Source organism: Epinephelus lanceolatus, chromosome 6 (genome assembly GCF_041903045.1).
Source record: "Epinephelus lanceolatus isolate andai-2023 chromosome 6, ASM4190304v1, whole genome shotgun sequence".
Lineage (NCBI taxonomy): Eukaryota > Metazoa > Chordata > Actinopteri > Perciformes > Serranidae > Epinephelus > Epinephelus lanceolatus.
In genome coordinates this window covers 10,714,290-10,786,378 of record NC_135739.1, presented here as the reverse complement: position 1 = coordinate 10,786,378, position 72,089 = coordinate 10,714,290, and the positions used below count along the sequence as shown (strand labels likewise).

The following is a 72,089-nucleotide window of genomic DNA, read 5'->3' as shown; positions in this document are numbered from 1 at the left end:
AAGGCAACTGGACTTGCTTGCGTTTCTTGAAGACGTTTCGCCTCTCATCCAAGAAGCTTCTTCAGTTCTAAATGACTGGTATGAAGTTGCAGGCTATAAACTCTGTGTGGGTGGGAACCCTTGCAGAGTCGTAGGGGTCATGTGAGCTCTTAGTTTAAGAGTCGATAAGGTCACAATGTGAGTCATTGACCCACCTGGCCACCGGGTCCCACCTGACCCTAACGACTCACACGGTGGCCAATATAATTACCATGACCTGGATGACTGAGAATCTTCACCAACATGCTAAAATTATTCTTTTTTTAAATGTAGTCTGGTGTGTTTGCTAATAGTGATTTGGAGCCTGTTTAAAAATACCAAAGTCACCCTTATCAAGTTCCTGAGACCCTTACGGAAGGGATGCTGCATGTCTTGGAGGTTTCCATTCCTGCAGCAGTGTGTTAAGAACGGCTTCTACTACATATGAGGTGGACGACAGTTATTGGCTCTTCTATACATTTTTGTCAAACTATTGCGCTGAGCTGAAAACGTACCAATCTTTATATGCTGGTGTCCCCTGTAGATGAGCCATTCGTAAACCTCGTCACTGAAGCACAGAGTGTCGTGCTTAATGCAGAGATCAGCGATCATCTGCAGCTCCTCTCTGGTGAAAACCTGCAGGAAGATGACAGGAAGTACTGAAAGCACAAGTGTTTACGACTCTCAGACAGAACGAGTGATGGCTGTGACGTATACGAACCTTCCCAATAGGGTTGTTGGGGGTGTTGGTGATGATGGCCTTTGTCTTAGAGTTGAATTTACTGGCAAGTTCATCTGGGTCCAGAAACCAGTCTGCACTTGTGATTGTCTTCTTTCCAGATTTCTAAAACATTGCAGAAGGCAGAGGCTCCTGAAATCTACGAACATCCTCAAGACTTGCGGTAGGTATATGTGGAACATGTACGTCAAACATCAGGAGGTTTAACTCACAAGGCGTAACGGTATCAACACAGGCTTGGCCCCTGCCATTCGCACCATAGGTACATAACAATCAAAGAAAGGTTCTATAATGATGACCTGGAGGAAGAAACATTACACAATCAACACTGGAGCATGAGTGTATATATGAATGTCTATACATATAAACACCTCTGTGAGAAAGAAAAATGTTCTTACCTCATCTCCCTCTTCCACCAGTCCTTGCATGGTACTGAATAAGGAACCGTAACCTCCCACTGTGACCAGGATTTCTTTAAAGGGGTCAATTTGGCGCCCGCAGACCTTCCCATAAACCTGAGAGAGGGCCTTCACTAAAGACGGATGACCCTTTCGAATCAACACAAGACATGAGACATGAAATATTTTCTCAATAGTTAACAGCAGTACTGTAAAATGTCATGATAGCTTAATTTTACTTGGCTTATACTGCAGCACATCTCAGCCAATTATCAACGCCCAAAACCACACCTATCAAACTCTTTCACTTGACACTTTCCTTTGACAAATGGTTGTAAAAAAATGTTAATAACCAGGTTCCAAAAACCATTAGCTTCATGACATAGCGGAGCATGAGTGAATGGATACAGATCGTTTATCAGTCTTACAAAGCCTCTGGTGTACTGGTTCATCCTGTCCACCGCTGCAGCCTCAGCTAGAGCCTCCTTGACATAAGAAGGTGGAGGGATGTCTGGGTAGCCTTGGCCCAGGTTCACAATGGATGGGTCTGCTGCCACAGAGGTAAAGGCCACCCTGGATCAACAGTGAAACAAGACTTTACTGGGCAGACGAGAGATCACAAAATATTTTGGACTAAAAGAAGAGAAGTCACCTAAACATTTCTCCCTGGTTTGATATCACTGGGCTGTCTTTGCAACAGACATGGTGTAAACTGTCGAATGGTACTGTGTAAATCTGTCTGAGATCTGTCTGGCTTTCATGTAACACCCGTACGGTGTAAAATGGGAACTTGATCAGACGTCTCCTCTCTCGCTGTGCCACACAAAGAGATTAATGTTTTGTTCTTTCACCTACCACACATTCTTGTCCAGCCCCTCGATTCTTTTGGAGTGTGTGTGCCGCGACATCATTATATGCTGCAACAACAAACCAAGATACATTACACCTAAATTAAAATCTCAAGTGTCCATTTACATTTTTAAACCTCTTACCTGCCCGTCTCAGCAGCTGTGTGGTCGCAGTGAACTAATCATCGACCACTCACACTGTTACAGTGCTTTCACACACAGCAGGACTTTGGTCAGTGGTTTTGTAACTGCTGAGACTGCGTCGGTCAGTGCATAACCTGAATACATTATCTAGTCAATTAATCAATGGAACAATGTCCTCACTGCGTTGTTGTTGATATACTGAGTTTTTTAAGAGCTCGTACGCATCCCATCGCTCCACATAAGCACCTAGGACATTTTAACAGTGGACAATTCATGGTACGTCCTACCAATTAGTTTGTCACCAACCAAATATTACGCAAAGCAGCTAAATTCAAAGTTATTGATATGTGTGAGGAAGTATAAACTTATTAAATCCCGCCCCTTCTGCATAAGTCACTGAGTGAAATAAACAGACAGCTTCCTTATATAGCTAAACCTAGACCTTATGCCTGGTTCACACTACATGACATTTCTGCCCGTTCTGACAGTCACTATGTCAGATTAGGCGATTGTGGAGTGACACACTCATGACACACTACACGATGGTCCACACCAAATATCTGCGGTTGTCTTTCACGTCGTGTGTGATGTCATCAGGTTATTTTTGTCCTATTTTTATTATTATTACCATTATTTCAGTCACTGTCAGTTCATGTGCCAGCCGAAATGTTGTTGTAGTAACGTAAAAAGTGCCACCAGATGTCAGGAGATACATATGAAGTACTGTACGCAAACATGCAAGTCACTGAATCCTCCACAACAAGTTCCTGCAAATGTTTCACAATAAAAGCCTATTTAGAAAATGAAGGGATTGTCTCAACCGGAGTTATAATGGGCCTTTTATGTGAAACAGATTCAGGAAGTGTTGAGTTTCAAATGACGGCGCGATGCATTTTATAAAGCCAATGGGAGCGGATAAAAAGTAAAAATGTAAAAATACAGAGAGATTAAAAAATAACGGCTCGTTTATAATGTAGTCTGTTTTAAATGAAGCTGGGAGCCTCTGACGTTGTGGTGAGTAAAAGCCCCGCCACTATTTTTTAATTTTCTAACTTTATGTCTGTTTCCATTATGAAGAAATATCATTGTTTGCTAGCTTGATGCTGATGGAAGTACTCACTGGGTTGACAAAGTGCCTCTGCTGTTTCACACTGTGTGGTAACATCCCTAGAGGAAATATAAAAAAACCCTGAGGTTTTGTTGTCATATAGTTGTCTACGGCAGCAGATCTTTCTGTGTTTCTACTGGTCAAAGTGATGGCTGTGACAGGAGAAGTCATGAACATCAAACATGCCAGACTTTCTGTTGGTACGTCATGAGGCGTCCCAGATGTGGCGTCGGTTGGCGCCTATTATGACACACTAAACGAGATGAAACGATGGATTATCACGTACGACACTCATTGTCGTTCACAATCCGAGCCAACACTGTACGTCGCTGCGTCGGGCTAGAATCGGACTGATATCGTGTAGTGTGAAACAGGCATTTTCTGAATATACAGTTTTTTAGGGCTGGGTATCTCCACTCATTTCCTGAATCGATTCAAGTTCAATTCACAAGGTTCTGATTTGATTCGATTTCTGATTTTGATATCGATTTGATTGGGGATATTTTAGATACAATACGCATTTTTGCTAGAGTGTGAGAGATTCACAGAGAATTAATACAATAAATTTTTTAAGAAGAAATTATTTTTAAAAAAGAATAAATTCGGAAAAAGTATTAAAACTGAATATTTTAGAACTACATGTTGTTTCTAGAGCAGCAAGAGCAATGTTAAAACAGCAAAGTCACAATATAAACTCACTATCTCACTGGAAACAAATTTCAAATGTCAAAACAATACATTGCATATCACCTGTGATGTCAGATGAAAGCAGAGTGAAATCTGAAGGAGCGTAACAATGTTTATGACTGATACTATTTGAGGTTGGTTTAGATTTATGTATTGCTTTGCAGAACATCAGAAATGGCACTTGCATGTTGATTAAAGCTCCAGTGTGTCGGGTTTAGAGGGATATGTTGGTACAAACTGAATATAATACAATAAGTATGTTTTCTTTAGCGTATAAAAACCTGAAATAAGAATTGTTGAATTTATCTTACCTTAGAATAAACTGTTTATATCTACATAGGAAGCGGGTCTTCGTTTATGGAGATCGCCATGTTTCTACAGTAGCCCAGAACGGACAAACCAAACACTATCTCCAGATGAGGACATTCGCGTTTTCGTGTCAGCTACTGCAAGAAGCCCAACTGCAATGTACAGTGCCAGAGTTACACTGATTTGTAATGTGAAACTGCTTCATTCATTGTTTCTAGTGACTTAAATGAGCAGGGGTCTCATTTATAAAACAATGCGTAGGATCCACACTTAATTTCCCAGCTCCAAAATGTTCATAAGCATTGGTGAGTCAAGTCGATCAAATCAAACTCTATCATGTCTGTTTTTATATATCACAACTTTTGTGTGGGAAGTGGCGTACACCTCTTTTGGGCCTTGTTTTGTGCGTACGCAGTGTTTATAAATGAGACCCCTGGTCAATTTGTTGTAGGAAGAGACCTCTGTGGATAATTCGGCTTCCGATGAAAATCCTATAAAAGTCTGGATCTTTTTATGTTACCGGAGGAAAAAAGGTGAGCACACAATAGCACGTGTTGTACTAGCCACCTGCAGCAACATGCCCAGGTGTGTCTGAAATACATTGATCTGTAACATGAAACTACTTTGGTGTTTAACCAGTTCAAATCCACTGGTCTGATTGTTTTGAAGAGGAAGAGACCTCTGTGGATAATTCGGCTCACGGTAAAAACTTCCAGAACAATGAAAACTGAAAGAATTCTGGCTGTCAGAGGTTTTTAGCTGGTTACAATCTGCAATTAACCCCTAAATGCCACCAAATACTCGAAATCTTTGACACCTCACCTTTGACTGTTTAAAATGTAGATAGACCACTTTTCTAGTCTTGGTGACCACTCAGAGCGCTTCACACTACAGCCACTATTCACCTGCTTCACACACACAATCATACACTGGTGGCAGAGGCTACCACACACTGTGCCAGATAGTTCAAGCCAACTCCATTTGGAGCAATTTGGGGTTCAGTGTCTTGCCCAAGGACACTTCAACATGCAGACTGAACCAACAATCTTCTGACTGGTAGACGATCACTCTGCCTCCTGAGCCGCAGCCGCTGCCCCAAAAACTGTGTATGTTTTGTTTCGTTTGTATTTTGTGAGGAAATATTAAAAGAGAACTACGAGGAATTTCTCTCAATTCTGACAAGAATTTAAAAATAGAATAGTCTAAAAAGTCTTTGAACCTGTTCTGCAGCTCCACTAACGCAAATATTAGTGTCTAAAATAAAACATTGCTGACGTGTTTTAAAAGAAAGTTTTAAATCGGACTCACCTGAGAAGCAGAAAACCTTCTCCTCCAATTTATGTTCACTGAGTGACATGCAAACCTGGAACAAGTCAGGACTTGTCGTGCTATGCTCATGCTGCACAAAAAGAGAGAGAGACGATGAAAATGAAAATCTATTTGCAGGTGTTTTTGACATTTCTAACTGAACCTCCTTTAGGACACCAGCTACAAAAATCAGCACAGATCTTTTCAACATACATGTGAAGAAAAATATCTCTAGACTTAAAATAACAATTGCCTGAAGATAAGACCCGCCATGATCTTAAGACGTTAGGAGGCTAACAAGTAAAATAAAAAAAACATGACACTTTTTCTTTGTCAGTGAAACTGGCAATGACTTTTAAGGCCTATGTTTATAAAAATGGAATCCAAGACAATTTAAGACTTCATTAGGACCTGCAGACCCCCTGGAGGAAAGACGGACAAACAGACAGACTGATTTTTTTAAAATTTAATTTTCCTCTTAAATTATATCCCTCCTCTCTCACAAAACATTTTTTGTATATCGCTGGGAAGCACATTATTTCTTGCTTTGTACATTATTTGTATTGTTTTAAATTTAGCCAAGTCCAAGAATTTCAAAACATAATTTTTTTTTTTACTAATTTGTCATGTTGTCAAGAATATCAATATCCCAAAAATACCCTGAAATATCGTGATATTATTTTAAAACCATTTCGTCCACCCCTTGTAGACAGCGCAGGTGTATGTATGTAAGGTGATTAAATTAATTTTACTTATATAATAATTACAATTATAATATTGTACGTTTATAACAATGTGATTTACTCAATGCAAGGTGATTAAATTAACTGTACTTATATAATAATTATAATTATAATATTATACTTTTATAATAAGGGGATTTACTCAATGTAAGGTGATTAAATTAATTGTACTTATATAATAATTATAATTATAATATTATACTTTTATAACAAGGTGATTTACTCAATGTAAGGTGATTAAATTAATTGTACTTATATAATAATTATAATTATAATATTATACTTTTATAATAAGGGGATTTACTCAATGTAAGGTGATTAAATTTAAGTGCAAGGTCAGTCCAGGAATAATTAATACTTTTCTACAGTTAATATAAATGCAATTTAATTAAATATATGCACAGCTACCAATGACAAATAGATTGTTTTTTATTTTAATTTTTTTGTTGAAGGTGCTTAATTTGAAACCTGGAGCGACATCACTTTTCTTGTGCTTTGTCTGTGTGTCTTCCGCATTTCTTTCAAAAACATGGGGGGAAAAGGTAATGAGCAATTTCATAAGGAATGTTCCACAAATTGCAAAAAAAAACAATAGATTTAGAAAAACAAATAAAATAAAATATAGAGGAAAAAGAAAGAAGCTAGATATTTACAGTTATCATTATTATATATTTAAAATTATGTTACAGAATTAAAATTTTTAAGCTCTTTTTCCAGGACATTTCCTTTTTTTTTAAAAAATTAATTATAATTTTTCAAAACTTTTTTTTTTAAAAAAATCTTGTTTTTAATTTTACTTTTTTACTTTTTTTTTGCAATTTTTTTGGGTCATGTCTTCTTTCGCTGCTCATTGCCTTCTTCCCATGTTTTTCAAAGACACCAAGCCAAGTTGCAAAGGGTTAAAAGTAAAAAAAAACAAAAAAACAACTGTGTTAATGCTTGAAAATATAAACTATAAATATGATTAAAAGCTGACTGGGTTGTTGTTCTGTTGTTCGAACAAAACTATCTAAACAGGTCACCTTGTACTCATGATGACCCTCTCTTTAAGGTTTATTTAACCCTGTACAACAACAGGTGGCGCCAGTGAGCTGCACATAAATCAGTCCTGACAGCTTCACGCACACATGAAGAAGCTCTGAGCAAACACAATCACATCAACCTTTCACTACTGATTTATTACAAACACACAACACACTGCCAGAGACGTTTTTCACCCCGTTAGTTGCCCTAAAGCAGGTTTTAGATGCCCTCACTGGAACATGCATGTTGTTAGTGAGCCATGTGCTAACGTTAGCTTAATACCGTTATACTCTTGTGTTAGCATCTGAAGCTAACAGCGGCTAGCAACACTGCGTTATGGCTGCCTGAGCCGTTAGCTTTCTCTTTCACTGAATCACAGTGATGACGTTAGCTGCCATCACCATCAGTCCATCCGTTAGAGACACGTACCATGTACTGAGAGGAGTTAAGGCACCACAGGTCAGCGAACACCACTTACTTGTCGCTAAGTTTCACAGTGTTATTACCCAACAGAGCTCCGGTCACAAGCTGCGGACAGGAGGAGGAGACCACGTCACTGCTGGAGAAAGTGATGCTGCCTTCATTGCCGTCGGAAATTGGCAACGTCCACATGTAGGCTGCGGGCAATCGACCCTGAACTGCTGGAGCAATCATGCCTGTAGTTTCAGGGAAATAGAGCAGGGCTGAAATGTGTCTCTCAAATTAGTCTTAAGTCAACAAGCAGGGGCGTAGCGCCAAATACTGGGCCACCCTTCCTATTTTGAGCCATGTCTCACTTACGCACCTATTGTTTTTTTTTTGTTGTTGTTGTTTTTTTTAACAAAGTTAGTTTGCTTTCTGTCTTTTCTTTTTTGGAACAGATAACTCCCTTTCTTGGGGAAAGACACAACAGTTTATGTTGGTCCTCTGCACTTTTGGTATAGTACCTTTGGAACCAAAACTAAGGGTACTTTCACACCAGGATAATCCGGGGGACTCGGTTCGATTGGGCGGGGAATGCCGAAAAATTTCACACCTTCATTTCGTTCGGTTCACTTTCACACTGCACTTTTTAAAGCGGACCAAATCGCCTGGACAACGTCGCGCAGTTACAACAGCTGCTCGTTTGGGGGCAGTATTGCTCGAAACGACCACTGACCAGGAAGAAAAAAAGCATGAGGAAGAAGAAAACCTGGCTCATGGATTGGCCAGGACCGAAAACGGAAATCCATCCCCTTCAGCTGGCTTGGTCACCACAAAAACATCAAGCACCAAAATGCACTGCCCTCTTTGGTTCACTTCCTCTCTTTGGTTAGCTGGATAGTCTGTTTACATTTCCCACAATAAGCGAACCGCACCAGGGTTCACTTGCAAGTGAACCAAGACCCCCAGTTTTCAAATGGTCACTCATTTGGTCTGCACCAGGGTTCGAATGAGTGTTCACACCACTCCAAACGAACCGAACTATCCGTGGAAGCGGACCAGGGTTCATTTAGAGTGGACCAAATAGCACCAGTGTGAATGTGTCCTAACCCTTCAGACATGGTGCTGAGACCCTAGGTCCATTTTGGGTTTTCCACCACAAAGAGTACTGGGTGGATACAGGCCCTTACTTGGCTTTAACTACATCTAGAGACAAACATAGTGCAAGGGTGAACTGAACCACTTTGTGCCTTCAAGGGTCATTCCAGTCTTTCTGAGAGGCACACATTGGGGATCTGGGGAATCTATCCCACTTTTTCCCCCACTTAAATGCCCCTGGTAACAAGGGACACTTAAGCTACAAAAATAAGACCCAATAACATATTTTAAATACTACAATTCATCATAGACTACATAGAAATACATACTGCAGCTGATTGTACTGAAAAATGGTAAGTTTAACACCTCATATCCATACATGAAATAACAATATCAAACATAACAAATAAAACATTTAAAAAAAAAAAAAGAAATAATACAGACATCAACCTGTACGAGGGAGATGAAAACATGTTTGTTTTTTTTACAGAGAGAACATATGGAGAAACATCAGCTTTAAATTTATGTAATAATTTATTACAAGGGCAGTGTAATGTATTTTCTATATGGTAACCCCGAAGGCAGCATCGTCCTGGGCTGGTCCATCTGTGAAGTGGTGAACACTTCAGGAACCCTCCACAAAGCTCTGTGATTTTACAAATCATAAATCATGTAAATCATCTTTTTGATTACTTGTTTAGTGGGGGCATTTTTAGCCTTTAATGGATAGGACAGACAAGTGTGAAAGGAGGAGAGAGAGAGTGGGAGTGACATGCAGCAAAGGGCCATGGGCTGGAGTCGAACCCGGGCTGCTGCGGCAACAGCCTTGTACATGGGGCGCCTGCTCTACCACTAAGCCACTGACGCCCCAAACAGCTCATTCTTAAGTAAGAAAAACACAATGGTTCTTATTGTCAGGTGATTATATCCTAAAGAAAACATACTTATTATATAATATTACATTTCTGCCAATATGTCCCCCTAAATCAAACACACTGGACCTTTAAAAGACCATATGATTAAAATATAAAATACAATGCATGGCTTAAGTTTAAACCAGGGATACTCAACTTGCGTTGCCCGGAGTTAGGACACTGAATATTCAGGGCTTAATGTAGACCTCTATCATCACTGTGAGTTACAAAAAGCTTGGTGGGCCACCTGGGACCCTATCACAGGTCATATTCGACCCACAGGCTTTCAGTCTTATACCATACACCCATCAACCAAAACATTAAAACCACTGGTGGGTGAAGTGAATAACATTGATCATCTTGTTACAGTGCAATGTTCTGCTGGGAAACCTTTGGTCCTGGCATTCATGTTGATGCTACTTGACATGCTCCAATAAACCCCCTCATGGCAACAGCACTTGTCGATGGCAGTGCCTCCAGCAGGACAACTCACTGTGCCACACCACAAAAGCTGCTCAGGAATGACCCCAGGAACAGGACAAAGAGCTCAAGGTGTTGACTTTGCCTCCAAACACCCCAGATCCCAATCTGATCTGACATTTGAGGGATGTGCTGGTACACTAGAGGAACAGCGATCCACCATGGGTGCTGCTTGGACTGGACTTGGCTCTGACCTGGAGGGTGTCAATTGGTGTCTGGCACCAGGGCGTTGGCTTGAGATCTTTTGAGTCCTGTATGATGTGAGGTGGGGTACCAGCACGTCCCACAGATATTTGATTGGATTGGGATCTGGCAAATCTGGAGGCCTGGTCGACACCTTGAATAGAATATTGTCCCCTAGGGGAAATTTGTCGCGGACTCGAATGCATACACCAGCTGCCTTGCAGACAATAAATATACACAAAACAGCAAAGACACAGGAAATGGCAAACACACACACTCATAAGACACAAACCAGACAAAATGTGAAAAACAGACAGGACACCAAGTTACTGCACAATCCCAGTATTTCCCAGCCTTCAGGAGCCATTTAACAGTTTGTTGGAATTAGGAATGAATGAGTGTTTGAAACGGTTCAGTTTGCATTTGGGAAGTCTGTACCTTCTGCCACAAGGCAAGAGCTCATACTCAGGATGAAGGGTGAGCTCTTTGTCATGTTCCTAAGGCTATTCCTGAGCAGTTTTTGTGGTGTGGCATGGTGCACTGTCCTGCTGGGGGGCCGCTGCCATTGGGGGGGTTCTGGTCTGCAATGGTGTTCGGGTGGGTGGAGCATGTCAGGTGGCAACCACATGAATGCCAGTACCTAAGGTTTCCCCACAGATCATTGCACTGGAACAAGATGATCAGAGTTAAGCACTTCACCTGTCAGTGGTTTGAATGTTTTGGTCGATCAGTGTTTATTTATTTGTAGTTTTAGTTATTTTCTTTGATTTGCATTTAAATTGTTAAATATGAATTGACTGATTAAAGATCAAATGTACTTTTTGATCAGTTTAGTCACATGAAACAGAATTATCTAAAAGAGATTACATGGGTGCGATTATGTGCATTTAACATATAAACTTACTGAGCACATTTTGCTGATGATACCTGTGAATTTAAACACAAGTAGGATTTTTAGGACTTTTACTGCTTTGTAGGTTACATTGTTTTAAGAGCCCAGAATGTGAGTACTTCCTCCAGCACTGAATGGCCTAAATAAAACTGAGATAACTTTTATTCAAAGACAAGTGAGAACACATATCTAATAAGCATGCAGGCGGATGGTGGTGTTATTGTGAGTGTTATTAGCAGAGGAGTGCTGCAGCTTTGGCCCCTGTCCCCTCTCAGCTGTCTCATAAACAACATCGATCACAAACCCTAAAGTCTCAGCTCGGTCTCCTCTCCAGTCCACGCCCCTCCGCCTGACACTACATGCCTGCATGGTCCGACCGGCCGAGGATCCAGGAAGGTTTGCGGACCGCGCACATCATGATCCGGGACCTGATCGCATGAAAGCCGAACATCCTCATCTCCAGCTCTCACCTAAAGGAAGGTAAACCACCACCACAGCCACCAACACTGTGATAATGTAGGTTTGATACACAGCATACTGGTGCGACGTCTACATCGCGTCATCTGCGGTCGGCGGCGCGTCTCACCAACTAGTTTCCACTGAGATCACCGTTACTTTACCTGCTGTAGACAAACAGTCACTGTGACCAGGCGCTAGTTTGTGTACACGAGCCTCAAAGCCGCGTTCAAGCCTTAAATCTATTCTAACGGGAAGCTCCTAACCGGATGACTTAATGATGCTTTGTGCTGATCTCAGGTTGAACCACAGCTCCTCTCTCTGTATTCGCACTTTTCCACAAGCTTCCGTTTCAACATAAAGTCTATAAAAGTGTGTCTCATTAATATCACACAAGATATGCTTTCTGCAATGCGGGTAGTTTTTTTTCTTCCTCATGTCCTTAACGAGACAGGAGTTTTTGTGTGCCTGGGGCTGGGTGTGTTCCAAACATGTCTGTTTTTGGATATCTGGGATTCGGACAAATTTCCTGTCAGGAAGGGACAAGGATATGGCCTGGTCAGCTCAACTCAATGGCTGACTCATCCAGGGGGGTGACAGGATTTTTCCTAATGCAAACTACAGACTTCACACACAGAACCCAGGAGCTATTTTTATTTCATGATTCCACCCTATTATTAAAAATTTTAAAGGGCTGGACACTTCTCACTTACCACTGTTGGCATCTTGCCATGTGAGTATATTTGATTTTATAAGCATAACTTTTATTCATACTTAAACCTTAAAGGGACACTCCTTGGATTTTCCACATGATTCACTTTACGCAAGAACACTACTGATGATGTCATCCTGCGTCATACACTCTGGGTTTTTTTCAACAGAAAGCCTGCATCATACACTGGAAGTGAAAGGTCTGAACGTGGGACTGAAGACAGAACTGCATACAGTGTGTTGGTGAAGATTCTCAGTCATCCAGGTCATGGTAATCTTAAACCCCATTTCCACCGAGCAGTACGGTTCAGTTCTGTACACTTTTTTCAGTTTCCACTGTGAAAAGTTATGGATGGTACCAATGGAACCGTTCCGTACTGTCCCCATTTTTGGTCCCCCCTCTGTTGGGGTACCTAGCACACAGATCTGGTACTAAAAGGTGGAGATGCTCATGTAACCATTGTTCATACCGTGCAGAGTTTTATTAGACTGTTATTATAAAAATAAAGGATGTTTTGCTGCCTCTCAGCAGCTGGAGTCAGAGAAAATAATAATTTAATTCACTGGGCCGACTGCCGGGGACTTTTAAGGTGGAACATTTACTTGTAATGTTACTCAATGCATGAACTGATGACATGAATCAATCAACACACCTTAAATTTCCATATGACAACTCTGACCATCACTTTAGTTTTAATATGACATACACTTTTAGTAATGAGTGGATCTTCAAGTGTTCATATATATTTTAATTTCAACCAGGACGGCACATATTCTTATCCTCACTCTTAGAAAAAAAAGTGTAGCAGAACGTCGTTCCTGTGACACTAAACACTAAACCCCTGAGCTTGCCTGAGAAGGACTAAATGCTCAAAGCTGCTATTTTTAAATATCCCATGGAGAGAGACTCTAACTGCAGCCTGTTCTATTTTGTCCTGAAAATGTCACCGTGCAGCCTCGTTCTGTGGACGATAAACGAGGTGCAGACTTCCATCTGTGTCACCGCTGACGGGGAAATACAGCGAGTGCTGGACGGCACCATGTCTGAAGGGTTATTTTTGGTTCCAAAGGTACCATACCGAAAGTGGTTGGTGGAAACCGGACTTAAGTGCTATATCGTAGGCAATTGGGGTCTCATTCATAAACCTCGAGCACGTACAAAATGTGGCCTGAAAGAGGCGTACGCCACTTCCCCCAGTTGTGATCTATAAAAACAGACTTGATGGGAGAAACTTTGACCCATGCTTACGAACATTTTGGAGACTGTATACTGGCGACGCAGATGGTGAAGTGGAAGTCTGATTGAATACATTTTTCCTTACGTTCATTTTTGTTATGGATCCTATGCACTGTTTTATAAATGAGACCCCACTGAAGAAGCCTCTTGGATGAGAAGTGAAAGGTCTTCAAGAAACTCAAGTAAGTCCAGTTGCCTACGATATAGCACTAAAGATTGCATTCAGTGTTGGAGGCGGGGCTTCAAAGCCAAGCGCTCCTCATGGGGCCGGGGTTTGAAAGACTTGGGCATGTAGGAGGGAAAGAGGGTCTAACAAAAGATGCTATAGAACTACATTATGGGAAACGTAGGATCCAGTGTTTTTTGGGACTTTAGAAGTCAGAATTTCTCTGCCTTCGCTGCTTAATTTTTGACCATTCTTTTGATTATGTGAGTCTTGTGAGCTCACCATCTTTAGGAAGGTGCAATGTTTAATTGCCAGAGTATGTCTTTAATACAGTAAATTAGTTTGTGGTGCGCCCATTATTGAAAAATGACATCTAAAAAAAAGCAATAACCATGATCAGTATCAACTGCCCTGCAGCTGGATAACCCGACAGAACACCAGTAGTGGAAGGAGTAATCAGATCTTTTATCAAAGTGAAAAGCTGTAATACCATGTACCATGTAATGTCCTACTCTTAACAGTCCTTTAAGTCCAATCAAAATATACTCTGAGTATCAACAGTAAAACTGTGCATATATATATAAATTTGTAGGCTGGGTTTATCGCCATTGTTAGGTTGCAGTTTGTGCTGCTCTCATCCCTTCCTGTCACTCCCTGAACAAAAATATACACGTTTTTAACTAAAGTAGGTCATCAGTATGCAAGATAAGCAGTCTGTCATTCAGCAATACAAGAAATCTGTGTGAGGACTCCAGAGCATTGACAGAAAATCAATCCACAGTTCAAAAGCCCCCAATAAAAGTTTATCTTTTGTTTTGTGTGTAAAATCGTAATCTTCAAAGTAACTACAAATAATTTTTATGGACTGAGAAGCCCAATTTTACAATGTTGTGGAGTAGAAGTATAAAATAGTGAGCATAAAGCTCTCACAAAATTAATAAATAAAACATACATTATTATGTAGCAGATACCTAAAAACTTCAACAACTAGAAGGGGCGTGGACTCAACAACACGAAAGTTAACGTGTGGGAAGGTGTAGGCAAAGAAAAGACTTTGTTATAGTTAAGAAAAGATCATGTTTTAGATAGATAGATAGATAGATAGATAACCCTAACCCTAACATATTTATGGTTTGCATAAATGTACAATGCCAACATTTATTTCTGGCTGAAATACAGAACGCTCAAGTGCAGCAAATTTGTACTTAAGTACAGTACTTTGTAAAAGTATTTCCTTAACGTACAGTTATGTAATTAACGTCAAGTTATGGAGGTTAGGTTTAGGAAAAGAAACATGGTGAGGACGTTGCTTAAAATGACTCAAAGTTTACATGCTACCTAACACACAATTCCAGTGCAAAGTCCCAGGCGAAAGTTTGTTTTTTGATGTTTCGTTCTGAACGTACCATTACGTAATTTAAGCTAAGTTAAGGAGGTTAGGTTTATGGAAAGAAATCTGGTGGGAATGTACCTTAAAATGACTCAATGTTCACAAGCATCCGAACATGCAACTCCAGGGGAAAGTCCCTGGCACAATTTCGTTTTTTGACATTTCGTCCTTAACGTACCATTACGTAATTAACGTTAAGTTATGGAGGTTAGATTTAGGAAAAGAAATATGGTTGGGACCTACCTCTCAGGACTGCTGCCTTGTTTACTGCCATCAACGTGTTGGTCAAGTGAGGGCAGCCTTTCAAAACACGTGGGATATGTACGAATTTTGGTGCATTGTTTTTCGTAGGAAAACACCCGAAAAATTAACACTTTTCACAGGGATTATTTATTTCTTTAAAAAGTTGCTTCAGTAAAAACTGTTCACAGTGATGTCTGAGGGCGCATTTGCACCAGGATAGTCCGGGGGAATCGGTTCAACTGGGTGGAGAATGCCGAAAAATTTCACACCTTCATTTGGTTCGGTTCACTTTCACACTACACAGCGGACCAAACCGCCTGAACAACGTCACACAGTTACAACTGCTGCTCATTTGGGGGCGGTATTGCCCGAAACGACCACTGAGCAGGAAGAAAATAAGCATGAGGAAGAAGAAAACCTGGCTCATTGATTGGCCAGGACCGAAAACGGAAATCCATTGTGGGTAGCCGCAAGCAACTGCGATATATAGTCCTCTGACCATATATCAATAAGTGCCTGCTACCCAAAATGCACTGCGCTCTACGTCCTTTCTTTGGTTTACTTCCTTTCTTTGGTTCCCTGGATAGTCCAGTTGCATTTCCCACTGTAAGCGAACCACACCAGGGTTCATTTGCAAGTGAACCGAGACCCCCAGCTTTCAAGCAGACCAGGGTTTGCTCATTTGGTCCGCACCAGAGTTTGAATGAGCGTTCACACCACTCCAAACGAACCGAACTATCTGTGGAAGCGGACCAGGGATCGTTTAAAGCGGACCAAACAGTGCCAGTGTGAACGCGTCCTGAGTTTCATTGTTCCAGGATACAGATGTTTCTGCTTTTTCAAAATTAAACAAACATGTACCAGTGTTAGCAACAAAATTCCAGCGAGATGGATTTCTCAAACCTTGGCATGGATAGATACAACTGGAGCTAAGTGAGAAAAATGTGTCTTGTAATTTGGCTGAACTGACCCTTTAAAGTCAACCATCCGTAGACAGTCTGGTGTAAACACCCCTGAGTGGCTCCTACCCATCCTGCCTGCTGTGAGATGGAAGACTGAGATGGAAGAATCAGTAAAGACATTTTGTGTGGAAAACTTAATTGAACTATCAAAAATATGATCTCTCTAAAAGCCCCCAGGCTTTTAGCAACCTATTCAATGATTCCTTACCGCTAAACTCATTAATAATGAACTTAAGTGTGAGTGTGGATGTATTCAGCTATTGACAGCATCTGTCTCTTTGGCACTGTGGAGTTGCAGATAATAAAACACTGTACATTATGGTCTGGCACCTTGTAGGTTATTCATTATACCTGCTCAAAATTCTATACACACACAATACATGTTTGTATTTGGATGGTGTTTTAAATTCTTAGCATTTTTATTGCTGTTCCAGCCGATCCAATGGCTGTGATAGACTCATGCTAAATGTTTTCCACACTAAGATGTTTTACTACAAAAATCATTGGTGCTCCTGCAGAATTTTCATCGACGAGGCCTTTTAAGTTTGAATGACACTGCAGCCAACTCGCTGCCAGACTGATATTGGAAATAGGACACTTGCAGCTGGAGTAAGCTCTTTACAGAAGGTGACCACGGAGAGTGTGAGCAGAAAGCTGCATCAGGGATACACCACTCGTCTGCATGCTACAGCTCTTACCAAAGACAGGTTTTAAAGTCTCTGAAGAGATTAATAGTTTGAAGACCGTGCTGTGTGTAAACAACGGAAGGGATGAGATCTGGTTTAATTCAGTTTTGTCAGTCGTCGTGTGGGAAGCCACTTCACAAACAAGCTGGCCTCTGAGACTGTGAAGTCAATGTCCAAACACAAGCTCTACAAAATGAGTCATAAGTTATTCTTATGGGGGCACTGACTTTTAAATAATTACATTTGTAATGTGCATTTGTGTAATGTTGGAGCTCCGCTTCAGAGGGACTCAACAGTTTGAGGAAACATTTGTATTTGCTGGTCTCTGTTTTCTACTGAGCTAATGCCAAAGAGGACAAGGTGGGAAAATTGAAGGTTCATAGCCGCTCTGGAGACTGGCAAAGGAGGACTCGTTGGGTTTAGAGGTCCAGGATTAACGAGATTTAAGGCGAGGACATACTGTCTGCAGCGGATGTCTGTGAACAGATGCATAGACATGCACGCAGTTCCATCAATACTATAATTACAGTTTGGCGTCAGCCCCTACAAACAGGAAGGCTGGGAGGTGAGCTAACCATCCTGCTGCTGCCAACATTGGATGAAATTTTGGTAAGCGATGCCGCTGGTACTGGAGTGAATATCCAACTAAACACTGTCTTTACCACTGTAAATGGAGTATGCACAGGCGGCTCGCTTGCTAGGCGTACAAAAAATGGGCTGTGCATGGACATCCACATATGGGTCTACACGGACCGTGGAGGACAAATCTGTAGCTTCACGAGTGTTCGTATGGCCAAAGTGATGTCACATCATCAGACACGCCCCTTCCCATGCAGCTGGCTTTCACCGTCCGAGTACTGGACACAGCATTGGAGGTGACGCCCTGTTCATTGCGATCAAAGTTGCTCAGTGGTACATGAAACCAAAACCATTCACTTGCAGCATATGAAATTACCCAGATGATCAGCACAGCTTTTCCGACATGTGGCACAAAGAGCAGGCACCTTAGAGACTTGAGACAGCTACTTCTGGTTTAGCACTTTGCTAACTAGAAGGGTGATAATGATTTAATTTTGAGACTCATCTAGACTCTCCAAATGTTACTGGATCAAATAGATAAAATTCAAATAGTGAAAGGAGTCATTTTGCCGGGGTTGTGATGCTCACAAAAATGTATCCTTTGATTTACAGACATCTCTTTCCCAGTGTAAGTCTACTGGAAAAAGTCTGTCTGGGCCTTATGGCATCACGTGACGTGTCTGTGTAAATGCACTATTTGGCCACTTTGAAAATTGTCTTCAAAGCCTGACACACTTCCTGGTCCTGGTTTGTGCACAGCCAACATTTTCTAACTATGTGGAAATGGCTGAGAGGAGAAAATAACAACCAGTATAAAAATGCCATTTTTTGATACAGTTACACCTCCAAAACACTGGACGGCGGTAGGGTTTCTGTGAAGTGCTGAAAAGTTTATCAAACACACATTAAACATGGCTTAATAGAGACAGTTTCACACTACACACCTACATGGCTATTACCCATCTTAGTAATGAATTACACAGAGCCAATGATAACAAAGAATACACCATTGGAATTTTCTTAGATTTGTCAAAAGCATTTGACACCATAGATCATCTTATTTTGTTACAAAAATTGAAATATTTGGGACTGGATGAGCAGGCATTGTTGTGGTTTACCAGTTACTTAGAGCACCGAAAACAATTTGTTGCTTTTAAAGGAGTGAACTCTCCCCCTCTTACTATAAAATGTGGTGTTCCCCAGGGATCAATCCTCGGGCCATTGTTATTTCTTATTTATATCAATGATTTGTCCAATGTATCAGATCAGCTATCCAAAATTTTATTTGCTAATGATACTAGTTTGTTTTATTCCCATAGAAATCCTAATGTAATTATGAAAGTTGTCAATGAAGAGTTAGACAAAATCTCCAAATGGTTCAAAATCAATAAATTGTCACTAAACATTAAGAAAACAAATTTTATTCTGTTTAGTTACAATCACAAGAAGCTCACCGAGAATATAACAGTGTTGATTGATAATGTTTCAATAGCTAATGTTGAATCAACTAATTTTCTTGGTGTACTAATTGATAGAAACCTATCCTGGAAGCCTCACTTTTCATTTATTTAATCTAAAATTGCAAAAAATATTGGAATAATTGGAAAAATTCGTTATCTTTTAGACACAAAAGTTTCCCTCAACCTTTATTATTCTATGATTGATCCCTTTATCAGTTATTGCAACATTGCCTGGGCCAGTACTCACCGGACAAAACTGCAACCAATTTGTAGGTTACAAAAACAAGCTATGAGAATTATTGCCTTTTCAGCTCCAAGAAGTCATTCATTAGCATTGGCATTCTCAATATTTATCAGATTAATAAGCTCCAAATTACTCAATTTGTATATGGTTCTTTAAATAAAACACTTCCTACTTTCTTTCACAATTTCTTTTCCCCAAACAATCAATTTCACAATTTTTTAACCTGAAAAGCATCCCAGCTCCGACCTCCTCAATCGCGAACTATTTCATCCCAATTTAAGATCTCTCACAGAGGTTCCATGTTAGGGAATTCTCTTCCTCCCCACTTTGTTAAACTTTCTTATGAATCATTTAAGAAATCAGTGAAACATTTCTTGCTATATCAATAACAACGACCTGATCTCTGTATCTGTGTGTGTGTGTGTGTGTGAGGGTGTGGGTGTGAGTGTGATATCATGCCTTTATGCACATGACAATGTTTAATTTAATGTTTATCTAGTGAAGTCCTCTTGTCAAGCCCCTTGAGGGTTTTTTGGACCTCCTTGCATGTTCTCATTGTTCTTTTATTTATTTATTTTTTTCCTAAAAAGATGTTCTTAAATCACCGACTGTAAATTGTTTTAATGGTAATTGTATTACTGATTGTCAATTTTTTTATGGTAATTGTAATGTTAACTTATTTTTAAATACGTGCTAAATAAACAAATAAACACAGTACACAAATCAGCTTCACTATAACTCGCAGCATTCACAGACAAAGCACTTGTCTTTATCTGGACACATTTTCCCCACAAATATAACATGCTAATGTTTCTAGCACAAGCCTATGGCATTTTACATTGTATAAATTAGCCTAGTGGCTAGCAGACTTTTCCCCTACTCATATGAAGCCAGGGACAACAGCAACATTTCATAAAGGTAATGTTAAAAAATTCAGCTCTGTTACAACTCACAAGGTTCACCAATAAAACAACTGTCTTATACTAAACACGTTTTCCAAACAAATATAACATGCGAACGTTATTAGCACAAAGCTATTTTACATTGTATAAATTCGCCTAGCGGCTAGCAGAGATTTCCTCTGCTCATATGAAGCCAGGATAAATCATAGAGAAGAGTTAAAATGCTATTTTGTGGAAGCTTTATTGTCTTCACAATTTATTGTTTCTTATCTGTGAAATTAAAGTAAATAAAAGCTTTGTTTCCACTGAGGGAAATGGTTTCAGCTTACAGAAATAGACAGGAGGTCTGTGTTGCCGTGACGTGTAGTTACATTTCTGGGAAGGTGCACATGCTGTAGCGTAAGGTATGTTGATGCAGAGACTACACCGTAGGTACAGCACCGATTTGACGCAGAAATATAAATCCCGCTTTAGGAGTGAGAGTGTGTTGGGTTGTTTCACATCACCCTGCCCTGCACAAGATAAAAACTTGTTATTACAGTTAATCGTGAGGGGGTCATTAATAAAGGCTGAACTCTGCTGTGAGCCGTTATAAACCGGAATATCCTTTATACTGTGAATTAAATGATGTCATTGTTTTGCCCCTCTGTTGCCAAACCATTTGTCCCATTGTACTGACTAAAAGCTATGTGGATATTTTCTTCTCTTTTGTTAAAGGTATCATGATTCCTGTGATGGAATTCCGGCAGTTCTCTGAACAGCAGCCAGCGTTCAGAGTCCTGAAGCCGTGGTGGGATGTGTTCACCGACTACTTGTCTGTAATCATGCTCATGATCGGCGTCTTTGGATGCACTCTTCAGGTCAGTGACGTACGGGCTCCACCTTCATGTGTTGCATAAGGTTATGTAATGGCTTGTGCTGCCTGTGCTTCCACTTTTCAAATGACAGTGAGGGAGAGTTGTGGCTAATGCACGCTAATGTAACATGAGTTTGAACTGCAGCATGTTTATGAGATAAAAGGAGTTGTCCTACTGTTTCTTTTATTAAATCTAGAGTAATTTAATTTACTAGCACAAGCACAGGCTCTCTGATAGAACATTACTGCTCTGTCTCCTGCACTGGCACCAGCTCAAAAGCACTATTTCCCTGCTTTTACAACCTGGACTGAGCAGCAAAGGAAGCATTCAGCCCGACAGGAGTTTACCAGTGGAAACATTTACCCACCCAGCCCCCTTTTAGTAAACATAAGATTCCAAACTCTTGTGGCCTGGTGCTTAAAATCTCTCTCTATGTGGAAAAAGGGTCGTTATTTTGGCTCCTGCAGCACTCAGTAGTGTAAATCCCAGAAATTATACCAAAACATTTTCAGAAAAACTGTTAACAGGATATTTGTCAGAGTCGAAGCAGCTATTGTTCCCAGATCTCACTGTAACAGTGTTTGGACATGATCTAACAGTTAGTAAATGAGTGGATAATTGTTTACCTAGTCAAGTTTACTTCATAAGTCAGGATATTATCAACATGCCATTTTGTGTAGTGCCTTCATTGCTTCACACAGTAATATGTGCATTTATATGTAGGGGGAGAAACACACACAGAGGGAGAATGAGACTGTAATGTTCTGCAGAGCAGCTCCTCAGAGACCCGAGCAGACCTGACTTTGCACTTCAGTCTGATGTGCTGCATCACAGCTGCATTGCCCTTACTACAGTAATAATGTCCTGTTTTATTCACTCCTCACAAATGTAGCTAGTGAGCATTGACATACTGTAATAGTCTCAGATTATCTGACTCCAAACAAGGAGTGTTTCCCCTTCAGCCCGGCCACCATTGAATTTAAGTGCCCATTTCCTGTTATTAGCATTGCAGAGTGAAGCACCAGTTTAACGTCATTCACCAAAGGCAGGCAGTTTACGGATGTTCACTGACACCAGCTTTTGTCCAGTGTTTTGTCCAGTTTGTTTACATGCACTCAGTAACCCAGGTTACTGAAAGACATCAGGTCACACAGGTCATCATAAAATGCACCGTATTAACCTGGTCACTGTAAATCTTTGTAAACGTGCAGCAAGTTCACTTTATACACCATGAGTACTTCTATAAAGCTCTTTGTTGGCAGTGTGTCAACACATTACTGCAGATGGGAAAGAGCCTCTGCCAAACCACATCCCCAGGAATACAGCCAAGTCTTGCTTTCCCAGTGGCCACTTGCGGTATTGCAGCATTTGTCCACCACTGAAAAAGAGGGGTCTGTAAAATTGTTGACCGGACACCTAGAACTGCAAGTAAGTTTTTATCAGGCTGCTGTATGAACAAGTGTTTGTTTTTCTGACAGGTTTGGCTTCAATTAGTTACTTAATGCTATAAAATGGGGATTTTATAACATGATTGACAACTGTGTGAGCCAGTTGGGTTCACATTCTGTGGCACTGCAAATGATTGGTTGGACGGGTGTATGGGCGGGAAACTTGATACCACGGATATCGATATATATGATGTCACCAGAACCGAACAAGATGGCAGTAGCAGTAAGCAAGATATTTTAGCCTCACTCTTCTACAGTGGGGATAAGTGGAGACGTGTTGTCCATCTTCATATACAGTCTATGCTTGAACCAGACTCTAATTCTGCCATTTTTTGACGCTCCTGGGTCTCATGCACAATAGATTCAGCAGCACAGTTTGTGCCCCTCAGTGTGTCTCCATACTTGAGCGCATATGGCGGTTGATGGTGATGTAGCGTGCAGATGATGATCACTGATAATTTTGCATTCAGATGCCCAATAAATTGGCTTTCTCCAGGTAATATTCATCTGGGTAATTCAGGTCTCTTCACAGCCCCTTTCCCACTGGACAAAAAACCCAATAACTCCTACTAACATCTGGTTTTTAGTGTAAAAGGTTACAATTGGCATTCCCAGCTGTTACACATATTAATCGGCTTTGGCTCCAATCTGCATGTTTTCTGGCACATTCATGACACACCAGGAAAAAAACAAAATGGAGGCATACTTGTCTACTTGCAATGGGAGGGATTTACGTTTAAAGAAACTCTCATATGTGCACTAATGTTGGTGGTGAAGGGGAATAAGTGGGCCTTCAGACTAAAAGCAGTCCTGCCTTAAAGTAATGCATGAGGCTGCGTTGGTGAGGACAATTACGAAATAATGTTTTTTAGTTTCTCTAATCTTTGTTTTTTTTCTACATTTCGTTTCAGGTAATGCAAGATAAAATCATATGCCTTCCTCAGAGAGTGCCGGTGCCTTCGGAGAACACAAGTGAAGTGGAAGTGAAATCACTGTTACATCTGCAGCCCAACATATCAGCCATACCAAAAGAAATGACAGGCCTGAAAACAGATCTGGATCTTCAACAGTACAGTTTCATCAATCAGATGTGTTATGAGAAGGCTCTGCACTGGTATGCCAAGTACTTTCCTTATTTGGTTCTTATACACACTCTTGTTTTCATGGTGTGCAGCAACTTCTGGTTCAAATTCCCCGGCTCGAGCTCTAAAATAGAGCATTTTATCTCCATGCTTGGCAAGTGCTTCGACTCTCCGTGGACCACACGAGCTTTGTCGGAGGTGTCCGGAGAAAATCCCGAGGAAAAGGACCATAAAAAGAGCGCCACCTCAAGGTCCAACATCATTGTGTCTCCTGGAGAAGGAAGCCTGGAGAAGACACAGTCCCTCCGGTCGATCCCGGAAAAGATTGTAGTTGAAAAGCCATCAGCAAGTGTTCTTGATAAAAAAGAGGGTGAACAAGCTAAAGCTCTTTTTGAAAAGGTGAAGAAGTTCCGTTTGCACGTTGAGGAAGGAGACATCCTGTATCTTATGTACGTTCGTCAGACAGTGTTCAAGGTGTTTAAATTCCTCCTGATCATTGCCTATAATAGCTCTCTCGTCAATAAAGTGCGGAACAGAGTGCGTTGCGAAGTTGAGATCCAAGACATGACAGGCTACAAAGATTTTGAATGTAATCACACAATGGCTCACCTGTTTTCTAAGCTGTCTTACTGTTACCTGTGTTTAGTAGCTGTCTATGGGTTAACAAGCCTTTACACCTCTTACTGGCTGTTTTACCGCTCACTGAAAGAATACTCCTTTGAGTATGTGCGACAGGAAACAGGCATCAACGACATCCCGGACGTCAAAAATGACTTTGCTTTCATGCTACACATGATCGATCAGTATGACCCGCTGTACTCCAAACGATTTGCAGTTTTTCTCTCTGAGGTCAGTGAGAACAAACTGAAACAGCTGAACCTCAATCATGAGTGGACCCCGGAGAAATTGCGCCAGAGACTGCAGACTAACGGCAACAACAGACTTGAACTTCAGCTGTTCATGCTCCCTGGGTTACCCGACACTGTCTTTGAGTTGACGGAGCTGCAGTCGCTCAAGCTGGAGATCATCAACAATGTCACCATCCCTGCTTCAATCTCTCAGCTGGAAGACCTTCAGGAGCTGTCTCTTTACCAATGCTCTCTAAAGTTGCACACAACAGCTACCTCCTTCCTCAAAGAGAACCTGAAAGTGCTTCGTGTGAAATTCGATGATAACAGGGAACTTCCAAACTGGATGTATGGCCTGCGCAGCTTAGAGGAGCTCTATCTCACCGGGTCTCTGAGCCCTGATGCCTCCAAAAATATAGTTCTTGAGTCGCTGCGGGAGTTGAAGTGCCTGAAAACTCTCTCCCTTAAGAGTAATTTGACCAAGATACCCCAGTCTATCGTGGATGTTTCCAGCCACCTGCAGCGCCTGTACTTACACAATGATGGCACTAAGCTAGTAATGCTCAACAACCTGAAAAAGATGACCAACCTGGTCGAGTTGGAACTCGTGCGTTGTGATCTGGAACGCATCCCGCATGCAATCTTCAGCCTAACGAATCTGCAAGAGCTTGACCTGAAAGAGAACAACCTTCGCTCAATAGAGGAGATCATCAGCTTCCAGCATCTTCGAAAACTCACTTGCCTCAAACTTTGGTATAATGGCATCATGTACATCCCGGAGCATATCAAGAAGCTCGGCAGCCTAGAGCGCCTCTACTTCAGCCACAACAAGATCGAGATTTTGCCTTCGCACCTGTTCTTGTGTAACAAGCTGCGCTACCTGGACCTGTCCAACAATGACATCCGATTCATCCCTCCAGAAATCGGAGTCCTTCAGAGTCTCCAGTATTTCTCTGTCACCTGCAACAAAATCGAAAATCTACCAGATGAGCTTTTCTTTTGCAAAAAGCTCAAAACACTAAAGCTCGGCAAAAACTCGTTGTCCATACTCTCACCAAAAATTTCCTACCTAGCTCTTCTGACATACTTGGACCTCAAATGCAACCACTTTGAGTTCCTGCCCCAAGAGCTCGGTTGCTGTCGTGCTTTGAAGCGCAGTGGCCTTATGGTGGAAGAGACACTGTTTGAAACCCTGCCTTCTGATGTCAGGGACCAAATGAAGGCTGAGTGAGACGCCTTATTGTAGCCACAGTGCCTGCTGTCTGTTCTGTCTACCACTGCAGAGCATTTTTTTGTATGAACTCATTACCATATTTAAGTATTACACTACTGTTAAGAAAGTTATTCTTCCAATTTCTTTGACGAGGGGAAAAATTACTTATTCATTTATTGTCACATAGAGTGTGGCTGCAACAGGAGTGCTTGTTTTGTTGTTTACTGACATGTTACAACCCTTTCGCCTGAAAAAATGTAGGCATACATTTCGGCAAACTATGGATACGTTACATTTGTATGCAATTATATACGCTAGCAGATAGGTGGAACTTGTGGTTGTGTTTGGCATAAATGGTTAAGAAAAGCTCATGTTTTGGCTTGAACTACCCGCTTTTGATGGCACTATTCCGGCGGGAAACGTAGCAATGTCTCAGTAAAAAACAGCCTCTTTTTGTGGCACTATGTCCGGCGTAAAAACAGTGACAGCTCACTAAAAAATAATCACATTTGGCTGCTCAGAACTTAGCAATGAAGAGCTAAGTGTGCATTTTGGTCTTTATTGGTCTTGAACAGTGGTCTGCAGCCTGGCAGGTGTCTCTCCCAGGTGTCAGGCCATCTACGGTGCCCTTCCCCTCCAGATGACAAAATCAACTCATATACTCCGTCGGTTTAGAAACATTTGTATGGTACGTAGGAAACATACAAATGTTACGTGTTTTTGGTTTGCAGAAATGTGCAGTGCCAACATTTTCCTCTGGCAACTGGGCTGCATATTATCCATTCACAAGACCTACTTAAAGAAATAGTTTAGCATTTTTGGAAATACACCATCTTGCTTTCTTGCTTAGAGTTAGATGTGAATATTGACATCAATCTCATATCTGTAAGTTAAACATGAAACTATAGCCAGCAGGCAGTTAGCTTAGCTTAGCACAAAGACTGGAAGAGGGAAACAGCTGGAAACAGCCATGATCTTTCAGAAGGTGAACCTACCACCAACTGTGAAACTAATTAATTCACACGTTATAGCGTATTTTGTTAAATCTGCACAAAAACTGAAATGTTAAAATGGCAAGTTGTGGGTTAATGGGGAGCTGCATGCTGGACTATTTTTGTCCTGGTTTTGTCCTGGAGTTCCTTTCTTAATTTCTGAATTTTAATGCTGATTAAGGCTGCAAAGTTGGATTTATTAAAAAAACACTTAAAACACATTAAATTTGGCTCAATAGTGACAATATTAAACACAACTACATAATTTGGCTCCATTATAACCTGCAAGGTTTACAGATAAAACACTTGTCTTTTGCTAGACACGTTTTCCCTCCATATACAACATGCTAACAATCTTAGCATAGGCCTATGACATTTTACACTGCATAAATTAACCTAGCTGCTAGTGGAGTTTTCCTCTACTCATATGAAGCCAGTAGGTAACGTTATAAATTTCAGCTGCATTGTAACTCACAAGATTCACCAACAACTGTCTTTTACTCGACACGTTTTCCCTACAAATACAACATGCTAATGTTATTAGCACAAGCCTGAGGCATTTTACATTGCATAAATTAACCTAGCCACTAATGGAGTTTTCCTCCACTCATATGAAGCTAGGAACAACGGAAACATTTAACAAAGGTACATTACAGAAATCAGCTGCAGTGAAACTCACAGCATCCACCAACAAAACAACGGTCTTTTACTTGACATGTTTCCCCTACAAATACAACATGCTAATGATATTAGCACAAGCCTGAGGCATTTTACATTGTATAAGTTAGCCTAGCTGCTAGCAGAGCTTTCCACTAATTCCAATTTATTGTTTTTTTTCATCTGTGAAAAAAAAGGTAAATTTAGGGCCTGTGTCCACATAGCATTTTTCATTAGCACAAAAGAGGTGGCTTCATAAAAAAGTGCTCCAAGGGCTTTTATAAAATGATGCGCTGCACGTGGGTTTTGTTGCTATGACGACAATATCTTGCCATTAATGTTAGCTATAGGTAGCTAATGCAATGCTATGTTAACACAGGGTCAACGACACAGTTAAGGCCAAAACACACCAGCGGCGTCATATGACGGCAGCGTCATTGACGCGAGTCAAGTGCCGCCCCCAACACACACAAAAAGCATCATGCTGCGGGGCGTCAACCGGATTTCTACTGCACACTCCAGTCCGCGAGAGCTGGGAAGTACAAAATAGCGCTTTTTCAAGGGCGGCGACGCTGGAAAAATAGGACAATAGCGTAAAGTGCCACGGCACGTTGACGCGTGTCGAGCCGCCGCCGGTGTGGGTTTGTAAATAGAAAATAATGGGGGCGGCTGTTTTGACGCGCGTCGTACAGCGCCGGTGTGTTTTGGCCTTTAGCTGACAACGTTAAAGTGACAAAAGCACAACAATCCACCAGCAGCATCCAGTGTCCACCGACAGATCTGCTCCCACAAACAGAATTTCTGTCTTCACTGTGACAGTAGCCTTGCGAAAAGAGCAGCAGTGACGTCACCAGCACCTTTCTGAAAAGTTTAGAGATTATAAATAGAAGTGCTCGCAGCGGCTGCAGAAAACGCCAGTGTGCTTTGAAAAATGATGGCTGATATGCTCCCTCCTCATTGGGAACAACTGAAAAAAGTTGAAGAAGAAATATTATGTGGACATAGGCCCTTAAGTTTTAATGGTTTTCAGCCTACTAAAATAAACAGGAGGATGTGTAGTTAAATTTCTGGGGAGGTGCACATTAGGCTATGGTGCAGGGTATGTGTCTACACAGAACCTATGAGTATGAATCCCAATTTAGAGGTGCCGGTAAGCTGATTTATTTAATTTATGGACAGAATCGGAGTAGCTACTTTCCTCTGCTTCCAGTCTGTAGCCGCATATTTAGTGTACAGACTAGAGAGCGATATCCACCTTCTCATCTAACGCTCAACAAGAAAGCAAACAAGCATTGCTAAAATCATAAAATCATTTCATCACTGAATGTAAATCTAAACTGAAGACCTCACTTAAATTTAGGCCAGTAGCCTTACATATGCTGTACTGTATATATGTTATGTTGCCTTTATAAAGTATTTTTATTTTCTTCAGGAGACTGTTAGTTCACATGGAGCGCAGCAGGGGACATGCAAAAAAACAAAGGATGTATCTTACATACGAACATGTAATACCTTGGCTAAATAATTCTGTATTATAGAAATAAGTGCATTAAACTTATGGACTTTGTCATACTGGTGTTTTTCTTTGGCTCTTGAAATGTGCACAAGATGTTTGCAGCCCATAGAAATGTATTTATAAACAGTTTTTTTATGTTGTTGACTAATAAAAATTTATATATGTATGTAATTCTCATTTCTTAGGTTGAAATTTATTGAAGTTCTAAGAGCACAAAATCCACTATTTAAAAATGTATTTGATTCGATCAGTGATGCAGTGTGGTGAAAAAAATAAAATTAAATCTGTTATTGTACTTGATATTTTTAAAAGGGTAACTGCACATTGTATGTTCTCAGTTGTGTTGTGGGATTAGATATTACTTGCTGGCTGGTGAGGATTAATAAGGCAAAGGAGATTAGTCTATTATTACACGCACATGAGGCACCGATGAAAAAATAAAGTTGTCTAGAACAAAAATTTGGAACAAATGTTACTGAAACAAAGGAAGGACATTGTTCAAAAATCACCTAGTTTGTATATAACTTTTGGCTTATCTGATTGTAATAACAAAAATATTTAAAACATAGATGGATGGTCTAAATAATACTTTGGCTCATACCTTTCTCTGGAAGTCAGTAAGCTTACATTGGGACATTCAAACAAAATATGATACTCATCTCCCACACCATTATCACCACAGAGATTAGATACTCTGGTGTCACTCCAACCCTTCAATCTTCCAGTAGCTTTAGGAATTCTGGTGTTGTTTATGTCAGCACTTTTGGTTAAACATTTGTTTTATTTCGCCACATGGTGACATACTTCTGAGTTCATTTTGCCACTTTTGTATAAACTGATCTTTTAGCCTTGATTCAAAAGTGAGTTGATGTTGTTACACTTATGTGTGAGTCAGAAGTGAGACAAGCCACAGTCATCATGACACATACACACTTGTATTATGCAGGCTGAGCAACTGAGTTTAGTTTCTTTACCCTCTATCAGCCTCCCCCAGTAGCCAATAATTCTCTTTTTCACTGCAATACAGAGTAAATATCTTCCTAACTTCTCATAGACAATATTATTGCATGTTGTCATTTAAACTTTTAGGGTATCTTTTAGGAATTTAAGAAGTAGTTGTTGTTTTTTCAATATATCAATTCTTTCAAACCCCCACACTTTACATGTGTACAACATAACTGGTGTAACCAGCTTGTCAAAAAGATAAAGTGTGGGGCGTCGGTGGCTTAGTGGTAGAGCGGCGCCCCATGTACAAGGCTGCTGCCGCAGCGGCCTGGGCTCGACTCCAGCCTGTGGCCCTTTGCTGCATGTCTCTCCCCCCCTTTCACACTTGTCTGTCCTATCAAATAAAGGCTAAAAATGCCCCAAAAATATCTTTAAAAAAAAAAAAAAAAGATAAAGTGTGACATCACCAAGTTAATTAAATTTTCTACATTTACAGAGTATGGAGAACATGCACGAACCGCTTGCTTACGCAGCTCCTCAGTGGTGGTCTTAAATGAACCATTATAATTCATAATGAAAGTTATTTGTGCAGAACAAATAAGAGGAGCTCATTTTTCCTCCAAAATTTAAGTGTGTGGCTACAGTAGGCTCAGTCCAAGATTAACAAAATAGTCTCAATCTTTATTCACCAAAGACATGCATACAAAGAAGGAAATTAAAAAGGAATCTACAAGGGAAGTTGGGCTCTGCTTAATATGTGATTATTATTATCATTATTTATTTATTTATTTATTTTACATTATTAGCTATATGACTAACTTTTAACTGTTACCCCTTCGGTAATAACAACCCTGTCTTATTTCCATGGTGTCAAATGTGGCAGCTTGGTCTAACACCGACACACACCCTTTAACTAACTAAAAAAAAAAAAAAGTGGATGCATCTTTTGATGCCTCTCTTACCTCTCTCAGAGGTGCAAAATGGTTTAGTCCACACCTGGACAAAATGCCATTAAAGCTGTGTGAGTGACGGCGTATGCTGCCGGAGCACCAACGTATGTAGTGTCATGTCTTTCCCTTAAAAAGGGAAATGGTGGTTCCAGATTGAAAGAAAGAGAGAAAAAACAGGGAAAGAAACTGATTTTGTAAAAAAAAAAATTCAAAAGGCGCATGAGAGAGACATGGATCAAGAGCTGAAGTGCAGGGAGCCCACAAAGAATTTGGTGCTATGCCCCTGAACTCGCCAGCAGCAATGACGTAGCATAAAGAGCGAGAAAGTCTGAGTAGGGTGGGAGGAAGAGGTTGTGGACAGGTCAAACAACACAGGACTTTCACCCAGGAGACTTTGTGTCCTTTGTTTCCTGTGTGAAATGTTAATTTTTTAAAAAGTATTCTATCATGTATCATGTGATATACTTGTTACGTGACATGTCAAATACATCAAGTGACATTGTGAATTATCTCAGTAACGCTACAAATTTTATTTTAACCTGAACTTTGATGAGTCAATTTCAGTCAATCGAGCAATTTTATTAATAAAGTCAAATATCACAAATCACAATTTGCCTCACAGGGCTTTACAGCATTCGACATCCCTCTGCCCTTTGGGCCCTCACAGCGGATAAGGAAAAACTCCCCAAAAAACCTTTAACAGGGAAAAAAAATTGTAGAAACCTCATGAAGAGCAACTGAGGAGGGATCCCTTTTCCAGGACGGACAGACGTGCAATAGATGTCGTACAGAACAGATCAACATAATAAATGTGCAGTAATCCATATGACAAAATTATACATAAAGAGAGAGACAGAGAAACGTAAACAAGTAGTTTTTTTTTCTTTTTGCCTAAACATAAGCATTCAACTTAAAAAAAAGGCAGTGTGGTGCGCCTCCTGCAAAACGCTTTGTGTGTGATCGGTGCCTAATACTTATAAAATAGAAAAAACATTCATATGTGTTATAAGTTGAGTGTTTCTTCTAGTGTAAGTTGTCATGTATTTTATTATTATCATTTTTCTTTTTTTGAGGAAACAAAGCTGTGATGTAACTTTAAATTACACCCGTTGCACTTTTACGACGGTCCCTAACATCAGTGGGTCATCTCGTCTCCCACTGTCAATCCCTGCAAGCTTTCATATGTTGTCCATCCTCTCAGCTTCTGATGTGGGGGAAAAACAGAGTGAGATTTCTCCTGCACGTTACAACAGATCTGTCACCACCTGACGGTCATGGGGAAACGCACTGAGGAACAACGAGTGTGTGACTAACATCACGCCGGGTCCACTTCCAGCAGCTGGTGCTGCCGTGCCGGCTGCGTCGCCAGTCAGAGGCAGAGGACCCGACCATCTGAGGCGGAGTGGGGGTAGTCAGCTAAGCTGCTTACAGCCCGGCCAGCAGGCCCACGGTTGAGCTGATGCGAAGAAAGGACGGCTTCATCACGGCACACAAACATGGCATGTAAACAGAGGCGTTGTTCGGTACTGCTGGCATCGACATAAGTGGATCAGACCTCCTGAAGGTGCGTATCTTTGCCGGCCCTCCTTTAGGTTATTCAGGGTCTACAAATGTACCCACAGTGCGCTATGGCCCGACACTGTTAGCAGGTTATATAGCGGGGTATAACCGAGCGGAGCTGGCTGTTACAATGAACCAGCAGTGGATTTAGTGTGCTGCTGTGATGTGAACGCGTCGTGATTTTCTGTAAGGGAACCCAGATACGAGTGCTGCGTTTAAAGGCTTCACGGACATCAGGTCCACCTCTTGTTTTGTGTCCATGGATGCGTCTTGCTGCTGGAGCCGGTCTCAGCCTGCTCTGCTCTGCAGCCCCGATGGAAATAGTGACCTTCATGCTCTCAACACACACAATAGACTGCAGACACAGCGGTGACACAGACTATGTTTTCGTGTTATTTGATGCGTTTCTATTATAACCCACAGGAAAACACTCAGATACAGAGATATAAATAGGCTATACATTATTTACAGCATGCAGCATCACGCCTAGGCAAGAGGGTATATTTGTGGTATGGAGTGCTGACAAAGCACCTGACTGTAAACTCTGTGCAAGGAGGCTAATTTGGAGTGAAGTAGTTTGTATGCACAGAGAAGCACACTAAAGAAAACCAATGGAGATGGTGAGTTATGGAGAGCTCAGACTGTATGAGCAGAATTTGTGTTGCACATGACACGCACTATCTCTACAGACAACATGTGTGCTGTGTCCCAGTTCAAGGGCAGCGCACTCTCTAAATCCATAACACTCTGACAGGGCAGCTCTCTCTGAGCCTTGTCTGAATGTGACTGGGAAATGTGGCACAACCAGTGTGTCATTCCAGTCCTCACTGTCCCATAATGTACTGTGCTCTGCTTAGATCAGCTTGTCCTCGACAATCAGTAAAGCCAGGATATATAATGTCTGCCAGGTGTGATTTACAAGTGACCAGAAAATATAGAATACAGTGGAATATAATTAGAAACACATTAGAGTTTGAAGTGATCCAACACAACAACACCACAGCTACATACATTTGTCATAAGACAGTTGTATTTGATTGCATTGGATTACAGGATCCTGTGCAATTCTCACATTACCAGGACTGATACACAAGCGATGTCACTCCCCTTTGGTGTACCAAATGGACCCTGTTTCAGGAAAAAAATATGTACTGTAGTCACCTGTGAGAGACAAAGAATTTTTTGATCCATCATATTTTCACAGAAGGGGTCGACGCTTAGGTTTAGGCAACAAAACTACTTGGTTATGGGTAGGAGAAGATTGCAGATGTTGCTAAAAACAACTGGCTTTAAGTGCCACAAAGTCAGTGGTGTGTTGCTAAAAAACACCTGGAACCGGTGTTGTTGATTGTTGGTCTCGAACACCGCTCTCCTATTTTATTTAACCTCTATTTAACCAGAAAAACCTCTTGAGACTCGCCAGATCCTGGTACCCATGTACAGGTCTAAAACAAGCAATATAAAACTTGATGGTGTACAAAAATCCTGCAACAGTGCTTTCTTCCTGCAGAAGATTCCACACATAAGGAGCTGCATACATGCCACACTCTTTACATGCCCTTGATACAGACAATAAGAACATGTTTTGAGAACGGAGAGCAGCCATTTTCAATTTTTTGCTTCATGTACATATAAATATGCTGGAAATAGGTTAAGAATAGCTTTGTAAACAAGAGAATGCTGGTGTTTGTTGAAGCCATCCACCCCCCTTGAGTGGACTTTCATGTTCTGAACTACGTCGGTTGCTTGGAGTGTCTAATAATAATGCAGACGGGTTAACTTTGGAGTTGGTGGAAAAACCAGTGCGTCTCATACAGATGCTAAATGGTGCCCTGACAGCGGGTAAACTGCCCACTAAGCATATTTTGACACTGAATTAAACATATGATGCTTGTCAATTTAAAAGATAACTTTGCAAGTCAAGGAAGTCGCAGTTTGTTGTTGGTTTGTTGTCGTACCATTTAGTTTTGTGTGAAACTGCTTAGTGAACTAGTCTATATCTCTCATCTTGCCCAACAGGCCCTTTAAACTACCAGCGCCAGCAAGCCAGCTAGCTTAGTAACTTATGTATGCTCCATGCACAAATGTAAAGTTACTTAAGTGATGTGTTTTATCCAGTGATTCCTGGTCTTTATATCAGCTGGTAATCAAAAGAATGAGCAAGACCCGTTTCTCATGTGAGTACATCCTGGTACGAAACAGGTGTTGTAGAAAGCTATGATGTCACTTTTGCAACTTGTGTTGTCTTTGGAATTCCGTATTTTTTACAGTCTTATGCTTCAGTAGTTTTTCAACAAACTGCTTTTCTGTTGACTTGTATAATCATCTGTTAATCTGACAAACATCCTATATCTAAATCATGGCACAATTGAAATGTGATCTATAAATTATTTATCTCTTTCTGTTAACCACTGTACGTATTTTTTCTGAAATATGGTATCATGGTGTTCCAGTGGAAGGGGAGGGACTTTGCCTCTCTGAACAAGCCACTACTGTTTCATTATGTTTTCCACTTGTCACCCATCCAAGGGAAAATTCTGGTGGTAAACATGGACATTTTAGATTTACGTACTGTAGGCAAGGACTGCCACAATACAACAGTACTTGTGGTTCAGCAGTACCTCTACAACTATTACTATTAATTACTGTTAGGGAGTGAAGCAAAGTAAAAGCTTGTCCTGCAGTAACACATGATTATTTTCATGAATTCAAGTTCTGCAAAATTAACTTTTACACCCCGCTGGTCACAGCTAAAAAAAAATTGTTGAAAATAGAATTGGTTAGACAAAGATAACAGTCCTATTAGGGTGAATAATAGGATGAAAGGAGCATTCTTGTGGAATTTCAACCTTCTTTAAAGCATATAATTTATTGCAGAAAAGCAGTTTACAGCAGCCAAGACAGAGTGTGAAAGCAAGGTGGCCATAACAGTAAGAAACCTTACTTTTCTGGGTCCATTTTTACATGTCATAGCAAAATGTAAAATGGACACAAAGTCTTAACAACGCATACATGGTGATGGGCATGAAATGTGTTAAATTACATGCTGGCAACATGAAAAAAAGGTCAGTGCAAAGTCAGTGAGGGTCCTTTGTTGCTGTGGACTCAAAAATTAAGTATAACAGCAAGAAAGTTTTTGGGGTGGTGCATAGGTCAAACAAACATGGACTTTCAACCAGGAGACCGATGTTCTTGTCCCATGTAAAACCAAATGTCAGCTTAGTTACGGGACTTCACGCACTTTACATAACACAAAAAAGTATGCATATGTCACTTACGTCCCGTACATAGTTATATTAACCAAAACCGCAATCTTTTCCTGAAGTTAACCAAGTTTTTTTTGTCCTCTAAGTCTAACTTAGTGTTTTTCTTTCACTAAACCGAACCAAATGGTGACCGTTTCACAACAAAACTGTGGCTGTTTGTAGTAGACTTTACATTGGCATTTTTTTCATGTTGCCAGCATGTAGTTCTTACAAATAGTGTGCCCACCACCATTCAATGTGTTGTTAAGAAGTTTTACACATTTCTGTAAAACTGTGTTTATCATGCACACTAGGGGAGGTTATGTTGATGTAATTCGAAAAGTCAGTGGAAGTACAAAAATAAACTGAGATGATACTGGGATAATAATCTTATATGATGTAATTTTTCTGTAATGTAGGAATCAAGCATGATGTTGTTTCATTATCTCTGTTGCAGGAATGTTCACCCTCACAGAAGTAGCCTCGCTGAATGACATCCAGCCAACCTATCGAATACTGAAACCATGGTGGGATGTCTTCATGGATTATCTTGGTATTGTCATGTTGATGTTGGCCATATTTTCTGGGACGATGCAGTTGACTAAGGACCAAGTGGTTTGTCTTCCCATTCTGGAACAAACTCCAGAGGGGACTGGGGGCTTCTTAAGGCCCCAACCACCAGAGACAGCTGATAGCTTATGGAACAAAGAAAGTGCCATTGGAGAGCAAGCCGCTCCTTTAATGGCAAGAAGGCCTCCTGATAGCATTGCCCCTACAATTCCCTTCACACAGTCGGGTACTTTTGGGCAGCCTCAGCCTACAGGTGTCAGGACAAAGCTGGATTTTCAGCAGTATGTTTTCGTCAACCAGATGTGCTACCATGTTGCCCTGCCTTGGTATTCAAAGTATTTCCCATACCTCGCTCTCATCCACACTATTGTATTAATGGTCAGTAGCAACTTCTGGTTCAAGTACCCAAAGACAAGCTCCAAAATAGAACATTTTGTTTCCATACTGGGAAAATGTTTCGAATCGCCTTGGACTACCAAAGCGCTGTCAGAGACTGCCTGCGAGGACTCGGAGGAGAACAAGCAGAGACTGGCGGGTGCATCCTCCCTCCTGAAGCATCTGTCCACAAGCAGCGAGGAGGGGAGTCCAAACCAGTCCGCCCCAATGCTGACTAAATCTGGGGTCACATTTTCAGCTGAAAAGCTGGTTAGTGAAGTTCCCGCCATGACCATACTGGACAAAAAAGATGGCGAGCAAGCAAAAGCCCTGTTCGAAAAAGTCCGGAAATTTCGTGCCCATGTGGAAGACAGTGACTTGATTTACAGGCTGTATGCCATTCAGACAGTTATCAAAACAGTCAAATTCATTTTGATCCTGTGCTACACCATGACATTTGTCGCCTCTATAGATTTTGACCACGTGTGTGAGCCTGAAATAAAGCACTTGACTGGATACACCAAGTTCCATTGTACACACAACATGGCGTTCATGTTAAAGAAACTCCTTGTTAGTTATATTGCTCTCATATGTGCTTACGGTGTAATTTGCATATACACACTGTTCTGGCTTTTTCGGCGACCACTAAAAGAGTATTCCTTTGAGAAAGTCAGAGAGGAGAGCAGCTTCAGTGACATTCCGGATGTTAAGAATGACTTTGCGTTCCTCCTCCACATGGTCGATCAGTACGACCAGCTTTACTCAAAGCGTTTTGGTGTTTTTCTCTCTGAGGTGAGTGAGAACAAACTACGGGAGATTAGCCTGAACCATGAGTGGACCTTTGAGAAGTTGCGGCAGCATGTGACGCGCAATCCTCAAGACAAGTTGGAACTCCATCTTTTTATGCTTTCTGGAGTGCCAGATGCTGTGTTTGATCTCACCGATTTGGAAATCCTCAAACTAGAATTAATCCCAGAGGCCAGGATAACAGCTAAGATCTCACAGATGATAAACCTCCAGGAGTTGCACTTCTATCACTGTCCAGCCAAAGTTGAACAGACTGCTTTCATTTTTCTTCGCGATCACCTCCGGTGCCTTCATGTCAAATTCACAGATGTCGCTGAGATTCCTAGCTGGGTATACTTGTTGAAAAATTTAAGTGAACTATACCTGATTGGTAACCTGAACTCAGAAAACAACAAAATGATTGGACTCGAGTCTCTGCGAGATCTCAGGCACCTAAAAATTCTGCATCTCAAAAGCAACCTCACAAAGATCCCAACGAACATAACGGATCTTTCTCCGCATCTGATCAAGCTGGTGATTCATAATGATGGTACAAAGCTCTTAGTGCTGAACAGTTTGAAGAAAATACTGAATCTCGCTGAACTGGAGCTTCTTAACTGTGAGCTGGAGCGAATCCCCCATGCTATCTTCAGTTTGACCAACCTTCAGGAGCTGGATCTAAAATCCAACAACATCCGTACCATCGAGGAGATCATCAGCTTTCAGCACCTCAAGAGACTGACGTGCCTCAAACTTTGGCACAATAAGATCATCACCATTCCACTGTCAATAAGCCATGTTAAAAACCTCGAGTCGCTCTATCTCTCACACAACAAGCTTGAATCACTACCCTCATCATTATTCACCCTTCTCAAGTTGAGGTACCTCGATGTTAGCCACAACTCCATAGTGGTAATACCTCTGGAGGTTGGCTTTCTGCAGAACCTCCAACATTTTGCCATAAATGGCAACAAAGTCGAAGTAGTTCCCAAGCAACTGTTCAAGTGCAACAAACTGAGGACCTTATGTCTCGGCCACAACTGTATCTCCTCCATCCCAGAGAAGATTGGCCAACTCTTGCAGCTGACACATCTGGAACTGAAGGGAAACTGTCTGGATCGTCTCCCGGCTCAGCTCGGTCAGTGCAGCCTCCTGCGCAGGAGCTGCCTGATTGTGGAGGATCATCTCTTTGACTCGCTCCCCATGGAGGTCAAAGAGGGCATCAATCAGGAATCTAGTGTTTCTTTTCCCAATGGGTGTAAGTGTCTAAGTGATGGACGGTAGTCACACCCTATGTGGCATCAAACGTCTGCCATTTCACCTTAGGTGTGTAGAAGTCTTTTTTTATCATGGCACTAGAAACAATAGTTCAGGGTACGGTATTGGTACACTTCATGATGTTTTAGCAACTTATATAATGAGCATACCACAGCACATGCAAGGTTGGTACCACTGGAGAAATTTTAGATGAGCTTTAGAAGTGATCATTGCTTCTGTCTATATATATATTATTTTTTCATTTTGTTCTCAGTTAAAGGGGAATTCCGGTATTTTTCAACCTGGACCCTATTGCCATCACCATGCTTTTGTGTCTGAGTGATTAATTGGAATAGCAATTGTTGAGATTGGTCCAGAATTGTCCAGTGTGTGACAATATAATGGAAAGGATCCATACAGAGGTCGATGTCTTTGTTAAAGAGTAGCATCCTTTTAATAACAGAAACAGCCCCAATATCGTAATCGTCAAACCCATCAGACTCTACTTAAATAAACTTTATCATCATAAAACATGCTTCATTTAAAGCCACAGAAGCAAAATAAAACTCACAAAAACTTATCTTTCCACTGTTCAGATAATCACCACCTCTGGTTTGGTTGAAATAAATCTTTTAGCCTAGCAGGAGAAATAGCTTCCTGTGCACCAACATGACATTTTTCTTATAACATGGTTTTTTGGGATCCTAATGGTGTGTAGTAAAGATTTTTTCTTGTTGCCATGGTCAACTCATGGCCCATGGGGTTTGTTTGGCGGCCATCTTGAATCGATGTCCAAGCTAATTACGAAAAATGTAGATTTTCATCAACTGCGATTCAAAATAGCAGACGTTACATTGTTATGAGCCTAAAATGTGTCATTTACCTTTTTTAACCAAAAAAGAGAGGTATGTTAATGACCTTTCCATTTGATTCCTGGTGTTCAAATTACATGGAAAAATGGGTTTATTTGTCTTTGTATCTTGTCTGGTTCATACTCCTGCTAGACTACTTAATTCACCCAGTTAGATGTGAAAATAAAATGGCTTAATACACACTTAATAACCATTTATTTAAATTGAGTCTGGTGGGTTTGGCGATGGCCATGTCAGGAAAGTTTCTGGTTAAACAAAAAGGATTTTACTCTTTAGCAAAAAGGTCTATCTCTGTAGGGATCCTTTCCATAAGTTGCCATTACATTGAATAACAATCTGATCCTGTCAGTGGCAAAAACAAACACTTTTAGTGGACGTAACTCGATAGTGTTCAAATTCCCCCGAGTGCTAACATTGCAGCGTGGTTTTGCTGCTGCTGACTGTAACAGTCTTGTTTAATACTGAACAAATTAAAAAAAAAAAAATTCCCATTGTAGAACTTGGTCTGTGGCACTCGCTGCAATAAAACATAATGTTTGACAAAAATCGACATTTCTTTTCAGTAGCAGTGCACCCATTACCCTGGATAAGACCTTGCAGTTTTTATTAACCTACATTTTATCACAGAAATATTCTTAGTGAAACCTGTTTACAGCAAGTGTGTTAAATATCTAGAGTGACTGGGTCACTGCTCCTGAAAGGAGATGTAGCTGCTGAAATTTTTAAGGCTGTAAACACCATACACGGAATTTCAATTCTGTCCGTTTTATTGGAATGGAGGCAGAAATCTCAGTATTGATATTTCAAAACTTGAACAAGTCAAACCACAATCTGAATGGAAAAAGTCATACTAAGGGAGCGAATATGTTTTTCTGTTTCTCCACAAACCACCATGATTTACAAGCAGTATTATTGTTTGTGCCAGTGTTGCAAATCAACTGGATCACTTTCTGTTTTCCTCAGAGCCGAGCAACTACCATGTTGTCTACAGTTACTCCAGTTGTTCCACCATCAGGCATTTCTGCTAACGGGGATAGTAACTGCAAAGACCTTACATCGCAGTCCAGTCCTACAGAAATACGTGAATGACCTCTTAACACCACATTATTACGTTGTGTTGAAATGACATGACTGCACCATGGAAACAAGGCCAAAGGAAAAGTCAGTTAGGATCTTGTCGTGGTGGGCACACAAGTATCCTGGTTAAATGACATCAGGTGCGAGATTTATTGCACAATCCTATAGATTGTTAAAAGAGCAACAAAGTCCACATAGGAAGGAGGTCAGTTTGGTAGCCATTATTCAGGGGCGTAGCCATTATTTCAGAGGTGAGGGGGACAGATGGTTCTGGAGTAAGGAAGGAACCAAACCCAAATAACCAAAAACACCTGATGACTAGGAAAAGAGGTCATCTTTTAATGTCAGCTAACCGTTATCAGAAACCACGCAACTCAACTTACATGGTTTGATATAAAGAAGGAGTGCAGGGTTTTCGTCCTCTTGCTAGCTTGTTCGCTGTACATTTTTATTCAAACGTATTGTACTTCCAACTCGGTGCTTAGAGAGGGAACAGAGGGAGCATCCCAGACGTCCCTCTCCCCAGCAACGCTTTCCAGCACCTCCTGAGGGACCCCAAGGCGTTCCCAGGCCAGATTAGATATATAATCCCTCCAGTACGTTCTGGGTCTGCCCCGGGGCCTCCTACCAATGGGACGTGCCCAGAACACCTCTAACGGGAGGCCCCCAGGAGGCATCCTGATCAGATGCCCGAACCACCTCAACTGACCCCTTTGACGCAAAGGAGCAGACTTCTCCGAGCTCCCTCCGGATGTGCGAGCTCCTCACCCTATCTCTAAGGCTGAGCCCAGCCACTCCACGGAGGAAACTCAATTCGACCACACCATTTTTTCAGTCATTACCCAGAGCTCATGACCATAGGTGAGGGTTGGGACATAGATGGACCAGTAAATTGAAAGCTTTGCCTTCCGGCTCAGCTACATCTTCACCACGACGGTCTGGCAACAAACCGCCAATCCATCTCACGCTCCATTCCACGCATGCAACGTGTTGTGGTTACTTGAACTGAAAACACAATATTTTTCTGAACCTGACCAAGAAGTTTTGGTGCCTAAACCCAACTGTGCTGCCACCATGTGATGTGGTGTTCAGAGGTCATTTCATGTATTTCAGTTCTCATACTCTTCAGTAAATGGGAATAGTCACTGATAGCTAGCGAGGAAAGTGGTAGCACTGTCCTCCTCCTGTTGTGTTGCACATTGGTTGACACGCTTCCTTAGTGCTTTAATGGAGCCTTCAGTTTCACAGGAGATCGTTCCCAGTGGCAGACAAAATTGCAGAGTGAAAACGAGGCTTATATGGAACCAATCTAACCACTGATAGTGTTATTAGTCTGTAGCCATTACATTTACTTTATCACAATTTAAAGCAGAAACCTGCCTCTTTACACTTTAAAATTATTACTGCTTCAATGGCTTCCAAGGTCAAGACCAACTCTTTTACTCTACCACTACAGTATAGACCACAAACAATGACACATGCTGCACAAACAAATTAAATAACTCTATAGGTATAACCAAGTATTAACCTTATGCATTCCAGTTTTCATATACTTGTAATATTTTTTCACGTCACACACCAAAATGGTAAAAGTTCCCATCCAATCTTTTCTCTACTTTTTGAAACGTCTTGAATCATGACATTATTTTTGATACAGTTGTTTGGTTTTATTTTTTAGAAGGAGTAGACAGTAGATTGTTTCTAGCCAACCCACAATGACCTTCTTCATTAGTTGTACTTTTGCTCACATGTTTAGTTATGTTTCCTTCTTGTAGACAGTGTATTTATCATGCATTTTGTGTTCTTTCTATGTATTTATTATGCCATTGTCTTTTATGGGTTCTTTTCTCTGCACAGCACTTTGTAAACCTGGTTTTAAAATGTGCTACATGAATAAAAGGATGACTTATTACACTGTTATTATTATTTGAAGATAGAAATGAAGCTCTTTTTTGCACCAAAAAAGGAATTATTCTTTATAATTGTACAGTTTAATCTTGATACATTTAAGATAGGGATGCATGATGTTGGACTTTTTGCTGATAACCAATACGCCAATATATGACAACTTATTTGGCGGATAACCGATACCGATATCGATATATATCCTTTTTTTGCCCCACCTAATTTTAATGATTAAGTCTCTTCTGTAGTGGAATTAACATCATATTATACATGCATACTCTTACCGTGATGACCCACAAGCAGATGGAGATGTGAAGTAGAATATCTAACGTATGTGTAACATTTATTTATTGTGCAAAATAAGGAAAAGCACATTGGCCGATTCTGACTGCTCAATTTAAAGCAGATATCAGCCAAAACTCCAATGAAAATTAGTTTAAAAAAGAAGAAAATTCAAAACATGAAATTTAGATTCAAAAAAAGAAAAATTAAAAACATGAAAATTTGTTAAAAAAAGAGAAAATTCTAAACATGAAAATTACTTAAAAAGAAAAAGAAAATTCAAAACATGAAAATTAGTTTAAAAAAGGAAGAAAATTCAAAACATGAAATTTAGTTAAAAAAAGGAAATTCAAAACATGAAAATTAGTTTAAAAAATTAAAAACATGAAAATTTGTTAAAAAAGAAAAAATTCTAAACATGAAACTTAGTATAAAGAAAATTAAAAACATGAAATTTAGTAAAAAAAAAAAATCAAAACAACAATTAGTAAAAAAAAAAAAGAAAAGAAAATTCTAAACATGAAAATTGGGAAAAAAAAGAAAAAGAAAATTCAAAACATGAAATTTAGTATAAAAAAATAAAATTCAAAACATAAAAATTGTAAAAAAAAAAAAAAAAGAAAGAAAGAAAGAAAGAAAAAAGAAAATTCAAAACATGAAAATTAGTAAAACAAAAAAATAAGGAAAAAATTTTAAAAACAAATAAACAGCCAAGGACATGACCTGGAAAAAGTGCTTATAAAATATAATAATTCTTAATTCTTTCCCTATTTTATTTTTTGAATAATTTTCTAAATCTATACATTTTTGGCAAATTGTGGGACTTTTTTTTTTTTTTTTACCATGTTGCTTATTGCCTTTTTTCCCATGTTTTTGAAAGAAGACGCACCAGTTTTCTCAGGGTTCAAAGGTTTAAGTGTTTGCAAAAGGCGTCAGAAAGGAGCACAAGAAAAGTGATGTCACTTCACATTTCAAAGGGTTAAACAACAGCGTACATACAATATTTCCCCCTCACTTAGCATTTTAAGTAATAGCTTAAAAGCACTGTGTGATCAGGCACAATCTGCCCAGCATGTCAAACTCTGTCATCAGAACCACATCACAGGTTGAAATCAGGATCAGCAATGAAGTTTCTAAACATTGTGACCAATACTGGACACACTACATCCATAGGAGTGGGGTTTTATTTCAGTTGGAGGACAGTTAAAGATAATAGCTCGATGAATTCCTCCAATTTCGCTTCAAAATTTTAAATGGCAAATAACTGAATTACTGAAAACAATATATTTGCAACAGATTACATTTTTAAACTTAGTGATACGTGCCATGTCTATCGTTGTTTGAACAGATGACCCCTTACTAAGCGACATATTTTACAGATATTTCATATTCAATGTGTAACAATAACAGTACTGAACAACTGATAAACTGTGCAAGAAACACAAATAATAAATGCAATAACTGCAGGGATTTTGAGTAAAACAAGTAATTTGGATGAATTTTGAGTAAATTACTTCCTTATGATATTTCATCAAAGATCAGTTTTCCTTGGGGTGCCCAGTAGCTCACCTGGTAGAGCAGGGGCCTCATGTACAAAGGCTATGTCCTTGCTGCAGTGGCCGTGGGTTTGATTCCAACCTGTGGCTCTTTGCTCCATGTCATCCCTCCTCTTTCTCCCTGTCACATGTAACCTGTCCGGACTAATAAAGGCACAAAAAAGCCGATTAACATGATTCTTTGGTCTGTATTCTGATTTTTAACTTTAAAATGAACTATTTAATTTAGTTTTCTTCATATGAATGACATGCTGAGATATAGACCTGCTGTTTCTTACACCCCTCAGAAACAAGAGGGCCTCACGACCTCTGTGAAGCTTTGGTGACCCCTAGTAGGGGTTGGGCCCCAGGTTGAGAAACAGTAGTTCCCAACTGGTCCAGTGAGAGGGTCCAGATTTCTCCCTGGTCATTGGTTCAAGGTCCACAAAGTTTAATATATTCAGTGTCATACTTGGGTCTGGTCATATCGTTGAGTTAGTTTGCATCTCTGTTCAGTAGCTGTCTGTTACTCACTCACTCTACAACAGGAAACAGCACTTCAAAATAAAAGCTTGTGCCGTAAATTCACTGTGCTTCAAAAATAAAGTGTGTTTTTTACAAACCTGACACAGTATTAATAACAAACAGTGCTCCGGTAGGTAGGCCGGTTCATAACATTCAATATTCAGTATAACACCTGTGAGTGACATCATTTTTCTTGAACAGTGGTGTAGGATGTTGTGGCCACTGGCACTTTGTTGCATTTCACAAAATAAAATAAAATAAAACTCAATTTACTTTCTGATCACTTGCACTGGAACAATTATGACTTACTACAAACATTTTTGTTCCTACAATCTTGACTTGATTTTTGAATGCAAAGTGAATTCTTGTGAGTATTAAAATGATACAGAGCTCACAACTAATTGATGTTACTAACATGAGAGTGAGTTTGTGATTCTGATGTGGCCTCTCTGTGAGCTACAAACAAGATGTATGCCAGGTTTATGATGTAACACTGGAGACTCTTCACTGACTCTGCAGACAGATAAGCAGTTCGCCAACATTTCAAGAATTTCCAACAACATCCCGCTCTTTATTGCACTAACTTTAATCACAAGTGGGGTTAAAACTGGTGAAAGACTAAAGCTGGAGAGAACTCAAACTCGGATGAATGCCAGCAGGAATATTTTTCAGAGGTTCCTCTATCACTGTGAAAAGGCTGTGGATGTGACAGTCAGGGCCTTCACGTGAAACGCAACACATTTCTTGGGCAGTGTCGTCCTCTAGTGCCGGTAGGTAGTTACTACACTTTATAACAGTCATTTTAGCTGCTGATTTGAAGCATGTTGAACAGCACTGAGTTGTGTACGTTCTTTGCATTGCAGATTAAATGAGTTAGATTAGATTAAATCAGTTTGTCCAGGTCAGTTAGTCATTAATCAACCTTAATCCCCTGTAACTGTTAAACTGTAAGGGAGCTTAATTAGATGAATTTGTGGGCGTTTTCATACGACCTGCACGGTTAAAAAAGACTTGCAGCATGATGCTTGTCAGTATATGTATGTGCTGAGAGGCAGGGAAACTACCTGAGGGAGGTCTACAGGTTCACTCTGTTACACACAGACATTCATAACTATGAATTAAGAGACTCCAGTTCACCTGATAAGCTGCAGTTAATCATTTTCTTAAAATTTATGTCAGTTGACTTGAAAATATCCTCATATACTGTAGCTAGAGATTTGTACTGATAAATAAATCAGATAATATTGTATTATATCATTACACACATTGTAATCTGTCAACTTAATATAGTAAAACTGAACGGCGACATCATGCAGGAGGCTTCAAATGTTACTCCAGCAGTCCAAAGATATGTGAGTGTGGTGAACTGGGACCTTATATTTCCTGTAGATTTGTACACAACACAGTGGATGGATATATGACAGGTTGTGATCTGAGGGCAGTGAAATTCAGTGTCGTGAAAACTGTCTTTTCACTTTCAGTCTGTGATATTCACTACTTGTGATCCTGCACGACAGGTTAAGTATGAAAGCGAACGAATGCCCTAAAATATATCTCTTTATATGTATAAAGTTCTTAGTCAGTTAGAATTAAACACTTTATTTAAACTCTCTATTTAGCATAAGCAGTACATATTCAATAACCAACTATAATTTAGGTGTTTTAAATTATGTTTTTGTGAAGAACTACAGCTTCTCTTATAAAGCATCCCTAACTGCTGTGTGCAGTGGTTAGCATTGTCACCTCACAGCAAGCAGGTTTCGCGTTCGAACCCGGGATGGGGGAGCCCTTCTGTGCAGAGTTTGCATGTTCTCCCCGTGTCAGTGTGGGTTTTCTCAGGGTACTCCGGCTTCCTCCCACAGTCCAAAGACATGCAGGTTAAAGGCTCTCTAAGTCTTCCTGAGCTTGAAAAGTTTTTGTCACATACAGCAAACATCTCCTCGCGATCTGCTAGCTACATGTCCTCTGAATATGCTGTGAAAAAGTCCAGTCTCTGTAGGCATCCCAGGCTCCGCAAATGGCAACAAAAACATTTGGGTCCAGGCTGCACCAACCAGCCAACCGGTGCACAGAGAGGCAGTTAGAGGTACAGGCTACAATGAGGCTAAGGGGAGCTAACTCCGTTGTGTTTGATAACACTATTGAATGAAAACAGAAGTGAAGTGTTTTTGTTGCCATTTGACATGTAGCTAGCAGATCGCCAGATGTTTGCTGTATGTGACAAAAACTTTTCAAGCTTAGGAAGACTTAGAGAGCCTTGAGTTGGTGACTCTAAATTGTCCGTAGGTGTGAATGTGAGTGTGAATGGTTGTCTGTCTCTATGTGTCAGCCCTGTGATAGTCTGGTGACCTGTCCAGGGTGAACCCCTGCCTTGTTACTGAGGTGACAAGCCTGCCAAGCTGCTGACCACTCTTTGAGACCAACAAACAACAATACCGGTTATAATTTAGCAAGCCATCGCTGCATTTTCAGCGGCTTTTGAGACATGGGCAACAAGCATAGAGCCTTGAAACGTGGGTTGTTTTTAGACATCACTACTGTGTCTCCAGGTGGGGATTGAGTCCCGAAAACCAGGTATTTTCAGCCAAAACATATTTTCCGAACCATAACCAAATGTTTTATGCGCCTAAACCTAACCACACATTAACCACAGTGTTGTTGAAATGTAAAGTTTCTGTGTACACGCTACATAATGGAGATATTGGTAATTTTTTAAAAGTCATTTTTATTAGATTTTCAAGAGAAATGCACAAAATAAAACATAAATAACATCAAGGCATTAAATTAAAAGGAATAACTAAAGGAAAACTATATAAATATTGAAAAGGTGTAAGCTGAAACTAATTATATCTACCATTTTGTTCTTATTCTTTACATATTCTCATTCTCTCGTTTTGTTTCTGTTAACGTACAGATGTTAAGTGTCGGGGGCTTGGTTTTAAACCTGCCTGCAAATGATTTGTGCCTTAATGCCTTAAAACACAATGTAAGATACGTTTGTGCATGCAATCATATGCTACATTATAGAATGTAATCCAGCATTCATTAGCTGTTTAAACAGCAATTACACCCTCACCAGCCACTTTATTAGGTACAGCTGTTCAACTGCTCCGTAACTAAGTAAAAGTAGTGTTTGGTTCTTCTGACTGATATTATTATATATAACATCATTAGATTATTAATACTGAAGCATCAGTGTTAGAGCAGCATGTTACTGTTGTAGCTGCTGGAGGTGGAGCTAGTTTCAACTACTTTTTAAAAACTTGACTACTGTTCTTATGATTAGGCCTGTCAAGATAACAAATTTTGCTGGGCGATTAATTGCGTCGGAAATTATTGTGATAAGCGATAATATTGCATAATATTGTGCTTTTAAGACAATTTTTATTATTGTTGTAATTTTGTTGTTTTTAGACCATTACTTAAACTTATATAATGATAATAAAGACATATTGATGCAAGTACACCCTTTTAAAGAGAAATAAACATTTATTTAACAAGAATATTTAGGAATGCAAAAAAGAAATAACACGTAAAAATATCGAAATAAATAAATAAATACAAAAAAATAGACTGTCATTCTCTCACTCTCACGTGTGCAGTTAAAAGAATACTCAGACGATTTGGGAGTTATGCCCTTTCTCTATCATTTTCATATTGAGACAACATGATCGATATCTTTTTTGTGTCTGTATGTCCAGTGGCTGGGTCTCAGCGGTTAGCATTGCGGCTTGGCTTAGCGAATACAATTGAAGTCTATAGAGGGTCAGTAACCTACTCAGTAAAAGTGAACAAATAAACGTTGCAGAAACCCTGAAGCTGGTATTTCTGCACGTGCATTTAAAATAAACATGTTTAAACATTAATTCGAAAAATGAGAGTCCTTTTCAGTCGTTTTAGAAGAAGTCTTGGTGGAGAGAGACGACGAAAAGAAACACGCATGAATGTGGCAATTAATCCCTTTTAATTTACCGTGCAATTAACCGATTTATCGCATATCGCGACAGGCCTAAATTATGATTCCCAGTCCTGCCTGCTCCCGTTGACTTTTTTCCCATCCCGTCCCAATCACGTGACGAATAGTGAAACTGATTCCCATCCTATGGGAATCCCGAAAAAATGTCAGCCTCTGGCGTGTCCATCCCTTTATGACCACAGTGTACCCATCTTCTGATGGCTACTTCCAGCAGGATAACGCACCATGTCACAAAGCTCAGATCATCTCAAACTGGTTTCTTGAACATGACAATGAGTTTACTGTACTCCAATGGCCTCCACAGTCACCAGATCTCAATCCAACAGAGCACCTTTGACACCAAGAATTAAGGCAGTCCTGAAGGCAAAATGGGTCCAACCTGGTACTAGGAAGGTGTACCTAATAAAGTGGCCAGTGAGAGTAAATGTTTCATAGGCAGAGTTATAACAACTCCACTGAATAACACTTATATGTAAGAAATTATATAGTTAGTAAGTAGTAAGTAAGTGTTTATATGCTGCTTATAGATGCTAAATACTTTATGATTATTCCAGCCTCCATATAAATGTGTACAAATGGGGATTTCCTCTGTTTTGTTCATGTATTTCACCACTAGTGGGCATTCTGTTTCAGCCATGCATGTCCTTCCTGGCACACACACATGTTTTGTGTATTACAAACAGGGCACACATCATCAAACCAGACCTGATTGTGACGATTGTGCCATTTGGCTCCCCGGCTCTGGGCTGGGAGGAATAAACACATGTCGTGATAACTCCGGATGAGCAGCACAGAGAGGATGCGTGACTTTAAGCCGGCCTGACACTGGGGTTGTTAGAAGTCTGCCATCAGGTGGATGAAGAAAACACACCGCCTACAGTCCAGCCTTCATTACTTCCTTGGAATCAAGCGATGGCCTTAGCACTCGTCACAAACACTTAGCGTGCACTCTCCCCTTACAGGACTGCACTGCCAGCCATATTTGTACCAAGTGGTCATCATAGAACCAATGGCCATCAGCCCGCACTGCAACCAGGGGACAGAGCTAACATGATGTCAATTTAAAAGGTTGACTGGCTCCTCAATCTGTGCATCTCCGTGTTAGTGAGCATACAGTTTGACACATCAGCCGGGGAGACAAGTTATTGCTTTAACGACCTGCTGTGCATCCTGGTTTGATGAGTGCTGCCTGATTCGTCCTTGGCAGACAACATATTTTTAACAAATGCAGGTGTTTATGGAGGATAATAAGCAGTCAATTCAACGGCAAGAGACATTCATTTAAATTTGGACTGTTGTGGCCAATTTCTTTTCCTCCTGGTATCTCTAGTAATAAGACATAAGCATGTATTTGGTGTAAGTACGCTGTGAATTTCGGATCTGTATGTGGCCTGCTACTCCACTGATGCCCGGAGGACAGCGGCAGATCTTCAGCGACAGCACTTTGTGAGCACTTGCACAGCTGATGAGCTGTAATTATGTTTTAATTATTTCTGTAGGGCATCATTCTCTCCCGACATGAACCACCACCGCCGCCCCCTCCCTTCTTGCAAATTAAGACATTCAGTATTTTGAAAACATTTGGTGATGAAACTCTCTTCAGTGAAGTCCACTAATTACGCACAGCCTCGTGTCAGCACCCATAGAAGGCAGCTTTGATGTCTACTGCCCAGGATGATAATCAAGGGCACAGATCGCATGTGATAGGCTGTAATTGGGACAAGTTGTTTAAAAAAAAGGGCACCACATGACTTTGACGGCTGCTTTGCACAGCCACTGCTCCGAGACACTAACCCCACCCTCCCCCATCCTGTGCCCACGGGTGAGGAAGCCTTGTCACTTATTAAGGAGGCTGTTGCCATGAAGTGACAGATGTCCTGATGTGATCTGTCTGCATCTTTGGCCTCCATCTGTCTTGTTAGTACAAATAGTTAAGGATGGTGTGAGGAGAGAGCTGTTGTTCTTTCGTATATGTTAAATGTATTGGAAGCTCGTGTTTCTGGGAGCTGAAACTGGCTCCCCTGGCAATCCCTTTTCTTTTTTCACCCCGTGTTTTTCAAGGTTTCTCTGCCTCCTCCTCCATCACTTCTGCAGGCCCTGATGCTTAGGGTTCAGTGCCACTGAACCATCTCTGAATCTCCATTTTTGCTCTGCTTTGCTCCCTGCTTGGCAGAGAAAGATTAGGGGCTCGGGTCCTGGGGTGCGTATCCCACCCTCTCTCTGGTCCTCACACCCTCCCTCTCTTCACCCATCCTCGGAGATTCAAATCCTTTTAGCTTCTTCCTCAGGTAAAATTGCCAAGGACCTTGTGAGCCCTAGGTTCCCCTGGAGGTAAAATCTATAATGGAGTTTTGATTTGAGCAAGAACAGCCTTGAAAATGGACTTCTTTAACCAGGTAGCTGTCTCGCAGAAGGTCAACAGTACTCCAGGTGGACACAACATGCCACGACTGTGTTAGAAAAAGGCAGAACAAAGGAACAGTTTTACTCCAAAGAAAGTGACCTGTAGACACTGTTGTAAATAAAAAATCAAAGGCATGCACTGCTTTTGTAAAATTTTCAAGCTGAATTATTCAACATCACTCACAATATCAGCATCAGGTTACACATAGTCTGCTGGCAAAATGATCTCTAATCCACTCTGGTGTCCATCATAGTCTTAAGACTACATATCATAAAAAATGACCAGATTTAACCGCAAATAAATGAAATTACCAAGAAACAGTTGATCAGTTTACATTTGGTCAATGATGTTTCTTTTTTTTGCCACCTTGACTCAAAGATAGAGGGCACCAAAGCCTCAGTTTTGGAAAGACTGCAGTTCTAGTCATCAGCAGCAGAGAGGAACTGAAGTGCTTTGTGTACATAGTGTTTAGTGTATTTTGTAATTCTATAACCTAACCCCTGACCCTGAGCTGCGGGGTCAGAGGTGAGGGGTGTGGGTAAAGACATAATGTTTTGACATGACAATATAGTTATATGACAAGACAAAAACAAGTGGTAATTAATCATAATAAAAATAAAAACAATAAGAATAATAAAATCAAAGATGCTAGGGGTTATGGGCAAGGTCAGGGTTAGGGTTAGGGTTAGAAAATAGCTAAGAAATAATATTTTTTTTGGATTACAGTATAGTGATATGACATGAAAAAACAGGTAGTAATTAACAATAATAATCATAATAATAAAATTAATAATAATAATCACACCAATGATACCTAGGATTATGGGCAAGGTTAAGGTTAGGAGAAGGGTTAAGAATTTTTTTGACATGACAATATAGTATATAAACAATTTAGATTATTATTATTATTATTATTATTATTATATTATCATCATAATTATTATTAATAATATTAATATTATTATTATTATTTTATTAATTGTAAATATTAATTATGATAGTAGGGGTTATGGACAAGGTTAGGGTTAGGAGAAGGGTTAATAAATAATTTATTTTGATACGACAACATAGTTATATGACATGAAAAAATGGGTGGCAGTGAATGATAATAAAAATAAAAATAATACGAATAATTAAACCAATGATACAGGGGATTTAAAGCCGAGGTAAGGGTTAGGAGAAGGGTTAATAATTATTCTATTGTGGTCAAAATACCTTGATGACATGATAAAAACTCAGTACTAGTAGTAGTAGCTGTATTATTATTATTATTATCATTATTATTATTATTATTATTATTATTATTATTATTATACGTAGGGTTAAGGCCAAGGTCGGGGTTAGGAAATGGGCTTAGACGTATTCTATTTTGGTTGTAGTGTAGTATCAGTTGCAGGAGTATTATTTACAGTACTGTTATTATTCCCTTTAATTTTTTTTTGTTTTGAATTATTTGCGGGCACATTTGAAAAGGTGCCATTTAATATGAATCCAATTAACATACAGTAAGCTTCATCATAACACCAGATGTTATGGACCGCTAGAAGAGTGACAGAGTTTGAGAATTAGAAATTTCACACAAATATGCTTCATTACCACTTTATTGATGTACCCTCTGCTGACGTTCAATTATTCATCAGCCACTCAAAAAAAAAAAACTGTTTGCTCTGCCTCAATTTATGCTCCGTATCAAAACAGAAATCACATCCCTGCTGCAGCTATAATCTTAGTTAATCAGCATCATTTAATGCACTTAGCAGCAGTGTTTCAAATTCAAATGAAACACTTGTGCAAAAGCAATCGCCGTCTGCCCTAGTTCTCATCGATGGTGGGTTTGTCAAAATGATGCAATTGGTCATTACCTCGCATCAGACGCCTCTGAGACATAATTCTGCCTGACAGTTGGATTCTAGCTTTGACAGCCTCAAACTTGTTGAGTTTTCTCTAAATACTTGCCATTGCAATGAGTTAAACATCCCCCGGAGGCACCGCAGAGTTTTCCTTTTGAACAAACACCCGAGGGACGCCAAGCTGGGACTGCACGAGGAACTGGAGGTCTTACGGAGAGGGCTGTTTGGGTTTATCTAATGGTACAATGGGTAATTTCTTCTGCCACTGCAGAGGGAGGGGAAGAAAGAGGGATGAAAAGAGAGAAGGGAGTATGTTTAAGAGAGAATCTTTATCTGGGCTTAATATCCCATGCTCAAGCAGAGTGGAGGATTTTTTTGTTGTACAGATCTCTTTTGTCAGATCCTACCTACCCATGGAAGACCCAGGGGCACTCTAAGAACATACGCATCACCTAGATTTGCCTTCCAGCCCACTTCTCTCCAGCGATTGCACCCTCTCCCCGCTGGCTTCTTTGTGTAGACGAGACGAGCGAGCATTTTGGAAATCAAATCTCAGTTTGTCGGAGTAAAACTGGAGCAGACTTCAATTTGAATAGATTTATTTCTACATAATTGTTCTGAGCACATACATGCGCAAAACCCTCTTCTTCTGAGCTTTGTGATGAAAAAAAAAAAAAGAAAGAAATAGGGCTGAATGGGAGCCACTGTGAAAAATACTGTGTGTGTCTCCCAGGCTGCACCATTGAGAATCCCTTCAGAGCGGCGAATGTAATCCTCCAGTAGAAATTTGTATGTAATCTGAAATCTGATTATCTCCAGCTAGTTTTCACGCTATAATCATACGTGCATGTCTCCAAACACCCCAAAAGGCTCGGGACCTGGAACAGAGGTGTGGCTGGTCTCTGAAGGCCAAGCCACTTTGCAAGGGAGAATTCAGGCAGGTACAGCAGTCATCATTGTCAAAAAGGAGTGCACAACACTGCTGGGACAAAGGAAGGTGCTGGTGAAAACATGAGGTGAGTGGAACAGGCTGAGGTGGAGATAGGAACGGGGGGAGGGAGGGGATGGGAGGTTGAAGAGTCCCAAAGCTCCCTGCCAGTGATGACCAGAGTGTCCATCAGTGAGGTCTCACGGGTGCCCACTGAAACAGCAGCGCTGGCAGAACTAAAAAACACCCACCCTGGGAAAGTGCTTTTTCTCCCGCCAGACGCCGAGTGATGGATTGGGCCGGCCAGTGCACACAATGCATTTGTGAAGAGAGACAGAGAGAAGGGGGGATGTGGAGGGGTTGAGGGGGGGGCAAGGTCTGTCAGAAAAACACTTCCACTTTACTCCTAGAATGCACTAAAATATTTAAGGGTTAGATATTTATTTCATTATTCCACACATCAGATGTGAGAATGGACATACACACAAATGGAAGCATACAACAAAATGTTTGAAGCTGCGTGCCGAGCGGTGCCGCGCGGCCAAGTAAAGACAAAGAAATGCAAAATCGGAAATTAACAACGATTACAGCAACCGAGGGCCTTGGAAAGTTGGGAGCAGATTTCCAGTTTGGCCGCGTTGAGGTTTTCCTCCTGAATGATGGAAATGCTTCTACTGAGAGGTGCGCACCAACCACACCTGCCAACCTCAAGAGTCAACAGTATTGATTAAACCGCCGCATCCTCTCAAATCCATCCCCCATTTCCTTTGAAGGCGAAAATCATCCTTGATATCTGCCAACAGCTTACTTACTTAGGGATTTCTTCCTCTCCATCTAGGTTGTATTAATTAATGCATGCTTTTCTTAAATTAGCCCTCTGAGGAACTATAACTCAAATTCCTGTATTTATGAAAGTAATAGGTTGGAAAAAAAAAATCCTAAACTGAAATAATTATGCAGTCCAACACTTTGCTTTGAGAGTAAACTGCAAGAAACCTGATGAAATATGAATGTGCATTGGGTGCAAAGATAGTTAAATATTTACAATCCTGTGTTAGTCCACAACCCCAGTAAAGATGCTAGTCAACTGCAATAATTGCTTTACTGCAAAACTTTGCACTTGATTCATGGATTCACAGGGTGTTATACAAGTTCACAGCACTCTTCTTTTTTTTCAAAATGTACACCCATTAAAAAAATATATTTTTGAAAGTGCTGGTACACGCCGCACAATCCTGTATACATTCCATTTTTCTACTTTATATAATCAGGCAGGTAGTTGCATCTTAAGCAGCAGCCCGTACTGCAGTTAACAAAGGCCACACTGCAGTGAGATGTGGAGGGAGCCCCCTGAGGGACTGATCTTATATCAGGAGACTGTATATTTCTACGCTAAAGAGGCTATTCAAACCCACCAATGCTTGAATTATTAAAGACACTGTATGTTTTTCAAAGCCTTGATTTAGCTTTTTTTAAGGGGCGGGATGTGTGCTGTGTTGGTAGTGGTGTGGCCAGAGGTTGGGGATAGTAGGGAGGAGTGGGGAAGGCGGGGAGGGGAGTTGTGGGCTATCAGAGGCTGGATTGTTTCTGTTTTCACCCCTCCCAACGTCGGCCTCGTCTGCTAAAATGGCCTTTTACTTTCTAAGCATGCTTTTACTGCCTTTGAAGAGTTATTTTTGTTGATGAAAAGGATACGCCGCCTCGGTTAAAGCGAACCCCGGCTATTCACAAGGTTGTTTAATACTTTCCCCTCCGTTTGGCTTATAAATTTATCATCAGTAAAGTATACCAGTGGTCTCATGCCGTAGTACAGGCTTCAAGCTAAGTGGCTGAGGTTGAGTGAGTGAACCGAAAGGACAGAGAGAGAGATAGACAGAAAAACACAGAGGAAGAAAGAATGAAAGAAAACTGTTTAGCAGCTGGTTGATCCCGTTCCGGAGTGGCGGAGTGTGTACTCAAGGTTTTAAGACATTAAAAGTCTTAAATTGGCTTTATCGATGACTCTCTTGATTCCTAGATACAGTACAGAGGCCTCACTTGTTAACAAGTTGTATGTTAATGACTTGTATTAGAAGTGATCAATCTACTTTGGATGCAAGCGTTTCCCATCGCTTTGAAGTGAACGCATTGATTGGTGAGAATATAACAGAATTAAACAATCGGTCCTCCTAAGTGCTGAGTGGAGCTGTCGGCTTTCCTTTCTATTAATAGATCGCAAAACAACACGGAACGGAGAGCGCAGATTACCACATTGACATTGTACTGCAGAATGCACTGCGTAGCAGGGAGTATCTGGACAACCAAACATTACACCCATATATGATTCCAAAACCACGGGCATTCATTTGCTGCTTTAACAGCTTCACTGTTGTTGCAGAGATTTGCTCCCATTAAGGTCAAGGTTAGGCAACTAAAATATTTAGGGAAGACAGTGGTGAACAATCTTAGTAAGACGCGCTGCATGCTCATCCACCACTCTTTCCTTTCTGCATTGGCACTAATATAAATTGTGAGGCGTGAAACTGTCCACTACAAGAGGACCTCCTATTGATGCCAAGCTGGATCCTCCATATCAAATTTCAGAAAGTATTTTTGCATGGACCTGTTTTTGTGCGCAGCATTGTCATATTGAAACAGGAAAGGGCCCTCTCCAAACTGTTGCCAAAAATTTGGAAGAACACTGTTGTATTAAGTATCACTGACTACCTTTACTCACACAAAATATTCTGGTTTTTGCCCTTAATTTGAAAAAGACACTAGTTCTACTCCGGCTGCCCCCTAATAGTCGACCAAACGTTCGTCGACCAGAAAGGTCATTAGTCGGCAAGATTTCATTGGTCACTTAGTTGCAGACAAACAAAACAAAACATGAAACTCTATTAGGAGCTGTGCCTTGTCAAAATAAATCAAAACCTATTTGACTGGACCATGTGGGAATTTAATTTGAAAGGACAGACACAGGAAGTGGCCACGCTCAGCAGTCAGACAGGAGTCAGGTTAATTTCCAGGGCTGGTACCTGCGGTTCTTCCACAGGCTAGTTAATAACATGTCGGGCAGGAAATCCAAAGTGTGGGATCATTTTGAGAAGGTGAAGGACGAACCCAAGGTGATATGTAAACTCATCTTCATTGGTCGACTACAAACCATTTAGCACAATCATTACTGCTTTGCAGACAGCCAGTGGAGTCTGGTGGCTTTGAGTTCATGACTTTCATTTTCACATTGGAAATGACTGAAAATATTCTAAATATAGCGTACACTTAAACTGATATTGATTTTTTCAGGTGAGCCTCTATTTAGGTGACTAAAAACGAACCAACTGAGGCAGCATTTGCTTAGCACTGTTTAATTGTATATGTGACACTGTGGGAAATGGTGAAATTAGTGTATTAGGACCCAATGGTAGGTTGTTCCCTTTAACAAGATACAAACTTTGTGTCAGAAATAAAAGTCTACCACTTCCCTAAAGAAACAAACCAGCGCTAAGTGTGGTTTGCGGCAGTCAAATGAAAGAACTAGGCACCATCAGTGAAACTCCAGCATAGTCATTGTATTACTGGAAAGTTGTGCTGACACAAAGCTCACACAAATACAAATGCTCCTCTCTCCCTCTGTAGACTGTTAGCTAGCAATCGTTAGCTTAAACAAGCTAACGATCACTTGCTAACAGTGCTGCTGGCAAGCGATTGTGGGCTTTCTTTACAGAAGTGGTAGACTTATTTGTGGCATCATGTTTGTACCTTGTTGAAGGGAACAACCATTTCCAACAACGTGTATTTCAGTTCAGGAGGGCTACAGTTCAGCGTTTCATCGCCGGTACAAGTAAAAAACAAACCAAGGGCCAGCTCCTCATCTCCGCTGCTTTCAGGCAGTCTTTGAACGCAAAAGCACAATGGGATATGTTGTAGATGTGTGTGTATTAATGGAAACACACTGAATATGAAAACGCACAGTACAGCATCACCCAGATGTGCCGATCATCAGCACCCTTCTAAAGTAAGTCAATACAGTTTGTTTTTGCGCCCCCAAAGTAGTCAAAAAATCTGTTAAGTAGATTTAAGATTTAAGTTAACTGGAACAAAGGGGCAAAGCCAAGCACTTACCTCCATGGCTGGCAAATAAAGACAACACAGAAGTGCCAAAAACTGCAGTTCCTCTAATGGCCACTTGAGGCTGACTCCAAGAGTGAGCCACTCCCCATAGAACTCCATGTTAAATGCCAAACTTTACACTAGAAACATGTTTACAGCCTGGAACAAAAAGGGTTTGGTGTTTCTAGCTAATTTTCTCTGTTAATGAAAACTGTGCAGGGGATGAATTTTTATACAACTCACCCTTTTGAATTTGTCCAAATATGGTCACTTCTGGCTCCAACAATCCAAGGTGGTGATAGCCAAACTGCCAAACTCAAGGATTCAAAACAGTAGTCCACAAACCATCGTGCCAGTCTGTAGGCCAAGCCCAAACCATAAAAAACACCTCAGACTAAAAGTATAGACGTGTCCACATATTTGTGGCCACAAACTCAGAAAGAAAATATTTGCTTTCCTCACCTAACAAGACCTCCCACTGCTTTTGTAAACAGATGTTCAAGATCTGAGTTCTTATTTAGAACCTGGCATATATGGAGCTAAAACTATCACATCCTTTACATAAATACATAGAACTTCCTCCACCACCTCCACCTCTGCTCGCTGTTCCTGTATTTCAGGACTGGCTGAAGAGAAGGGATGCTGTTTATGGATGCTATTCCAGGTGGAATATTGCTGATGCATTGCCCACCCAACAGATGTCTCTCCTGAATTAGTTACCTCAGGATCCTCCCTGAATACCAAATCAGGGGGAACATACAAGTTGTGCACAATTCTGATTTATTCATCCAGTCTATGCCTGCTGCTTAGACAATCACATGCAAATCAATAGTATTTATCATGGTGTATCGTATACAGTAGTATGGATATAGCAGTTTGATGCTTTCTTGATTTGTCTCTTACAAGGATATTTCAGATAAATAAATGATACAGCCTTGAATTAATGCTGCTGTATCTGACACCATCATGGTGTTGGGATTGATTTGACCGCTCTCTCCGAGCTCCCAAACAAAATGCAGGTTGCAGCTGTATTGCAGTGGCAGGGCGAGGTGGTCTAGACTTGTTCTCCGTTCGATCGCGGTTACATCATTTCCTCTCTTAAAGTGGGAGGGCATGAAAACAAGTGGAACTCGTGGTATCAGCCCCCTCTCCACCTCTTCCTCCTCCTCCTTTAGCCGACCACACGGCCCAGCCTTTCTTTATTGATAGTGGAATGCTTGACAAAGCAGGGTAATTAAAGCAATAGTGCCGGTTGGGTTTCATTGATAAAGATTGGAGCCGATGCACCTCTCCGTGGTGTGTCAGCAGCAGAGAGCTCCCGTCCCCTGGATCCCTCATTCGCCTTTCATCTCCCCCACTCAGCCATGAAAAATTCATCCAAGACCTCCAGAAATATTTATTGTAAAATCTTAGGGAGAAGTGGTAGCACTGAAAAATTCATGGCCTTATTCGCCTCCAACAGCTGTGGACCCCTTAATTAATTTGATTGCTCACATTACACAATAAATTCATTTATACAATATTTATCTGTCCTTTCCCTCAACTTGGTCTAATCAAACAGACACATACAAAGCTGGTGTGTTTTTATTCTTTTTTCCACATACGACACAGTTCTTATTTTAATTTGGTTATCCTGCCAAGATTTTTTTTCTTTTACACAATACCACTGTGTGGAAAACCCCGTACTGTAGATGTGATATAACAGCTTCAGCTATTTCATCAAGATCATAAGATGTCACTAGAAAACAAGGTTTTATTCAGACATGTTATTTTGGTAAACATTCATGTCTAAAATAATCTGCAGAGACTTACTCTGAACCAGCGCAGTCGCCAAAGGAAAATGTTGGCATTGTACTAGAGTTGAGCCGAATACTCAGATGAAATAAGATTCTGGTACAGACAATGTACCTTTTACAAGTATGAGTAAAATACATCAATATCGATATTTGTGATGACGGACTATTCTCATGTAGATAGCTGTGTTCAATCTCTTATGTTTATGATCAAATATGATCTGAAGGCTAATTCTGAGATTGTTTTGTTGATAATTTTTATAAGAAACAATAAATATAGCAACTTCTGATCAACCCATAATAATTTCAGGCTTAAAAAGACAACTTCTGGTCACTTCACATTTAAACCCTGCCCGCTCAGAGTACAGATACGGATACAGATGACTTAATTGCTTCAACAGATACAGACACAGATACAGATAATGGTGTAATTGCTCATCCCTACATTGTAAGTTTCCGCAAACCACAGATAAGTTACATTTGTACGTTTCGTACATATCATATCAACATTTCTAAAGTGATATAGCAGATGAGTGGACTTTGTCATCAGGAGGAGGAGGGGATGGAGGATGGCAGCCTGCTCATACCGAAATAATGACTACAAAGGTGCAAGCAGCATATTACTACCCATAGTAACATATATTGTGAGCAACAATGTAAAATGCCATAGGCTTGTGCTAATAACGTTAGCAGGTTAGCTGTTTTGTCAGTGAACTTTGTTAGCTGTAATGGAGCAAAATTATGTACCATTGCCTTTGTTATATGTTACTCTTGTCCCTTTTATATGAGAAGACGAAAAGATTGCTAGTTGCTGGGCTAATTTATACAATGTAAAATGCCATAGGCTTGTGCTAATAACGTTAGCATGTTGTATTTGTGGGGAAAATGTGTCCAGATAAAGACAAGTGTTTGTCTGTGAATGCTGCAAGCGGATTTGTGTGCTTGTGTGGCTATCAAGCCATGTTTAATGCGTGTTTTGGGTGTGTTTTGAATCAACTAAACTGTCTAAATTCATCTGTCCACACACTATTAAATCCTCTATTTTCCTCCAAGACTTTTTTGCTGTATATCCAGTGGCTCTTCAGCCAACAACAGTGAGTGACCTGTGACTTTTTTTCCACTGCGGATAAGCATTTGCTTTTTACAGCAATATTGCAGCGTTTTCTACTGGAATTGTGGCACAAAAAGCGGGTACTTTAACCCATCTTTCCCTAACCACCAATCCGCCACATCATAATAAACATTCAGAAATGCACAATACCAACAGTCATTCTGGCAACTGAGTTGTCTGAAAGACAGTGTAAAGGTATCAAAATAGCAACAATAAACACAAGCATGATTTCTAAACTTATCTCACTTCAATGATTTGTAATTTTGCTCTTTTAATAATCATAAAGACTAATACTCAATACACTGTTTTAGTGCTGTTAAGCTGTGTCTTTAACTTCATTTTGTTTGACAGAGGATTTTGTTCTTTCTTTCTTTGGGCCTCATCATACCAACACATTGCAGACATCACAAGAATCCACTTGTTACCTAATGTTTACCCAGTTCACCATCTTAGTTTAATGGGATAGCATAGCATTTGCTAATTAGCACCAAGCACAAAGTGCACAATGTATTTTAATAGATATCAAATAAATTTGATATCGTATGATATCAAATAAATTTGACCCCCCCCCCCCGGATGATGATACATCCTTAACGTACAGTTACGTAATCAACGTGAAGTTACGGAGGTTAGGTTTAGGAGGAGAAAAATGATGAGGACGTACCTTAAAATGATTCAAAGTTCTCATGGTTCCGAACACGTGAGTCCAGGGGAAATTCCTGGGCAAAAGTCAATTTTTTTGTGACCCATCCACCACTCCAACCTGCGTCATTACAAGCACTCAGGACTGCTCCCTTGTGATCACAGCCTTTCTGAGGCTGATGAAAATATTGTTGGTTTTGACCTGGTGATGGTGCTATAGATGAAGTCAGTGAATCACCAAAATCATTGGGCTTCATCCTCTGGGGACCAGGAATATCTGTACAAAATTTCACGGCGATATTCACAGTCGTTGTTGAAACAACCAACCATCTGACTGACGGATCAACAACGCTAGTGTGGCTAAAGAAGTCCTCTCATGAGGTAAGTGAAACATTACAGTAGGTATTTATAATCCAAATATAATTTAACATTTTTTGACGGACCGTTAGATGAATTGTGATAATGACCATCTGTGCTCTGTGTTGCTTTCTACTGGGATGTCCATTATTTTGCCTTGTTTGATGTGTATTTTTCTTCTTTCACATGTAAAGCTTGACACACATCAGCGGGGCTGCTGTTTATAATGGTGACTGGTGACAGTCATGTTGCTCCGTTAGCGTTCAAATGTGTCATCACAACTAATTTAATGCTGATATATACTGCAGGGCAGTCCTTTCCATGGGCATTTTAGACTCCCTGTCTCTCATCTCAGCACCCAGCAGCAACAAAACAGTTTCACCAAAAAACCCTGACTTGAAAATTATTCACCGTGTAGCTTTAAAGACCTCCAAAGCAATTCTAAATCACTTTCCAGAGCCTGTAATTCTTTTGCCTCCTTAGCCTGTAACGTTTTGTTTCTGAAATTGGGATTTGGGCATACACAAACACTAAATCATACACTTCAAGATTAGGTTTGTCATTTTTTTTTTCCCTGCGCATTTATATGAGCAGCAAGCAATCTGTAGGAAGCCTTGACAGCTAGTAACAGCTAGTAACAGCTCCATGTGACAGGTGTCTTCCTCCGCTATGTAATCACAGTGTGAGGAACCATGCTGTGCAAAACAGACAACAACAGTTTCTATAATGATGGAATATCTACAGTGTGCAGACTTAAAACGAGGAGTCCTGAGGATGCTTCAGATGCACTTTTGAATTGCATTTTTAAGTCAATGGCAGCAGTATGAGAAGCACAACCCTGGTAATAACACACTGTCTCCTAAAGGTTGAATTTACAGTTAGTGAACGGAGTAGATGAGAGATAATAGGGCCTATCAGACCATTCATTACCCGTGGACCCAGGTATTCAGTCTTGCTGCCCACTGAGATTTGGTACCGGTCCAGTCCTGCACCAGATGTAAGCCTGAGGGGAGTGCTGGGTCAGGGTTAATGGCTATAGCATAGTATCATGTTCTGCTCTGTTGAAGTCCAATGTCTCACCCTGCCAAGAGGGCTCAGAGGTCAGCGGGGACATTAGTCTCAGCCCTATTCTTCATTAGCCTTGCTAATTACAGGGCTCCTCTACGGGGATGGCAGCTCATGCCTGGGACGAGCCGCGCGCTCTTCTACCTCCTGTCTTTCCTGTACGCCACCATGGGCCCTGCCATATGCTGAGCTTCGGTTAGCTCCTATAAAAGAGCCGGTTATTCTTGACTCAGCTTCTCCAGCCAGTTTAGACACATGTCAAGTCAACACATGTCCACACCCAAGATCACTTGCTGGATTACGCTCTCTGACATGAAGCCCCAGAATTTTGCACGCTGACAGGCCCTATTTTCTGCTATGAGAAAGCGCTCTTACAGGTCCTTTGCACTGTTATCGATGGAGGGGTGGCCTGTGACATTGCCTTTGGCCTCCATCGCCTGTTGTTGTTATGTGCAAGACAGCTCTTCTAGCGCTGGCGGTGCCCTGAGGAGCAGCGCTGCCTGCTGGGTGAGGTGTCAGAATGATGATTGCTTTCTGACCTTGGCCGGCTCTCCATTACATCCATAATGAAACCTGCACTTCCTCTGCAGCTGCCTCTAAATGGTAAAAGGTGCCTCGCTGTATGGCTTCGTCTTTGATTTCACGTGGTTGCTGGCATTTGATCCTTAACGTGTTTCCTCTTTTGGTGACCGTGCACCTCTGGGACCTGCCGTCATGGCACAGTAGTTGGGTGCATCCATTCATTCATCTGTGGCTCTGTCTGCAGCTCTTTGATTAAACTCTTTGAACAAGTAGCAGGAACCTTTAAAATGACCTCATCTCTTAGGAGACGGCCTGTGACCCTAATGTGGAAAACTAACCTCACTATAATTAAAAAAAAATTCTTCTCTCACTTTAAGAAGAGTACATGTCATTTAGTGGTGGTTGTGCTGAATGAGTTGTACTGCTGGCATATACTGTGTGAATACAAATAAATTAGTATCAAGTATAATGATAAAAAATGTCCACAACATAAATAATGCAGTTTTTTGTTGTTTAGGTACTGCAACAATTATTTTAGATTGTATATATACACTCAAGCAAATTCGGAAGTCCTTGAAAGGACAACTCCTGTTGTGTAGATAAAGTTTTTAAGGTAAGGTGCATGCATTTTGTAAAATCTGCCATGTCGATTTTTCAGTTTAGCATGTAGCATGTATGCATGTATTCTTTCCTGAGAATAAACAGTAAAATTAAAAGTATTCAATATAAAAATTATGTTGCGGTGCACTTATTTTGTTGTCATTTTATGTCACCAGAATGTAGGGAAACTGTGTCTCTGAAACTCAAAGTTTTCTGGGGAAAGACACCAAGACAACCTGGTCTCTCTCCAAAGTCGTCAAATAATGACGCTTGGTCAGTGACCTCTGGCACCAAACGCCAATGACAAAAGCCGTCCTTTAACGTAGGCATGATACACGGCCAGTTGCTGTTATTCTGTAACGGTGCCCAACTGCATCAGAGGGAAACGCGGTGGGACAACAACAAAAGTAAGGGGGGCAGACATCTGAGTAGGGTGTGTGGAAGGGGTGGTAGAAGGGTCCAACGACCACCGACTTTCACTTGGGAGGCCGGTGCTCACTTCCTGTGAGACATGTAAAATCAAACCCTGTTATTTTTTTCCCCAACTCAAACCACATGCATTTGTTATTGAAGGAAAATAACATCAATTCACGGTGTACCGACGTAGTGCTTTTATTTTGAAAGAGACTGTATGCAAACTGTACATCTCCTGTGAAAACAGAAGTGTATTTTGAAAACAGACAATGCATGTAACAGGCTGAAGTTGACACAGCGTCCCAGAGCATCAACAACCAAGACCCTTGCATGTTATATGTCGATGTGGAAAGTCCATGATGAAACATTGATATGTGAAAAAGTCAGATATGTGGACCAAGAACCCAATTTTTGGTTTCAAAATCCTCCCTATTTTTGAGGTCTCAAGGGTGGTGAGTATGACCAGCATACTTAGCAGAGAGTATATTACCCAGACAACACTTAAGAGTTTAATTTCATAGTATGACCAGCTGGCAGAATTAATATGAGCTAACTACAGCTGATGGAATTGTTGTTAAAGCCAGTAAAATTGGCCAACTACTTTCACTAAAGGGTTTTTAATGTACAGCCCAGTTGCCAGAAAAAAAGTTACAGTTGTATGCTTCTGAAAAAAAAAAAGTTGACTTTGTCATCCGGAGGTGGAGGGGATTGTGGGTGTCATGACAACCAGGCGATATGCCAGCCAAGCTGCTGACCACCATTCAAGACCAACAAACAACAAAACTAATTGATTTTTAGCAAATTATCACTGTTTTTCCAGCAGGTTCCGAGCCATGAGAAGACGATGTTTTCTTACGAGACATCACTGTGTTTCTAGCTGCAAGAGTGTGACAAAAAGCAAGCGTTCTTTACCAAGACACCACTTGGTTCCTTCTGGGATATTGCCATGAAAAGTGGGTATTTTCTAGCCGATACATTATCTTTTCCAAACCATAACAAAGTAGTTTTAAGCCAAACCACACATTAACCACAGCATTGTTTAAACGTTAAGTTTCAACTACCGCTACACAATAATGTGCAAATGTAACGCATCCATGGTTTGCATAAATGTACAATGTGTGCTTTTGCTCTGACGACTGGATTGTAACGTAATAATGTGATTAAAATGGCAGCTCTTGCAGTTTAACAATATAGATATAAAAAGATGAATAATTCAGCCCTATTTTCCACCCTCCAACAGTAACATTTGATTGTTCTATCTAATGAATCACTTCTCTTCTTGCGAGTGGGCGGCAGGTCAGTTTCCAATGCTGTATGTGTCTGTTGCCACATTGTGCTTTTGGAGACAAAGGAAAAAGAGATGAGTGGTTATTAACAAGTGAGAAAGTGGAAAGGGGAGCTTTTGAGCAGCACAGAGGTACCATCCCATAACTTCTCTGCACACAGGCCTGTCTGAGACGTCCCATTGATCAGCTCCGAGTCTCTTGTTCAGCACTAACCGCTATCCCTCATCCCAAACTGTCACAAAGCCATCAAGATCAAATCCCGCTTCTACATGGCAGGCCTGAGAGAGCGTTTCCCTCTGATACCATACAACCCCAATAGACAGGGGAGCAATAGAAAGAGCCCAGTAGAAAACTAGAACTGCTGCCACATCTTTGGCAACCATTACTGCTTTTTTTTGTGACACGGTTTTTGATATGTCACCTTCTGATCTGATGCGGGTTTCTGCTGGTCTCGCCTCAAGGGGTCGGGGGGTAGGCTGCGCTTGCAGAAAAGTCGGCGAGAAAACGAGCACTTTGCATTCAATTGCTCCCCGTTTGGTACTTCTTTCCCCACCGCATCTGAGGAAGAGAGCAGACAAACAGATATCCAGAGGAGCTTTCTCTCCTTTTTCATCCCCATTGTCAAGTTAATTTACAGCTGAATCTTCCTGGATGCAGGATGCCATGTGAGTTATTGATTATTTTCCTCCCGCTCTCAGAGCCATCATCCTGAGCCTTGATGGAACAATGAGGGAGGGTTGGGCCCCAGAGGAGTGGTATGTACAACTCTGTACACGCCACTTTACACTTGTAGTCACTGTCGGGAGCATACAGCAGAATTCAATTTACACTGCTTTTAGACAAATGTAAACACACTGCATGCAAGGCGCAAGTGCAAATCTCAGTAGTCTGGGGTCATCAGACGCAAGCAGGCAGGAATGTGATTTGACTTCCACTAAAGGATGTGTAAATTAAAAGGAACAAGATATGTTTTATGAAAAATAAATTCTCAACACAATAGCTGTGAAAACACTTTTGACCGGCTGGAATATTTTTTACTGTAAGAAATAAAAAAAAGATAACAGCAACAATAAAACTGGTGTGTATTATTCGACAATATATTGACGCGACGTTTGGAAGCAGGTCTGCCTTTGCATTGTTGTTAATTTGAAGATGAGCAAATGAATTTGCTCCCCTGAGACTGCGTGGGTACCCAGGGAAGAGCTGGAGCTGAGTTTGAGGAGGAAATAGAGGAGGAGTGACCCGGTGGAACACTGTCAGAATGTCAAAAAGCCTCCCTGACTCATCTAATCCCCCCGCCTGTGAAGTACTCCCTCCTGTGATTAACTGTCTAATGAACATGCACAAAGACAGCAAGGAAATAGGTCAGAATAATGCTTCTTAGGCAGTTTGATAACGCTTTTGTCCTCTGATGTTGTACAGATTATAAATTCTTTGGCCATTCCCCTGAAGACAAACATTTAACCAAAAGATTACAGCAAATAAAACACTTGGCCTCTGATCTTTTATCGCTAACGTCTTTTAATTTCAGCTTTTACCTGAAAAAAAACAACAAAAAAAACACGTGTTAAAGTAAACATAGTTTTCAACATGAATCAAATGTTAATTTTGCCTCTTTACACGAACAATATGGTGAGCCATGTCTCATGATTGTAAAGTACTGTATAGCAGCACTACAGTCTGTGGTTTGCATCAGTGTTTGCTAACAGTTGGCTCAATCGGTTTTATACTGTGTCATCAAAAGAAAATCAAACAGAGGGATTGTTGCTTTTGATGTGAACAGATTAAACCATCAAAGATTTTAATTGTTTCTAAAACGCTTTCAGATCTTTAGTATTCCCTTTGCTGAGACTGTCTTCCATCTGTCTCCCGAATGCTGTACCATGAAGGGGGGATGCAACACACACATAAACACACACACACACACACAACACAGGGCTAAGTGTAAGGCTCAGATAATTATGCACCGCTCATTCATTAGAGGGTAAAAGTTCTGGTTTTCCCATTAATTCATGAACTGAGATCATTTATTCGCTATTAATGTATATGTTATGGATCAAAGGAGTTTGTCTTTGACTAATTCTTGTCACATTAGCACAGGAGTTGACGAAGCTCCACCCCCAGCAAAGACAAAATCAACTTGTGAATTAATTTCTTGAAACAAAGCAAACATCAGGCGTTAAATGGATCATTATAGATATCACTGTTTTTTAATTCCTTGGAGATTAATGATCAATCAGCACAGTCAGATCAGATTTCTAGACTCTGATCACTGATATGTAAATCTATGTCCTCAAATCAAATCAAAGATACAAGGGTGTGTGGATAATGGCAGTAAAAATCTAAACACCTGTCAGCATCATTCCTACAAAATATGGATTAAAATCTGTCTTGATTCAAACTCAGACAGTGAGTTTCTTTTTTTACACTGTGTCACTGACTCTATGGAATAGTTAGAACTCTCCGGTTTCTCACTCCGGCCTTGTCACATATCGACGTTTGGTCATGGACTATCCATGTCCACATATGACATACAAGGTACCCTGGGTGCATCGGTTGACGTTGTGGGATGCCATGTCAACTTCTGTTAATGCATTGTCTTCTCTCAAAATACACTTCTGTTTTCACAGGAAATTAAACGTTTACATACAGTCTCTTTCAAAATAAATGCACTATGTCGGTACAACAACGCAAACAAAGGTTTTTTTTTTCCCTTAACAACAAACGCACATGGTTTGGCTTTAGAATCTTACGAGACGCGAATACTGCTCTTTGGGTGAAGGTCGGTGTTTGCTAGACCCATCCACCACCCCTACTTCCCACCTCAGTCAGACTTTCACCGCCTTAACTTTCATCCTTGTCCCGCTGCGTTTCCCCCTGACGCCACCGGGCCCAGTAAACTATAACAGCAACTGGCCACGTATCATGCCGACGTTAAAGGACGCCTTTTTTCGTTGGTCTCTGACGCCACAAGTCACTTCTCAAGTGCCTGATTTCGACGACTTAGGAGTGAGACTGGGCTCGAAACACAGGAAGTGAAATGGAAAGAGATACCAAAGTCGTGTTTGCGTGTTAAGTAGCTGCAGAGCTGGAGCCAGGATGTGGAGTCAGGCACAACAGCTAGCCTGCACTGCAAATCATTATCAGGAAGTTACAATATGTAGCTGTAATATTTCACAATAAATTACATGATCATCACCTCCCCAGATCCCGTTGTTTCCCTCTTCTAGTCTTCATGCTAAGTCAGGCTAAACCAAAGACTCTTTAAAATAATGGACAAAGCCACTGTGACATCACCCATTGGTCTGTGGACCCCCAGTTTGAAACCTCAAGTTTGCCATTTTGGATTTTTGGAGCCAGAAGTGACCATACTGAGACCACAAGGTGGAGTGAATGTTGGATCTGACTTATAGACTGTAGTGATGCTTCACAAATAGCCGGTCACTAAAGTGGCCCCGTCCTTAATTATGAATAACTTTAAGCCTTAATAAAATAGAAAGAGTGGGATGTATAAAAATAAACCCCCTTACAGTTGTCATGAATGAGGAAATTAAGACCAAAACATTTAGTACCAGGCTGTGAACATGTTTATGTCTGCTGTAAGGTGGAGCACTTTAACATGGAGGTCTATGGGGATTGCCCGAGCTTTTGGAGCCAGCCTCAAGTGGCCATTTGAGGAACTGCAGTTTTTGGCACTTCTGCTTTGGCTTAATTTTTCAGTCACGGAGGTTGCCGCTTGGGCTACAAACATTTTAAACCCAGCTCTTACTTAAAGTAAAACTGCAGTCCATTAAAACTTGGGTCGTATTTTCATAGCTGGGCTCATGTGTTATGTTATGATCAGGGAGGTGGCCAGGAGGGGGCCACAGCCACCGTAATACAATCACAGGCCACCCAACTGCAGACCAGTTTCAGTGGTAAGACAGGGGGCGACACATCTGCAAAAATTCATTTGAACTGAAATTGATCAATGTGATGAATCAGATACATTTTTTTAATCACTTGACAGGACTAAAAATTACGTCTCAAAATCATGAAAGAACAGGCAGTATTCTCTGCTCTGAGATGCTGGGGGCGTGTCTGCTGAATGTACTGAAGCTACGCCCACTCCGGGGAAAGCTGCAGCCTCTTTTAATTGTAACATACAATAGATAACAATAACAGCCGTGCATGTTTGAGCGACCACAGCCAGATTCAAATTCAGTGCCAGAGGACACTGACCTGTCCGAAAATCAACCTCGTTCTTCTCTAATTTTAATTAATTTGCTCAAACAACAACAAAACTCTACGGCTCTAGTTCTTATGTAGTGTAGGGGCGGGGCTTATGCTAAGGGTTTCTGCTGTAGCCCCTTTTCCACTGCAGGAACTTTTATCATTTACCCAGGATTTTGAAAAACCTCAGCACGTTTCCACCAAAATTACCCGGGAAAAAACTTTCCCTCAACCCCAAACTTTCCCTGAAACCTAGTACCTAGTAGGGGGGTAGGACTTTTCAGATTCCCCGGAATTCTTGAGGGACGGGGCAGTTTGCTGAAGAACGCTGATTGGTGAAACACACACTTGCAGCGTTCAGCACTTCCGTACCATTGCGGCTGCAAACTTTATTTCATTTCCACTTTGTTTGTGTTTTGATCATTTGGAAAATGGAGCAAAAGAAGAGAAGCTATGAGAAGTGGACGGACGACGAGGTCCAGGCTGAAGCAGAAATTCAGCAGGACTTTGAGACTGTGATTCGGAACGGCCGAGCCTATGGAAGAATAGCCGACAAGCTGGCGGAGCTAAATATAGGGCACATGCCGATACGAATTCGTGAAAAGTTGAAGAAACTTACGCAAGATTATGAGAAGATGAAGGACCACAACAGTCGCAGTGGGTCCAACGCAAACAAAACGCAACGCAAACCACACAGATTACCAGGAGTTCTTTTACCCAGGTAAATAGATTCCTGGAAACAAAAGATCCTGGATATGTTGGTGGAAAAGGAGCTATTGAATCACGGAGCAGGCTTTTGGCCCCCAAAAAATCCTGGACACAGAAATGGTGAAAAACAGTTTAATGGTCTAACTCCACAATTCCATACTGTATAGTGATTTTAATCACTCGACAGCCCTAAAGGTGACACTATGTACGTATAGCCAAGCACTGACATCACCATGTTATTTGCCGACCATGTCATTATCATTATTGGATGTTAAACAAAAAGAAAGCACCGTAATGTTGCTAGTAGTCCCTCATTGCACAGGTAAACCATCCTGTAAGTGCGCACAATAAGGGCAAGTATAAGATGAACCAGGAAGTCAGTATGTGAACTGTGATGAGCTGTGCAGTTTTTATAGGACTCTGTTTTTACCATTAGAATACAAGAAATCAGCTCTCTTAGGTACCATATTTCTAGAGTATGAAACATAATCTCACTGTGAGTGCTACCCTTTCCCCGCCTCTAGAAATAAGAGCCAAATTGGGGCAATTAGGAACGTAAAAGTTGCTGGAGTGGTAGAAGTGCCAAAACTTTGTGCTGGCAGTAATCTTGGCTCCACAGCGGGTCTTGGCCCCGGCTTCAACCTCTGTCTTTTATCTTCCCTTTGTTGGCGTGGCTGCGTTGAAGCAGAGGTTCAACGCATCTCCTCCCTCCTCTGGTGTGGCTCCACAAAGATGATTGCCTTCTAGTAACAAGCCTCTGCCCCGCATCACCGCTACCATCACCACTACACCTCGCCCCACCTCTCCCCCCCTTTCTTCTTCTCCCTGCTCCCTTGTTCCCTAGCTCTATGCTTAGCAAACATCAAAGGGACCTATCATACCCCGATGGTTTAAATCTTTTAACAGGGAATAACAGCCGGAGTACATCCAGACCCCTCACGTCCCACAGTCATGTCACCATGTGTTCCTGCAATGATCGCCAGGGGAGAGGCTCTGGCCGGGTGGAGATCCTCTCTGGTGGTGCGTGTTCTCTCTGCAGGACCGTGAGGGGGGCCCCGGCACTGTGATCAGGGCCCAGGCCAAATTCTGTTTGAAATGTGAATGGGCTAATTTTCATCAGCCTCCCTCATGCTAGGGGAGGTCCCAGGTGCCACAGCATGCCAAGGGTCATCATTAGAAGACGGCTGCCTTCAAAAAAAAAAAGAAAAGAAAAAAAAAAAAAAAGGCGGGCACGCCACTGCATCTTGTGGCAGTGTGGCTCTTTTATTCTTTTATTATTTCTCTGTTAAATTCATAAACATT

The 72,089-nt window shown here is 40.8% G+C and overlaps 3 protein-coding genes across 5 annotated transcripts in view; 2 read left to right on the top strand and 1 right to left on the bottom strand.

Annotated features, from left to right (window-relative positions):
- LOC117254487 (kynurenine--oxoglutarate transaminase 3) overlaps positions 1–7,935 on the bottom strand; it is a 12,114-nt gene extending 4,179 nt beyond the window's left edge. Inside the window, exons 1-8 of one of the 3 annotated variants that reach the window (XM_033622830.2) lie at positions 7,804–7,935; positions 5,560–5,650; positions 2,011–2,072; positions 1,584–1,728; positions 1,156–1,305; positions 970–1,056; positions 740–862; positions 534–654 (exon numbers count right to left, since the gene is read on the bottom strand). In XM_033622830.2, the coding sequence (XP_033478721.1) occupies positions 534–654; positions 740–862; positions 970–1,056; positions 1,156–1,305; positions 1,584–1,728; positions 2,011–2,072; positions 5,560–5,649 (778 nt within the window). In that variant the 5' untranslated portion in view covers position 5,650; positions 7,804–7,935. Of the gene's footprint in view, positions 1–533; positions 655–739; positions 863–969; positions 1,057–1,155; positions 1,306–1,583; positions 1,729–2,010; positions 2,073–2,147; positions 2,231–5,559; positions 5,651–7,754 lie in introns of those variants that run through there. The other 2 variants (XM_033622831.2, XM_078168605.1) reach the window with 2 other exon arrangements.
- A 3,688-nt stretch (positions 7,936–11,623) lies between these two features.
- On the top strand, positions 11,624–29,114 carry lrrc8c (leucine rich repeat containing 8 VRAC subunit C). The gene is made up of 3 exons (XM_033621009.2): positions 11,624–11,774; positions 21,048–21,190; positions 23,547–29,114. Exons 2-3 carry the CDS (start codon positions 21,053–21,055, stop codon positions 25,794–25,796), a joined length of 2,388 nt encoding a protein of 795 aa, XP_033476900.2. The 5' UTR covers positions 11,624–11,774; positions 21,048–21,052; the 3' UTR covers positions 25,797–29,114.
- A 2,680-nt stretch (positions 29,115–31,794) lies between these two features.
- lrrc8db (leucine rich repeat containing 8 VRAC subunit Db) lies at positions 31,795–42,980 on the top strand. The gene is made up of 2 exons (XM_033620800.2): positions 31,795–32,402; positions 36,101–42,980. The coding sequence occupies exon 2, from the start codon at positions 36,103–36,105 to the stop codon at positions 38,656–38,658; it is 2,556 nt and encodes an 851-aa protein (XP_033476691.1). The 5' UTR covers positions 31,795–32,402; positions 36,101–36,102; the 3' UTR covers positions 38,659–42,980.
- Positions 42,981–72,089: the final 29,109 nt, after the last annotated feature.

Coding starts and splice junctions, on each gene's coding strand:
- lrrc8c (XM_033621009.2), top strand. CDS start 21,053: ATGATTCCTGTGATGGAATTCCGGCAGTTCTCTGAACAGCAGCCAGCG. Junction 21,191..23,546: donor TCTTTGGATGCACTCTTCAG/GTCAGTGACGTA, acceptor ATTTCGTTTCAG/GTAATGCAAGATAAAATCAT.
- lrrc8db (XM_033620800.2), top strand. CDS start 36,103: ATGTTCACCCTCACAGAAGTAGCCTCGCTGAATGACATCCAGCCAACC.